Source organism: Chanodichthys erythropterus, chromosome 10 (genome assembly GCF_024489055.1).
Source record: "Chanodichthys erythropterus isolate Z2021 chromosome 10, ASM2448905v1, whole genome shotgun sequence".
NCBI lineage: Eukaryota > Metazoa > Chordata > Actinopteri > Cypriniformes > Xenocyprididae > Chanodichthys > Chanodichthys erythropterus.
In genome coordinates this window covers 14348980-14421068 of record NC_090230.1, presented here as the reverse complement: position 1 = coordinate 14421068, position 72089 = coordinate 14348980, and the positions used below count along the sequence as shown (strand labels likewise).

Genomic DNA, 72089 nt, shown 5'->3' with positions numbered 1-72089 from the left:
CTAGAGCCGTGGAAGAGCTGGACCTCGAGTGGGCCCCTCCAGAGGAGCCATCTCGCAGCCGCCTGGACGAATGGTTCCTGCCAGGCCGCCACCAAGCGCCTTGCCAGCGCTCAGCTCCATTATTCCCCGAGGTCCACGAGGAGCTGACGAAGTCGTGGCACGCTCCGTACTCCGCCCGCCTTCACACGACGTATCATTCTGCCCTCACCGCCGTTGATGGCGCCGAAGAGAAGGAATGCGAGCATTTGCCACCCCTGGATGAAGCGGTGGCAGCTCACCTCTGTCCTCCCGCGGCTGTGGAATGGAAGACGAAGAGGGCCCTTCCCTCCAAGCCCTGCCGGACCACATCTACCCTGGCTGGACGGGCTTACACCTCGGCGGGCCAGGCTGCCTCCACGCCCCATACAATGGCCATATTCCAGGTCTTCCAGGCCAAACTCCTCCGCTCACTGGATGAGTCTGGTATAGACGCACCGGCCTTCAAGTGCATGAACGCGGCGCTTTCCCCTCTGAGACACTAGCCCGTTCGCGAGCCGAGCTGGAACACCACAGATCCGTGCTCCTCAGCCATCTGCAATGTCTGGGTCTCAGGGTCAACTTAGCCAAGAGCTCGCTGTGCCCCAGCCAGCAAATTTCGTTTCTGGGGGCAGTCTTCAACTCAGTCCGTATGATGGCAGTAGTCTCGCCGGAACGTGCTCTGGCGATTCAGCAGCTCGCGGCCTCAGTCAAGAACAAAACCTATCTCCCTCTGAAGCTTTTCCATAGGTTGCTAGGGTTGATGGCTTCTGCCTCCCCGGTGCTGCAGCTTGGCCTTCTTCGGATGCGGCCTCTTCAGTACTGAAGTTCCAGGTTCCTCCAAACGCCTGGCGGCACGGCCGCCTATGTCTCAAGGTCAATCGGGCCTGTCTTCTAGCCCTGAAACCTTGGTTGAACCCTGCCTGGTTCAGTCTTGGAGTACCCCTGCAGGCAGTCTCACGAAGGACGGTGCTCTCAATGGACGCCTCCAACTCGGGTTGGGGCGCTTTGTGCGAGGGCAGACCGGCCTTCAGCTCGTGGAGTCACGAGGAAAGCCGTCTACATATCATCTGCCTAGAGATGCTAGCAGTGATAAAAGCCCTTCAATCCTTTCGGGCTCACCTGACAGGATGCCATGTCTTAGTCCAATCAGACAGCATGACAGTGGTGTCGTACATAAACCACCAGGGCGGTCTTTCGTCCAGCCGCTTATGCGCTCTGGCGAAACGCCTTCTGGAATGGGCTCTGCCGAGACTTCAGTCGCTCAAAGCGACTGGCAAGACCAATCTGGGTGCGGACATGTTGTCGCGGAGCAACATCCCCTCAGACGAGTGGATGCCCCACCCCCAGACGGTTCTCACGATTTGGGAATTTTTCGGGAAAGCAGAGGTAGACCTCTTCGCCTCAGAAGACAACTCTCACTGCCCAACATTTTTCTCGAAGGAAGTCGATGCTCAGGCTCACGCATGGCCCAGCATGCTCCTTTATGCTTTTCCTCCAATCGCACGGATTCCCCAGGTCATCAGGCGCATCAGAGAAAACCAACACAAAGTCCTTCTGGTGGCCCCGCTCTGGAGGAGCCAAGTTTGGTCCTCGGAGCTGTTCAAGCTCTCCAAGAGAGCCCCTTGGCCGATTCCCCTGAGACGGGATCTCCTCTCTCAGGCAAACAGGACGATCTGGCACCCACAGCCAGAGCTCTGGGCTCTGCACCTCTCGTCCCTCGATGGGAGCTGGCTGACCTCCCCGGGGACATTCTAAATACCATTTCTCAGGCGAGAGCCCCGTCCACGAGACGTCTCTACACCCAAAAATGGTCGGTCTTTGTTGATTGGTGTTCCTCACGCAACATAGACCCTGTGGAGAGTGACGTATCCTTCATATTGTCTTTCCTCCAAGAGCGTTTAGATATTGGGTGCACCCCTTCAACGCTTAAAGTTTACGTAGCAGCCATCGCAGCGTTCCATGCTCCTATTGCTGGCCAATCAGTGGGTTGAAATGGCAATGTGGTCCGTTTTTTAAGAGGTTCTAGGCGATTAAATCCACCTCGTCCCCTCACCGTTCCCACTTGGGACCTTTCTCTGTTCCTCAGGGCCCTAAAAGGTAACCCCTTTGAGCCGCTGCGTTCAGCTGACCTCAGGCCCCTGACACTGAAAACCGCTCTGCTACTTGCACTAGCATCGGTCAAGCGTGTTGGCGATTTGCAGGCCCTCTCGGTGAGCCCTGCATGCCTCGTATTCGGACCTAATGACTCTAAGGTCGTTCTGAAACCCAGGCATGGCTACGTTCCCAAGGTGCTCTCAACCCCGTTTAGAGCGCAGGTCATCTCGCTTTCTGCTCTTCCTCCCTCTACGGATGAACGAGAGCTAGAGTTACTCTGCCCTGTCAGGGCATTGAGGACCTATGTGGAGCGATCACAGCCTTTCAGGCAGTCGGATCAGCTCTTTGTTTGTTTTGGTGGCTGCACCAAAGGGTCTCCGGTTTCAAAACAGCGTCTCACATGTTGGATAGTCAATGCCATTAACCTGTGTTACTCCTCTCTGGGTGCTGAATGCCCCATAGGAGTTAGAGCCCATTCCACTAGGGGAATGGCTTCCTCATGGGCTTGGTCCAACGGAGTTTCCATTAAAGACATCTGAGAGGCGGCCGGCTGGTCTTCGCCGTCCACTTTTGTCAGGTTCTATCATCTTGATGTCCCGACCTTGCAAGCTCGGGTTCTTTCAGTGTGATTGGGCGGCCTCTTGCAAGTTCCGCCTCACGCCATTACAGGAATCATTTTCTTGTAGTGTAACAAGGGGATACGGCGGCTTTGCCTTCTCACTTGTTTTCCTGGTCCCCCAAAACAAGTTAAGTCGTTCCCTGCCGTGGCATGGCGCGGTTGAATTCATTCCCCATATGCAGTACGAGTGAAGTATCGAAAGGAAACGTACTCGGTTACTAACGTAACCTCGGTTCCCTGAGATACGGAACGAGTACTGCGTTACTTGCCGTGCCACGAGGCTGCGGCTTCAGCGTCGTCGCTTCAGTCGATTGGCACTGAAATCCTATGGCGAAACGCCTGCTTATATGACCCTTAACCCCGCCCATTTCGGCGGGAAAGTTTGCGCGCTTTCTCGCCATAGGCCACGCCACCATTTGTTCAACAACTTGTCTATGAGTGAACCAATGGCGGTGCAGTTAAACTGTGTTATTGAAAAAGGCTTCAGTACTCGTTCCGTATCTCAGGGAACTGAGGTTACGTTAGTAACAGTACATTTTTCAGTACATTTAGTTTTTATTTTAAAAGTTAATTTTAGTGAATTCAAAGTTGATTTTAAGTCTTTTATTTGAAAAATATGAATAAAACATTTATATATTTTTGTTTCTTAAGAAGGAAATAAATGCATTTTAATAGGAACAGAAGTAAATATAGAGTAATTTCAGCACTTTTGACTCCATATATTTGGAATCTTGTGTAATTAAAAATGTTTAATTATTTAATAATGTAATATTTGTAATTATTTTAATGAGTTTTTATGTTAAACATTTTGATTTTGATTATTGAAGCACAAATAAGTGCATTACAGAGCTTCTGTTTTATTAATTTCTGGTTTATGAGGTTAATATTACTGTGATACCTGTTATAAATAGTAATTGTTGTATTTTAGTAAATTAATCATTTTCACTGCTCTAATCACCATTTACATGATCATGTGCAAATCATTTCAGGTTTAGAAGTGATTTCAGACATGTTTTGTTTTTATGCATACAATCAAGTAATTTTTATTTTATTATTATTGTATTTTATTTTATTTCATTTTATTATTTTATTTTTATTTTTATATTTAATTTTTTTATATTTTATTTTATTTTATTTTTTTATTGATTTTTTTTATTTTATTTTATTGTTTGTTTGTTTCCTCATTCTGTTCGAACAGTTGCTTCCATCGATCCATCTGCGACTTCCACATAGATAATCAGCGTGAAGTTTCTTCCATTCCACATTGTTGCTGTTGTCACAAGACTCTGATCTTCTGCCAGGAACATCAGACCAATCTTCTGCTTTCCAGAATCAGGTGGTTTGTCTTCGTCTGGCATCTCAGCTGAGACCTGTCCACTATGGGTGACCCTGGCAGTAGCTGTGCAGTAGCAGTGGTGTAGCTCTCAGCATCACTGATGCACACAAGCCCTCACAGCATGTCAAGCCGCAAACTGTGTGAGGGACCCTAACCTACCCTAACTTAATTCTTTAAAAGCAACCGCATATCAACCAACCACACAAAACCTCCTAACAACCATGAAGCAATGCTCGAAAAACCTCACAGAAGAGTCCAGAAACCGCACAGCAACAATAACAACCGCTCAGAAAACCTTGGCAAACGCATGTCAACACCAGAGCCACCTGAAACATCCTGACAAGCACGTAGCAAAAGACTTCGAAGAACCACATATCAGTGCATTGACAGTCACCAAAACATCCTTTCAACCACACAGCAATGTGCTAAAAATGTTCTTGACCCAATAAAGAAAACTTACTCAAACTAAAACTTAACTTTAAAAACTGAAACGTACTCATCAGACTATAAAAGTACTCTATAGCTATATACAGTATGTACATATGTAGTCCTGCTGTGATGACTCTGTGTCTGGGCTTCTTTCTTGGTGGTTCCTCTGGCAGCGGCTCTTCACTGATGTCCACATGGACACGAGGAGCGAAGCTTCTGCTGGATGTGGAGAAGCTCTCAGTGACGAGGACGTGTCCATCAGGCTGCTCTGTCTCCAGCAGTGAAGGGCGCTTGAGAGTCTCCCACAGGCGCTGCTTAATCTTCAGTCCCAGCTCAAGGGTGTAGGGACGGTGCTGACCAAAGCGTGTCTTGATCATGGGCTCTGCCACAGAGCGGCAAATGTCCTGGTACCCCTGCGTGCTGTAGCCGTGGATGGAGACAGATTGCTTCATGCTGATGACTGAAGAAACACTTCCCAAACTGAAGAAACTTATCAGATAGTAGAGTTGTGAAGAGTTTGTAGCATGTGATCAGGCTTCAAGGCTTCAGGGACAGTTGTGATGATTTCAAATATAAACTCAAGCTGCTGGACTGACATACAGTTGTGGCCAGAATTATTAGCCCCCTTCATAAATATGATCAAAGATGACTCTAAAAATAAATCTGCATTGTTTATCCTTTTGATCTTTAATTTATAAAATTAGCAAAAATCTAACCTTTCATTGAAGGAAAAGAATTGAAAGTGGGGGGGAAATAACATTATGAAATAAATGTTTTTCTCCAAAACACGTTGCCCACAATTATTAGCACCCTTTTATTCAATACTTTTTGCAACCTTCTTTTGCCAAGAGAACATCTCTGAGTCTTCTTCTGTAACGCCTGATGAGTTTGGAAAACACCTGACAAGAGATCAGAGACCATTTCTTTAAACAGAATCTCTCCAGATCCTTCAGATTCCCAGCTCCATGTTGATGCTTCTTCTCTTCAGTTCACTCCACTCATTTTCTTTAGGGTTCAGGTCAGGGGACAGGGATGGCCATGTCAGAAGCTTCATTTTGTGCTCAGTGACACATTTTTGCGCTGGTTTTGATGTTTGTTTTGGATCATTGTCCCGACGGATGATCCAACCATAGCCCATTATAAGATTTCTAGCAGAAGTGGTCAGGTTTTGATTTTTTATCTGTTGGTATTTGATAGAATCCATGATACGATATATCTGAACAAGATGTCCAGGACCTCCAGCACAAAAATAGGCCCACAACATTAAAGATCCAGCAGTATATTTAACCTTGGGCATGGGGCACTTTTTATCCATGTGTGCACCAAAACCATCTGGTGGGTTTGCTGCCAAGAAGCTCTTGTTTTAGTTTCATCTGACCATAGAAGCTCGTCCCGTTTGAAGTTCCAGTCTTGTCTGACAACTGAATATGCTGGAGATTGTTTCTGGAGCAGAGGATTTTTGTTGAAACCCTCTCGAACAACTTATGGGGATGTAGGTGCTTTTGATAATTTTTTTTTAGGCTTTCTGAGATTCAAGACTCAACTAATCTCTGCAACTCTCCAGCTGTGATCCTTGGAGATTCTTTGACCACTTAAACATTCCTCCTCACTGCGCATTAGGATGATTTAGACACATGTCCTCTTTCAGTCAGATTTGTAACATCTTTAGTTGATTGGAACTTCTCAATTATTGCCCTGATAGTGGAAATGGGGATTTTCAATGCTTCAGGTATTTTCTTACAGCCACTTTCTATTTTGTGAAGCCCAACAATCTTTTGCTGCACATCAGAACTATATTCTTTGGTTTTACTCATTGTGATGAATGATTAAGGGAATTTGGCCTTTGTGTTTCCTCATGTTTATACTCCTGTGGAACAGGAAGTCATGGCTGGACAATTTCATGTTCATGATCACCCCGGTGAGCTAAAACATTTTAAATATGAATGGGAATATACTTCTGAGATATTTTACTCATAAAAAATTCTAGGGGTACTAATAATTGTGGGCAACGTGTTTTGGACAAAAACATTTATTTCTTAATGTTATTTTCCTCCCACTTTCAATTCTTTTCCTTCAATGAAAGGTTAGATTTTTGCTAATTTTATGAATTAAAGATCAAAAGGATAAACAATGCAGATTTATTTTTAGAGTCATCTTTGATCATATTTATGAAGGGGGCTAATCATTCTGGCCACAACTGTATCTCCAAAAATCCACACATACAATCAAAAGAGTGTTTTAGGAAATAAAATATTTATTAATCAAGCTCTCGCTTCACACCTCCAAAAATAAAAATTTGGAGATCCTGGTGTAGACATTGGGTAGTGTAGGGGAGTCACAGTTGTTTGGCTGATTGAATGAAACAACACCAACTGCAACTTTGTTGCACACCAAAGGTCCTCCAGAATCACCCTGATAAGTGGAAAAAGTTACAGGCTGTGAGTAAAATTGAACAGCTATACTATTTTCGATTTGTCTAGAATATACTTTGTACCTGACAGAATCCTCCACGACCACCTGCACACACCATTCTTGAGGTGGAGTATGTTTTCCCTCAGTACTTCTGACATGCTTTTTTATCAATGATTGTGACATCCACCTCCATAAGTTTAGCACTGGCTGTACCATTGGTGGTTTTTCTTCCCCATCCTGCAACACTGCATTTGGCATTGGCCTTGATGTCCTTATCTTTCTTTGGTATGGAGAGCCAGTTGACTTTGTTACTTGTTTTGATCTTTTTCATGTAGCTACAACACATAATTCAAACATTAAAGGTCCCATTCTTCGTGATCCCATGTTTCAAACTTTAGTTAGTGTGTAATGTTGTTGTTAGAGTATAAATACAATCTGTAAAATTTTAAAGCTCAAAGTTCAATGCCAAGCGAGATATTTTATTTAACAGAAGTCGCCTACATCGAACGGCCAGTTTGGACTACATCCCACTACTTCCTTCTTTAATGACGTCACTAAAACAGTTTTTTGACTAACCTCCGCCCACAGGAATACACAAAAAAGGGGGCGTGGTCTTGTTGCGCTCCCACGGAGAAGAGCAAGAGTTGCATTTGTAGAGTGTGTTTGTCGCCATGTCGTCGAAACGGTGTTATTTTCATCCCGCAGTCCAATCACCTTTGTTTGGCCTTCCCAGGGACGCTGTACTTAGAGATCAATGGTTACAATTTATGTTTAACTCGGTTCCCGAAAATTATAATTGTGGTATCCTTACTGCAATAGTTAATGTTGGACAGCAGTGCACATAATGGCCACAAGAGGGGACTATGTTTATGTATACGGCTGTTTTCCGTATGAGGTACTCTTCTGAGTGAGTGCTAACGTTGTACATTTTCTGTCGCTGCTTGTGGAGATTAAAGAGTTCAGTCTCTCGGGAATTATTGTCTTTTGTGTTCATTCGGCACAACACCACAATAATCCACATGTAAAACTATGTGCAGCACACGTTATTGCAAGAGGCGTGACCTTTCCGGGCAAGGTGCGCTCTCTATGGCTCTGGGTGCGCTAAGCTGCTGTCGAATCACAACACAGGAACCGCTGGGACAATCAGAACTCGTTACGTATTTCTGAAAGAGGGACTTCATAGAACAAGGAAGTCATCAGCCTGTTTTTATGACAGTGGAAACAGCGTTATACAGATAAGTAAGTTATGTGAAAAATATTGTGTTTTTGTACACGCGAAACATGAACACGTGTTATATTGCACACTATAAACACAATCAAAGCTTCAAAAAAACACGAAAAACGGGACCTTTAATGCTGAGAAATTTCATAATGAAAACTGGATGATAAAATTCATTGTACTGACAAATTATTTTACTTTTCAGGATAATGGGACTACTAGGTATGCTAGTATTTTATAATTTAAGTATAATTATTCAAATGATTGCTTGAGACTGCAGTTTTTACTCCAGTTCTACAATCAAATCCCTATAAGGCTTTGTTCAAACAAAAAAAATTTTATGGCATATCTTAAATCATTTAATATTTTAAAATATAAAAAAAAAAAAAAAATTTATAATTTGAACCAAAACAAACAAACAAAAATACTAAATCAATGATGTTTACAATCCCAAATCAAACCACATCTATATTTGAAGAGTTTGGAGAAACTATTCGGAGAAAACATGACAGAATAACATGATGGATATCGCATTTTGCGCAAAATTAATGAATGACTTTTCAATACCGACCAGATACAATACTGATTTTGGTGGAAACTCAGTTTTTTTGAAAATGGTGTTTATCGTGTTTTGGAACCAAACTCTTCATTTGTTTTCTGTTCTAAATCCAGAATACATCTCAGTCTCTTAGACTCTAAACCAGGGATGGACAACTCCGGTCCTGGAGGGCCAGTGTCCTGCGGAGTTTATCTCCATCCCTGATAAAAACTCACTTGCCTATAACTTTCTACTAATCCTAAAGACATTGATTAGCTGGTTCAGGTGTGTATGATTAGGGTTGGTGCTAAACTTTGCTGGACACTGGCCCTCCAGGACCGGAGTTGTCCATCCCTGCTCTAAACGTTCAGATCAGGTTTCAAGTTGTATATTGCTTGAGTCATTATATGGCCAACAATGTAGATACACCAGATATTGACATCACTGAATTAACTTCATCACATGCAAAATGAACTGTCAGTCCTATAAATCAGATCTGAAACCAAATTGAATTTGTGAACAATGTGAACAAAGCCTAAGGGATCAGGACTGCGTAAAATTCCAAAAACAAAAAGTGCACTTTAAATACCCGGATGATGCACTAAATTAACGGAAAAAACGAAGTGTGGAATGTTGGACACTTCATGCACTCAGCTGTCGCAGCTTTAATTACGTAGTGGAGGGGAAGGGAGGATCGGACTCCGTTGTTAAATGACAAAATAACCTTATGCAATTCACGCACTACATGGATGAGTGCATAGTGCACAAGTACATAGTGTATAAGTGTATAGTGCGTCATTTGGGACGCAACTTATGTCTTTTCCATGTACTGAACTCTTGTTATTCAACTGTGCCAAGGTCAATTCAATTTTTGATTCTAGGGCACCTTAAACATAAAGTGGTCTTGTTTAGCCCATTAGTAGTGCTCGTACTTCGTCTTTTACAGCTTCCTCCACGGATCCATCCATAGGCAGCAGAGGTGGACATTCCAGGGGTCAGAAAGTAAAAGTCCTGCCATATTTTTATCTCATCCACTGAAGCATTAATGAGATAAATAAGTGATTAATTGAGTGACGATTGATTGCATTATTGAAGACACCTGATGATAACAAGCAGAATCACCAAAGGAGAAAATCACTATTTTAAAGTTACCATCATCGAGGTCAGGGTTTGTTTTAGTTGAGCTCTTGATCCTTGACTATTTAGTATTAGATTTTGTTTGGGCAGTTTTACCTGCATTAAACCAGACAAGCAAAGTTAAAAGATGATCAGGTGTTGTTGGTTATGTTTTCTCAAAATCATTATTTGATCTGAAACGCTGAACTCATTTAGATTTACATTATTGATTACAGCAGCACTGTGATGCTGCAGAAGATCAGCTTATACAATACAGAATTGTCCTTGTCACAAAAAAAAAAAATATATATATATATTAGGCACACACAGACATCAAGTATCAGCCTGTGAATCTCAACAACGGTGACAAGCAACATATTCTGATCAACAGATCAACTCTGAACATTAGAAAACAAGCTACTAAAAAGTCACAGAAAAACAGCAAAATTTTAATAGTGAGAATAAATGAAATTACTAAGACAATTTAGCTCATAATTTATTCATACAGCAATGCATGATGGGAGCCATGGATGAATTTTGATTGGTGGCTCCCAGAACGCACTGCAACATGCTTTATGATGGCCACCACTGTTGAGATTCACAGGATGATTCTTGATGTTTGTGTGTTTAAATGAGCGCTTTAAAAAAAAAAAAAAAAAAAATTAGAACTCTTAAAAAAATAAAAAAGTATTGATAAAGCTGATCTTGTGCTGTAGAATCACAGTTCTGCTGTAATCAATAATGTAAATCTAACTCAGATTGGGCTATAAATGAGTTCAGTGATTCAGATCAAATAATGTTTATGCAAAAACATAACCAACACCTGATTGTCTTTTAACTTTGCTTGTCTGTTTGGTTTTAATGCAGTTAAAACTGCCCAAACAAAAACTAATACTAAAAAGTAGTGATGGCCGATTTCGAAACACATGCTTCATGAAGCTCCGAAGCTTCATGAATCATTTGTTTCGAATCAGTGATTCGGAGCGTGTATCAAACTGCCAAAGTCACCTGATTTTAGTAAACAAGGCTTCATTATGTCATCACTGTTTCGAAACATTTCAAAACAGTTCGAAATTTCAGTGGTTCACCGGTAGAGGTGAATGAGGCGATGATAAAGTTAACCCATGAATCATGCAGATTCACTGAGAAGTATTGAACAAGTGTCTATGGGTTTTACCTGATCTCTAAATCAGTTTTATAAATTTGTAGATGTTTTAAAGAGACATTAGAATAATTAAAATGAATAATGGTAGTTATTAATCTCTTATTGGCCTGTTTAGCTTGAGCCATGGAACAGAGAAACAAGCCTTGAAAATTGATAAAAGAACAGATATACAGTCACTCTATATGTAGCCTAATCTTATTAGAGAATTAGTTAATTGCATTTAATAGATTTTACTTTCAATAAAACATTTGCAATAGATTTGTAAAAGGTGTTTTTACTGCATGTTTAGTTTGAGTTTTGTTGCATTTACACTGTTCTGACCACTAGGGGTCATCGTGGAGTCAAGTGTCAGTTTGTTTTGAAGCCTCAAATCATCACAGCACATTTGATTCAACTGCTTCAGTGTTTCACGAAGCCTCGCTCTGCCCATCACTACTAAAAAAGTCAAGGGTCAAGAGCTCAACTAAAACAAACCCTGACCTCGATGATGGTAACTTAAAAATTGTGATTTTTCTCCTTTGGTGATTCTGCTTGTTATCATCAGGTGTCTTCAATAATGCTCAATCATCACTCAATTTATCACTTAATTATCTCATTAATGCTTCAGTGGATGAGATAAAAATATGGCAGGACTTTTACTTTCTGACCCCTGGAATGTCCACCTCTGATAGGCAGTAAAACACTGTCATCATGATCACTAGTGAGAGTGCCCTAATCAGAGGGCACTCCATCCCGGACTCTTGTTTTCACCCCTTGGACTACATTACCCATAACACACTTCCCTGACTCATTACCTCTTCATTGCATCCAGCTGTTTTGAGTTTGTCATTAGTGTCTGTCTATTTATACTTGGGTTGTCTTTGCTTTTGTTATTGTGGTTTCATTTCATGTCACCGGCTTCTGTTTTGTCTCTGGCTTTTGTTTGTGTTTCATTGTTTTTTTTTTATGGACCGTAATCTGGATTTTGACCTTTGCCTGTCTGACTATGAGCTTGGATTACTCCATTAAAGATTGCACATGGATCTCACCTTTTGTCTCTGTGCCAATCCGTGACAAACACATATTCACACTTTTAGACAACTTAGTATCTGTAATTCACACATCTTTGAATTGTGAGGGAAACCAGATCTGAAGGAAAAACTTTCTGGCTCAGCTGAGGATCGAACCAGGGCCCTCATTTATCAATGGTGCGTACGGACAGATTTGTGCATAGTGAGTGCGTAAGAACAGTTTCACGCAAAGTGTGGGATTCACCAACTTGTACTTAAACGTAGAAATGTGTGTAAATATAAGCACACCTCTGAGCATGCTTACGCAGATAATCTAATGGTAGAATAGTGACACTACACACAAAAATCATTTAAGAGTGTCACAGTATGCATTAAGCAATCCACATGTCCTGTGTTTCCTTTATTTATAAAACACTCAATTTATCAATTGTCTAGTTTTACACACAGTGCGTAATTGGTGTCACTGTAAAACAAACAAAAAACAAAAAAACAAACAAAAAAATTATGGTTAAGTAAATAATACAGAAAAACAAAACAAAACAAATGCAAGTTATTTAGTAGTACTCAATTTAAGCGTGTAGAAATTACAGTGTAAACATCAACATTATATAATTATTTCTGATACTGGTGTTCCCTTCATGCACTGGGCCTTGAATAATTAATGAGGTCAATTTTTTGCTGTTTTTACACTGTTTTATCATTCCTTTTGTGGTTAGGTTTAGTAACTTAACATTTTGTGACATTTGGAGCTCATTTTCTACTCAAAATGCCACAATCACACTCAAAAATGTTCCATCGAATGTTACCGTCATTGTGTGTTGTGTACCAAGTATTGAGGTCTCTGTGTTCAACTATAGCATTACTTTAATGTGTACATATGATGTCTACACAATATCTTTTGTATTATCTGTTTAGATGCTTCTAAGTAAAAGCATACATTTCAACAGCATGGTTTCATTCAGTGTTATATTGTTTTGTGTAAAATGTATTGCAAGAGAGTTTTAAACTAAATAGAAATTACTTAACTTTTACTAATAAAGTTAAAGTTACTTACAATTTTACTTATCCTCGCTAAGTAGAGTAACTTAAACCCATATTTGAAATTTACTTAAATAGTTTATGTGTGCAAAAACTTAAGTAAAAATTAAGTAAACTTTATCTTTATTTTATTTTATCTTGCATTATTGGAAGACTTTGCAAACAATGCGCTCCAGAAAGCACGTTTTCCAAGATCATGCTGATCTGCTTGGCAAGAGCTCTCTTTGCTATTATCGGTCTTTGTCAGACACGTGATTTTGTTGTGTGTGACGTCACCGCGGCGCCATATTTGTGGTATCCCTGCTGACTGTGAGAATGAAAGAGATTACACGAGTTGAGATAACAAGCAAATAACTCGCAAATATGAAGAAGCACAAGAACAAAGTTAAAATTTCATATCGCGATAAACTCACCAAAGATGCCAGGGACCGTTATTTGGAGAAATTTCCATCCATTCATAACATAGATCTGTACGAACTGACTGCAGTAAGTTGGAGTGCTACTGACCCCCGAATTGCTACCTAAATCATCATACTTAAATATTGTTAACTGTCTTGTTTATGGCATAAACGCATAGTGAACAATTTAAAAACTATAAATCCCTCGAAGCTCACAGATATTTCACTAATGGGTGCAGGATTTATTTATGTTCTGAAGGAAGGACTGCGATAACACAGTATAGTAACGATAATGATGATGATGTCGTGTTAACTACCGTATATAACAAGTGCATGATTAAGGATGGTTTAGTATTATCAGGAAGAATTTTGAACTAATACTACCCTTTTTTTCATGCATTTTTTTTTCTTTATTGCATTAAGTACATAAACCAATGTATAACACTATAAACATTGTTCCAATAAACAAGGCATCATCAGAGATGTATGTAGAATTTAATAGTGTATTTTATTACAGTACATTCTGATATAGTATACCTTTTAGAGCCAAAATAATTTGTAAATTATTGTCCTCCATCTACCTCTGTGTTGTCTGGGTCAATGACATTATGAGTCTTTTTTTTTGTCCAAAAGCCTTAATAATAAAAACAAAGATATGTCATGCAAGTTAAATATCTGATTTACAGATTGTGTATATTATTAATTATCCTGTTAATACTATAAGTGCATATAACATAAATCTACAAATCACCCTGAAAAATTTAATTATACATGCTTTATTGTTCATGCAAGACTGGATAAAGCATCAGCACATTTTTACACAACAATTCTACAAAAGATTCAAACATGCGCAGAGGCACAAAAAAAAAAAAAATTGTAATAACGCCATAAAGGTTCCCAGGTTTGGCAGACCCGTATAGTACATTAACATCATCATCTCCAAAACAAACATCAGACATCCTGTACATATCAAGTCGGTTTACTTCTGCACATGCAGATCACCATCTCCTCCAGCCTCCTGCATCTTCTCAGTGTGAAGATGATCACTCTCTCCAGCCTGATGGACCATAGTGTTAGCTGACTAACTTGGGTAAAGTTGGTTTTATATTCGCACATCCGTATTCAATAGCCTTGTTAATCACACTACATTGGACATTCAGTGGACATTCACAAGTAAATATGTCATTAAACAATACTTGCCTATTTTGATTTACTGTGAAAAATGTTATAAGTTGACAATCGTTGGTTGTCAATATCATGTCGCTGCTTAAAATTCGCAAACATTAATTTATTGCATATTTATTGGAAAGTCTCAATTTATCAGAAGTCTGAATGTGCAAATATAAAACCAACTTTACCCAAGTAGCTGACTGGATTGTTTTTCCTTACATCTGTGTGTGCATCTCAATCAGCTCTGAGCTCTTGAATCAGTATATTGTGTATACAAATTTTGTGACTGAGACCGTCCTGATCAGTGCCCTAACTAATGAACTAGGGAGCTGATTGAGACACAGCCTGTGTTTAATGCTGATGTGGCCTTAATGTAGGGAGGGATGGTGTCCAGTCAGGGTCAGTCTCCATAATCTTTAAGCAGGCTGATCTGCAATGAAATGATGAAAAGGTCCACAGACCACAGCTGTAAAAAGTAGTCAGAAAATAAGAATCAGTATATGGATACAGAGCAAAAATGTCGTACCTTAAGTATAAAAATGCTGTAGCAAAATTAAGAAAAAAAATGTAGACATATTCAAGTAAAGGGATTCAGTTTAAATTGACTTGTTTCATAGCACATACAATCCAAAACAATGCGTTGCTATAACGTTTTCTACTTTAGAAAACAGAAACCTCTAACTTACCTTTGTGAAATGTAGAAAGCAAACATACATGAATGGAGATATCTTGACGAAAGTGATGTTTTGCGATCACCGCGGCAACCCATGCGATCCGGCGCCTCTGTTATTGCTTCTACATACTCTCCGTACAGCCTTTTTTCAAGTAGGAAACCGACTAAATCTAATCTCGTAGTAAAGTTTTTGACATTTTCTATCGTGGGACATATTATTGCAGCTTTTCACACAACAAAAGTGTGCCATTTTTACAATGAAAAGTAGCCAAAGAAGAAATAACTCTGCACTGATACAGAGATTGTTTGGATACCTCAGAAATGGCGGCGACACCCATAATGCACTTCGGTTTTCACGAGTGTGACGTCACCTGACAAAGACCGATTGCGGTGAGGAAAAAACACAATCACGTGACTTTTAAAGGGACGTTTTGTCACCATATATGGTTCATTGGAGGCGTTTCCGAATGCTAATGACCTTGAACGTGAACGAGCATGGCACTTACACACATGTGGGATTTATCAACAATGATTGCTTACTCATGTGCGTAAGAACTGCGTGCGCACGTTTGATAAATGCGGATTTTCTTGTACTTGGGCACATTCTAAATTTCATTCGTTGGACAAAATATTGAACCTTTTCTACGCACTGTTGATAAATGAGGGCCCAGGAACTTTCTTGTTTTGATGAGATAGTGCTTCCCACTGAGCCACTTGTGCTGCCCTTAGACACAGACATAAAATACACATACTTTATATATATGTATATTATACACACACATACATACATACATATAAATACTTTTTTTTTTTTAAGAAAAAACTATTTGAGTTTTTTTCCTGTTTGTATGTAAAATAAAATAAATAAAACATTTACAGGTACAAAACTGTTTGAATAGATGCTGAAATGTCCAACATACCCAGCAAAATCCTCATTGAACACTGCTCAGCGTTTATATGAGTCCAATCTACACAATGTTAGAAGAAACACTGAAACAGTGTTGACATTGGTGAGTTAATGAAGTGATCCAATAACTGATGATTGAGTATTTGGTAAAATCAACTGTAAATAAAAGACATTAAATCTCTCAAGATTTCAGCAGAGGAGGATTAAACAACTCCACAATCAGCATTACCAGCTTCACTTATTACTAACCAGACGACTTTATTTCTGTCAGACGTCTACAGAAGATCTTATTAAGAATTTTAGTTGGGATCTTTGTCCTCGTACTTCTTGTGTTAGCTTTTCTTTGGCTGCCATAACTGTGTGTTTGTAAAACACATTTGTTGTGGTGGCAAAGAAAACCAAGCTAAAGCAGGATCAGTCAGCTCCTTGTTGATGATAACAAAATCATCACAAAATATGAGCATTTAATGTTCGTCTTTTCATTTTGTGTTTATATTGCCCAGTTTCCCAACTCATGAAATTTAAGAACTGACTTCAGTTTCTGCCTGATATATCCCAGCCCTTGAACGGTGCCATTGTAATGATATAATCAACGTTATTCACTTCACCTCTTAGTTTTAATGTGTATATTGTGTAACATTGTTTCATACTTTTAGTGGGAAATTTGTGTAGTACAAATGCTGACTGAGATATCTTAATAGTTCATCTTCATATTCTCAGAAGAGTTTGACTAAAAGATGTCAAAGGATTTGCAGCTCTCAAAAAGTCATTCTAAGGGTGCATAAAATGGGCCACTCCTTTATTTTATTTTGACTACTTTGTCTTCTTCTTATTATTATTTTTTGTAGGCTTTGAGCTAAATAATTTATTATACCATATTTGTCCGATTTTATCCCTAATATTGACCAACGGTTTTGCAGTGTTTAATCTTTCCCCATTTAAACGGATATGAGCCATACTTGAACAAATGAAAATTGAAGGTGTAACCAAGATGGCCACCAGGTGAACTAATGTGAAATGACTTTTGTGCCTCCCATGTAATATTGTCATTATATATGGTTGACAATGAGGACTCTTTGAATAAATAATGCTTGCCATGTGATACTTTATTGAAAGTTACATACGTAAGAATTTAAGAACTTAACTCACTTCACATTTCTAATTATGCTGCCGATCCATTCAAGATCCATTCAAGATATGGTGAAATCTTAGTATACACATTAGGATAGTCAGGTGAATTGCAGAGCTTGTCATATGCAAATGATGTGACACCAACTGCAGTGTTTCCACAAACCAAAGGACCTCCTGAATCATACTGTGAAGAAACAGAGATCAACACGTCACTAAAGTGCATACTGTATCAGTTTAAACTTAAGTTCAGAAATTAACTTAACTATTAAAGAATGTAAATCATCTTTTGTACATACACGGCAGGATCCACTATGGCCATATGTGCACATCATCTGTGAGGCTGAGAATTGGAACGTTCCCCATTTATTGCCACATTCTGTGTTGTTCATTATATACACATTTGCCTCCATTAGACGATTAGTTGGTTCCCCATTAATCGTCTGTGATCCCCAGCCGGCAACACTACAGACAGTATCTGTTGCCACGTCTTCTCCTTTCTTTGGTAATGATATCCATTTAACATTGTTTAGTTCAACTTTTTCCTGTAGCTGTAATTCAAAAACACAACCGTTAATAATAAAAGATTTAATCATCAAGACTGAACTTCAGTTGATTATACTGCTGTTTGTATTTAGTACAAAAGCCCTCAAGGCCAAGATGAATTGTTATATATTTTAAGCATTTTTACTTTACATGCCTCTTAAAGTGGCCCAGTTATGCTATACTGCTTGTATTGCTATGTAAAAGTGCTGAGGAAGCCCCCAGAGTTGAAATTCAGATATGGTAATAGTAATAGAGAATGAGAATGTTACGTCACAGCACTTTGACTTGTGTTGCATTTCGGGAAGGCGTCGCCATATTAGAAGGATACGCTATCCGTTGCCATGGTTACTTTGACAGTGAGACAGGCTGCGTCCGAAATCGCATGAGTAGGTACTACATTTGAATTTGAATGTACTTCTCGACCGTTAAAACAGTACGTTCTATATAGTATGAATATGGGTAGTATGAATGGAATTCGGACGTACTACATCCGCCATGTTAATAGGGACTTTAAGCAACAGCTGTTGATGGAACGGCAACGACGACTGGAAGTAAACTGTCAACTGCCGTAGCTAAAGAACGCAAAAATCACTAAGCAACAACAAAGAGGATGGCGTGGATCATTTAATCATTTGACATAGTAAACAATACATTACATGTAAATAAAAGCAAGAGAATGGTTGCTGTTGGCATTAAATGACATACAGATACAACTAAAATACCACATAACCATAGAACATAACATTTACTTATCTAGTCTGTCACGTATTATCGACTACGGCAAATCGGCTACCCTGCCGTAGTAGACAGTTACAGTAGAATGTCAAGAAGTAGCAGTTAAATTTGCGCATGCGCAATGGAACGCCAGAATGCCGTTGCCGTTGTATCAGCAGCTGCTGCTTAAAGTCTCTAATGTCACTTGTCATGCGTCGTCACAACAGCGCGGAAATTTAAAGGGCCTGCTCTACTCCGCTTTTATCAGCAATGTTTTTTTTATTAATGCATATTAATGCATTATTTTTTTAATAATTCAATCAACAGCTTAAAGGAGGCGTCGGTCAGCTGCTCGCAGATCACGCTTTCTTCAACAGCTTAAATATGCCAAAGTATAATCACCTATTTAGCTAGGAAATTTTACCTCAGAATAAAAATACATCTGTGAATATCACGACAGAGGCTGATTTGAAGCAATTAAATTAAGTAATTTATTGTTAAAAATTAATGCATATAAAAATACACGAGAAACAAAAGACATGAATCAATGAACAAACTTGAATACATTATATATAAATAAACAATGTGTAGATAGACAGAGAGGGCGAGAGAAATACACAACACAGCCTAAATATTAAATACAATATATACAAATAAATACAATGATAATAATATACATATTCTAAAAAAACTACAAACTGTGAGCCCTATAAACTACTACCGCCTGAATGTTGCTGTCCGTTTTCTAATCTCATTAAACTGCTTAACAACGAACGTCTCCGTTAAATAAAACAGTGTTAGCAAGCGTATGTAACTTATCTCGACCTGTTCGTTAGCTTGATGTGCTGTCAGTAATAATGATTAAACATCTTTTTACAGCCAACTCTTAATCTTCTCATTACATTGTTTAAACTTTCAATAAGTCAGCCATTTACTTACATAATGTTAAACAAGTGCAATTTAACCACAATAAACACCGTTTTTCCTGAGGTACTTAAGGACTTGAATGAGCCGCATACAGTGCCCAAGGAAGTCGACCGGAAGTTGAAGTCGGCCGGGTGCCGCCATCTTGTAGCAGAACTTCACTTGCGTTAGCATCCCCATTGACTCCCATTCATTTTGGCGTCACTTTGACAGTGAATAACTTTACATCTGAGGCGTTTAAAGACTCCATTTGTCCATTATTTATTTCCAAAGATACACGACAATGTATAAAGGGCTCCATTACCTTCTATGTTACATTATGGCCCCGTAGAAACAGTTTTTGTAAAAATAAGCTAACGATTGCGTCATAACCACTCGGCTCTCTGTCGCACAGTAGCGAAATTACCGTACAGACAGGAGGAGAAGCTCGCAGGCAATCGGGGAGATTATCTTAATATGGCGTACTGGCGTTACATTTTAAAATACTATACAAAATAATTAATCAGAATACTTACTCCTGCTCACTCACGCCAAAGAACTCCCCGCTCAAGTTCGCCGTCTCTGCAAGATTAACGATGGCAGTTTGCACGCACAGCTACTAGAAGATTTACATCTGTCAGACAGGTTGCGGACGTCATCAAGCTTAGTGTGAGTCTGCGCGTCAGAAAAGGAAGTGCTAAAAATCGCTAAAAATGGGCTTCACTTGACTCAATTGAGTTCCAATGGGGTCGCTGTGTCCATTTCTTTTACTGTCTATGGCTGCATATCGCCGCGTTCCGCCATTTTTGAATATGAATATGAAGAATCCTCTCCTGTGGCATCACGGGATAGCGCAGCGTCCATCGAATGCCTACTACAGAATTCGGGCGGAAGTAGTAGGTCATCCGGGTACTTCTCGCCTACTGTTTTTCGAATACTATGAATTCGGACATACTACTCGCCTTGCATACTGTTTTTCGCATACTATATAGTAGGGAAGTATGCGATTTCGGACGCAGCCACGCTCAGACCGAGAGAAATAGCGTGATATTTGTTTGCAATTTTGCGATACGCCGCAGTTCCTTTGAATGAAATAATGACGAAGTGAAAGGAAAGTGGCTCTATCGGGAGAGACTAACACCTTTTCCTCCCATAGAAAACCGATATAATGTACTTATTACTTAAGTACTAAGAAAGACAGTGATAGATCAGACCGAACTCAGTAAACATCTTACTAATAAAGTAAACTTGAGCCCATAATGTGAACGCAACGTGTTTAAATTCACGAGCGTTTTCATCACATAGAAAACTGTTGAGAAACGTCGCTTAATTTAGCCTTATAATGATATTAAAAAACAAATTCGGCATAACCCAATTTTTCTGTGCTTTATTAGTATAGTGTTTACTAAGTTTGTTATTTTATTGGCACTATCTTTTTCTTTATGGGAGGAAAAGACGTGTATTTAAATGTGTTGCGTTCATAATCTGGGCTCATCTGGGTTTCTGTCCGTAGTATGCTTTATGGTGTCAGTGCGGCACAGTGCAAGAGTTCAGACCCTTTAAGCAATTAAAAGCAAATTTTTAAGTTTAAGTTATTAGCAAGCAGCATTATTTAGAGAAACTGCTTGACATCACTATGTATGTATCGCAAAATTTATTTATTAAATTAATCTGCTCTCTCTCTCTGTTGCGCTTTATCTAGGGTTCACTAAAGAAGTTACTATAGCAACGGATAGCGTGTCCTGCTAATATGGCGGCGCCTTCCCGAAATGCAACGCGGAGTGAAAACATCGTGACGTAATTCATTTCTGACTATAGACCAATCACAGACCGGGCCATCTGACCAATCAGAGCAGAGTAGGGTTGTGGAAAGGAGGAGTTTAGAGAGACTCGGGCTGCGTTCCAGTTCGGTTTTTAAATGCCCTTCCCTCGGTCTCGTTGACTCGGATGTACGTCATTGCTTACGTTGCAAAACAAAATTAGAAACCATAAAAATAGCATTACAGGGGCACTTTAAAAAAGCCTATTTCCTACAATATAATTTTTCGCTGTGTATAGCAATGACAATGACAGTAAATTTACCAATGATATTTCAAATTTTATGCATTGTTCCCTTTCTTCTTTCTTTCTTTCTTTTCTTTCTTCTTTTTTTTTTTTTTGCTACGCATTCCGTTATTCCGTTATTTCTTACAGCAAGAAATTGCAATAGAAATTCAAACATCACCTTTTGCCACTGTATCCTGATCAGAAACTATCTGAACAACTAAAAGTTTTAAAGGTTGTTACCCCCAAAAGCATGATGTCATTCTGAGTAGAACTGAATGTAAAGTTTGGATGTGGTTTGTAGGACAGGACATCGATACGATTTGAACTCTTGCTGTTTCTTAAGTCATGAGCACCAACCACAACCGTCAGAACCTCTTTTCTGTTAAAAGAGAAAGTCATGATGGTCATTTATGTCATATGATACACTGTGTGGTTGCACTGCAATCATTGTGTCAGTCAAAAATGTTTCCTAAACAAGCTCTTACCCATTCCAGCAATGTGCGGCAGTCAAGACAAACTGATCAGAAATGAGGAATCCACCACAGATGTGTTCCCTGTTCTTCTGAAGAGAAACCATGTAAGGTCTGGAGTGAGGTTTGGCTTCTGTGCCGTTCACTATACCAACATTCACATGAGCTGAGAGAGAGAGAGAGAGAGAGAGAGAGAGAGAGATAGTGCTGTCAGTCAACTTATTCAGCACATAAAATTAAACATCATCTTAAAAATCATCATAATATACTGTTATATAATCACCAGTCTCACCAGTGAAGGTCAGGTGTGGCAGCAGAGAGGCCAGCAGGAGCAGAGAGATGATGATGGTCATGATGAAGATGACACTGATTTCTCATGGCAAAACACTGTATAAATATACTGTAAATGGGGGTGGAGTCACTAGAGTCTTTATTCTTCTTGCGGTATGAATAACAGAGTGATGAAAAGATAATGTTCCTGTTAATCTTTTCAGTCTTGCATTCAGTCTAATGATAGATGATAAGAATTAGGCATGTATGCATGCATTTTGGTACTGGAATATTTTAAAGCTCAGAATGTAGTTGTATTTTGTTACCCTTAAAAGCACAATATCGTTCCAAATCATTTTGATCCAGGATATACAAGGACTATCCTTACAATTAGTTGTCATTATGGCTGAAAGACATTCTATGTCAACTTAATCAGCACATACCAATAAAACCCAGCTTATACTACAGCTCTCTAAAATTCTTGTTTCTGATTGGTCGACACATTGTAAAAAACATGTTCTATACTTTAGCAATGCAAAAACTTAAAAAAATTGCTGTAAAAAAACGGCCAAATTTCTACAGTAACATGCTGTTCCCTTTCGATATGGAACTCTACGCTGCGTTTGAACGCATATGGGGGACGCTTCCTCAAGAACCGGTGTCAATTATCAATTATCAAATCACGGCAATCCTATTGGCTGGCGACAGCCTATGACGTCATCATTGTGGAAGTATATAAGGAGCGCCTAGAGAAGCAGTCAGTATTTTTTTCGTCTTCAGGGACTGTTTTGTTTGAAAGCAAGTGTTAACAAACCAGTATTAAGGTAAGACAAATTATGTCTGACAAACATTTCTGAAAGTGTTTGGGTCTTACTCTTGCTGAGGCAGAGTAGAGACTCACAGGGTTCTCAACTGTAGCTTGTTGAAGAGTTAAAGGGGTGAAATTCCCCATGACCTTCGACGGCTGATGGGAGAGAAGCTGTGTGATTATGATGATGTGTTGTCTTTGACATCATTAGATTCAGCAGCAATTGCTTTTCTTGTTCTAAGCCAAACAAGAGAGCAGGAGATGGCTGATGAGGATGAAGATGGTGAGCTTCCTGAATCCTCAAAGCCACCCTGCCCCCGCGTATATACAGCTGTGTGGGATAATGGAACGCAACTCTGGCAGACTGCAGCTGCCATTGGAGCAGGTTAAGAAAGAAACTGCTTGCGGATTGTTCGTCGAAAGGTTCCTTTTTTGCCATAATCCTCCAACCACTGTAAGCTTTCCATTCCTTCTTGATCTTCATACTGAGATCGAGAAGGCATGGAAGAACCTGTATTCAGCTCGTATTCATCAACATCAGCAGGTTAATTCGCTGGTGTTGATGGAGTATGGGTACGCGTCAATGCCTCCTACTGGTGAGATGGGAACAATTATCTCGTGATATAGGCAGGCTCCTATGCTCTATACGCGGCAGCAGGTCAGGCAGGTGTTGCTTTACGCTCAGTGTCTGTTTGTAAGTATATCATTTGGGCCTGCTGGAATTGACTTGGTAGGTCTCTTTATATTTATAAACCTCGGTTTCCTATAGGATGCGGTTTAAGGGCCCTGAAGTTCCATTAGGTTGGCTGGAACGATATATTATTAAGGGTAATACTTTGTTTGTCCTCTTTTTTGGATGTATTGGCTTCATTCTTTAGAAAATTCACTGAAGACAGTGAAGCTACCGTTCATATGTATTCAGATGTGGGCTTCAACTAAGCCGCATTGTTAGCCACCTTATGGTAAATTAGCTTTCGCCTCTGATAAATGCTGTAGTTTTGAGATTAGCTTTCATTAACTTCAGATCAATCAGTTTCAAAAATGAATACAAAACCTGTCCTAATTTAAAGAAAACAAGTTGACAAAAAGATTTAACACAATATTTAGTAATAAAATAGCACAACAATTGATTAAAGCTATTTTAGCTTAATTTTGGTAGATTGTTAATAATATAATGGCGTGCAAGTAAAGCCACAATATCAACTCTGACAACACAGTGTTTAATTATTTAAATATGTCACAATATGAGGTAATATACAGCCCTGACTGCACTGATCAAGCAAATAAACATGACAAACAACAGGATAAAAATGTCATACTATTAAAAGTTTAAAACTAAATGTTGTTTTATCACTACAGCACAATCTATCTCTTTCTCCTGCTCTCTCTAAACCACATGCACACATACAGACTCGTGCACAGAAACATGTTATCAGTGCTGCCTGCAGTATTTTATAGATAAAATAAGTTTCACTGCTGCAAAATACATGGTGTTTCTCAGTAGCAAGGCGATAACATCGCTGTCAGAGACTCTGCTGCCAAACGTGCCACACAAATTCAAGAAATTCATACGCTCTCTCTGTCTCTGTCTCTGTCTCTGTCTCTCTCTCTCTCTCTCTCTCTCTCTCTCTCTGTTGAAATAAAACACTGAAAATGCTTTGAGGTGTGGTATTTTAGTTGGACCAGTCTAGGAAAAAAACTCCTTGAGCTAAAGAATCTCACTTTATTATACCATTCATTCATTCAAGATTTATTTCAGACTCATAAAAGGTCCATAAAAGAAAACATTTAAACAATACAAACAAACAATAACAATACAACAAAATAATACAATAACAAATTAGGAACCATATAAGCACTTTCTCCAGTGTCTCCAGAGCTCAGAGCTAAATCTGATAGTGCTCTGCTCAGGCATTGTTAAAACATTTATAATATAATTTTGTGAGAGTTCAAGGCGCTTCATAAATGTATACACAAAATTCTGAATCACCGCACTTAGTGTGGGAAAATTTTTTTGAACAAATAACAAACTGGCACTTGTCCATCGAGGGACCTTCAATAACATGTGAAGTGCATCATTATATGCAACCTGCAACTTCCTATATTTACTTTTACTGAAACTGAATCACAAATGGGCAGTGTAAAGCAGGGTGCAGTAAGCTTTAAACAGACACACTTTTACCTTATTTGAACACATGTGAAATTTGCGTGCCAGCATATTTGCTTGTGCATACAATTTACAATACTGTCTCTGACAGTCTCTTCATTGTCACATAGGTCACTCCTGATAATGTGACCAAGATATTTGACCTTTTCTACAACAGCAAGCTCCTCTCCAGAGAGGTAAAACACAGAAAACACAGACTTAGGTTCTCTTTTGTTCTTACAACCATTACTACACTCTTCTTAGAGTTAAACTCAATGTCATATTGTTCTCCATAATCTGAACAGACTCTCAGCAGCTGCTGCAGTCCTGCAGAGTAAGGAGACATGACGACCAGGTCATCAGCATAGAGTAGATGGTTTAGGAGTCTCTCACCCAGCATACATCCTGTCTTACATCACCTGAGTCTTTGAGAAAGATCGTCCACATACAAATTGAACAGCAAAGGTGACAGGATCCCACCTTGTCTTCCCATCTTACTTTCATTGTTTTCTGTGTGTACCAAAAATGTATAATTCGAATTAAATATGGGGAACCCCTCTTTGTTTCAACTTCTCAAACAGTTTGCTCAAAGGCTTTTGAGGCATCCAAGAAGCACAGAAACATAGTGGAGTTCTGCCTTCTGTACTCACTTACTGCCTCTTTTAAAGAGTAAATACACATATCAGTTCCATGTTTACTTTTAAAACCAAACTGCTCATCAGTGACACAAATATAACGCTGAAAGTGCTCTAAAAGTATTCATTCCAATACCTTGGATAGTACACTGGCTAATGCAATAGCCTATAGTTTTCAATACTGGAGATTTTTCCTGTTTTATCCTTAATTACTGGTAATAACAGAACAGACAGCATAGAACTGGGCAATGTACCGTGCATTAATAGTCCAGTGAAACATAATGAAAGCATTACCCCCAGTTTATGACTGGCAAACTTCAAATGTTCTGCTGAGATCTGATCCAGGCCACTGGTTTTACCCAAAGCTAATTCCTTAATTGCAGCATTAATTTGTTTAACTGTGACTACCACATTTTCATGACAGACATCACCAATATTCAAGTACTCACTTTTAACACAATTGAATAAATCATTATAATGTTTTCTTCAGAGTTCAGCAATATTTTCAGGCCCAATAACCCCCTCAATGGTAGAAGGTTGGGGGACTTTAGTAGCATTCATTACTTTTACTTCTTTCCAAAAATATTGCACTTCATTTTGTAACAGTTTTTGGGCTAAAGAGTCAGCACGGAATGTTTGCTCATTATTTTTTTTATGAATCAAACAGCATATTTAAAGGGATAGTTCACCCAAAAATGAAAATTTGATGTTTATCTGCTTACCCCCAGGGCATCCAAGATGTAGATGACCTTTTTTCTTCAGTCGAACGCAAATTATGATTTTTAACTGCAACTGCTGCCATCTGTCAGTCAAATAATAGCAGTGATTGGGAACTTGAACAATAAGAGTCGAAAAAACTTCCATAGACAAATCAAAATTAAAACCTGCGGCTCGTGACGACACATTGATGTCCTAAGACATGAAACGATCGGTTTGTGTGAGAAACCGAACAGTATTTATATAATTTTTTACCTCTAATACACCACTATGTCCAACTTCGTTCAGCTTGAAGTACTTCGTTTACTCATTGAAGTATATGGGGGAGACATCACTTCCGTCACCAGAACGCGTTTTTTGACCTCACTAACAGGAAGCTGAACGAAGTTGGACATAGTGGTGTATTAGAGGTAAAAATTATATAAATAATGTTCGGTTTCTTGCACAAACCGATCGTTTCATCTCTTAGGACATTAATGTGTCGTCACGAGCCGCAGGTTTTAATTTTGATTTGTCTAAGCAAGTTTTATTTACTGTTATAGTTGAAGTTCCCATCCACTGCTATTATTTGACTGACAGAGGGCAGCGGTTGCAGTTAAAAATCATAATTTGCGTTCGACTGAAGAAAAAAGTCACCTACATCTTGGATGCACTGGGGGTAAGCAGATAAACATCAAATTTTCATTTTTGGGTGAACTATCCCTTTAAACTGTTTAATGTTTGTCTCTTCGCTTCACATACAGGGCCACTTCTTGGTTTACCAGCAGTAACCCAGTTGTTAAAGGCCTCTCTGGCATGCTTATGAATTTCCCTCACATGCGCATTCCATCCAGGTCTAACATTATGTTGCTTATACCTTCTGTTACAGAATGATTTACTAGCATAAGTTAGCCCTGTCACTATTTCATCATACATATGACAGAGGACATCTTTATGATTCTGGTTAACACAATTGATATCACTGCAGATTAACGCTTTGTAAGGAATTTGAACATTTCCTAGGTAATTTTCAGTCAGATTATAATAATAGTGTAAATCATTCTCAGTGAGTTTAGTCCACTCAACCTTATGTTGTGCATGGTTATCCTTATCAATGAGCTCAGGCAGGCTCTCCAAATTCAACATAAAAGATACAGGTATATGGTCAGTTGTAGCCATCCCATACAAGATTTCAGCCTTCACAATACTTCCATGAGCGTCAGCAGTACATATACAGTGGTCAAGCCATGAGGTAGTGTTCCAAGCCTCATTCACATATGTGTAGCTGTCATGGGGCAAGAGGGCCTTACTTGACAAGCATAGCTTGTTACTCTGACAGAATTGGGTTAAATGCTGACCAAATGAGGACTTCACATCAGATATATCTGCATTAAAATCACCCATCACACAAATACAAGTACATTCACTCTCTTCAATAAAGGAGTTAATAAAAGCCAGTCTTTGAAAGTACTCTAGTTATTGCAGTTTTCAAAATGTTGTCTTTATGAATATGAGACATAATTGCTAATGTTAAATGACTTTATTGCCCACCATGTAGTATTTTAATTAGGCCTATATATGGTTGTGACAATGAAGACATGTAGAAAATGAATGAATAAAAACGCTAAATAACAAGGTAAATTTCACTTGCATAAAATTATTCTATTCTGTGGCATTATCTTTGATATAGGCCTGTAGGTTTGTCAAATAATGCAAAAACATTATATATACATATATATATATATATATATATATATATATATATATATATATATATATATATATATAATATATAGGGCCTATATATATTCAGATTTATAGATTGTTTGAACATAGCATTAGCAAGACAACAGGGTCAAATGTTTTATTACAAAAAAATTCCCGTCACCATCAATTTATATTCAATATTGTATGTTTGTTAACTAATTAAAAAAATAATAATAAAAATCTTTAGGCGCATGCGCTCGTCCGCGAAGGCAATCAGACTCAGGAAATCATAATTTCGTTTACGAGATTACTGTCGAAAATGTTTGAAGTCTTTTTTGATTTCGTCAATGATATCGAAGACGAGACAAAAATATGAATCATGACGATAACTAGCCTATCGTTTAGGTTTTTAATTTAAACCAAAAACTCGGACTTAAAAATACTGTAGACGACAAATTACAACCAGGGAAAATGGCCATCGGCCATCACTAGATATGGTTAAAAAGAGTGGACAACGACATGAGGGTGAGTAATTAATGACATTATTTTCATTTTTGGGTGAACAACCCTTTGATTTCTCTCATGTCATTGGCTGCTTGAGACTGACACCTACGGACTATTTTAAACGCTCATATAATTATAATTATTATTATTAAAAACAAACATTTTAAAATAATACACAAACACAATGATAGATTTATTAAAATTATTTTGTGTAGTATAAGATTCAAGTGGCTTTATCATGGTAAATGTGTACAGATAAATTTAAAGTACAGATATTTTTAAGTACAGTCTGCTCATGTCTTTCTCTGTCCATCTAGATGCAGCTGTTGACATCAGTAATGACAGGTAAGTGATGCTGTTATAGATGTTTCCCTCAACGAAGAGAGCTTGATGATTTCTACACACACAGACACGTTCCCTCTTCTAAACTCTTTGAAAACCTGTTCATTGGACAGTCTGTTCATATAGATCACAACCCTGAAAATGGGCTGCAGGCAATGTTCCCTCTAAGCTGCGCGCGTATATAATTGCCGCACAGAGAACAGGGTAACACTTTAGATTACAGCCCGGAAAGTACTGTGTAATTACAACAAATTTACAGTGTAACTTTCAATAATCATAGTGTAACTATACAGTAAGTATGTGTAAGTATAGGGGAACAATATGTGAAGTATTGGGAATAAAGGGGTAATAACCAGGAAAAATAACAAATTATTCATACTTTTAATATTTTATAACTAAGGGGTACTTATGACATAACTAAGGGGTAAGTATGACATTACGGGCCGTAAATTAAAGCGGAGCTTGTTACACTCTTGTTTCATATAGTTACAGGGTAAGTATGACATTATGGGCCGTAAATTAAAGCGGAGCTTGTTACCCTCTTGTTTCATGTAGTTACAGGGTAAGTAATTAATACAAAAATAAATAAATAAATAAATAAAAACGTAAACAGTCATATCACTTGGAAAACTTTATTTGAAAAACAACTTATTTCAAAACAGATTTAAAGTTGCAACACTTCTTATTCGTTTCTCTTGCTTAGCTTCTTCCTCCTCTTGTTCCTCTTCTTCTTTTTTTCCACTGATGAATCTTAAGAGGGAATCCCATTTGCTATTCTGTATTTAAAAAATACAGAACACCCGGAAATGTGCTCACCGTTTACTCATCTTTTACCCTCATGCCATCTGAGATGTATACGACTTTCCTTCTTAAGATGAACACAAAAAGGATTTTAGGAAAAAAATAAATCATCTGGGGACGCTTTATAATGCAAACTCACGTGTTCCTAAAAGTCGAAGCATCAAACAGCACAAACAGCAATAACTACAGTAATCCATACGACCCTAATGGATAAATCGATGTCTTCTGAAGTGAAACGATACGTATTTGTAAGAAAAATACCAAATATTTGAATATTTTTAAAACTTTCGACCAGCTGTCTTCTGCGCGTGCATGCGAGGGTTGAGAGTTCATGCTTGACCTAACTTGAAGCGTGGCGTAAGCGTGCCGAGAAACTCACGCAGATGTTGGATGCCGTCAGTTTTTTTTTTTTTTTATTATTATTATTATTTTTTTAGTAATGCTCACAACAAAATACACAGAATAGCAGATAATGAGAATGAGAAACAAACAAGACAGAATAACAGAGACGGCAGTTCTCGCGCAAGTTTCACATGAATCTCCCGCGAGAACGTCATGAAAGATTCAAGTTGCTTCGTCGAACGCAAAGTCGACTCTCATGCAGTTGCTGTTGACAGTTGGTCAGAAGCGAAAAGATGAATAGCCTAAACCATGAGAAAATTTCGGGGTGTACTGTATTTTCTTATAATACAGAACAGCAATGAGATTCCTTCTTAAGATTCATCAGCTAAGAAACAACAGCAGGTGGAAGCCAAGCGAGAAACAACAACAACCAAAAAAAGGACAAAACTTGTTACTTTCTGTCAGGACTTTAGAGTTTGAAATGAAAAGTTGATTTAAAAAAATGAATAATAAGTGTTGTAGACCTGTTTTTAATAAAGTTGTTTTTCAAATAAAGGTTTCGGAGTCAGTGATATCAGATTGTTTGCATTTTATTAATTACTTACCCTGTAACTACATGAAATAAGAGGGTAACAAGCTCCACTTTAATTTACGGCCCGTAATGTCATACTTACCCCTTAGTTATATGTCATAAGTACCCCTTAGATATAAAATATTTACAGTATAAATAATTTGTTATTTTCCTGGTTGTTACCCCTTTATTCCCAATACTTCACATATTGTTCCCCTATACTTACACATACTTACTGTATAGTTACACTATAATTATTGAAAGTTATGCTGTAAATTCGTTGTAATTACGCAGTACTTTCCGGGCTGTAATCTAAAGCGTTACCATTTTCGCTATAGAGTTGGAACCGGTGAATGCGGTTTACAGGTTTGATAGAAAGAGAACGATTGAGCGCGTGTGAGGTGTGAGCTGGCTGGTCCTGAGCCAAATCAGTCGCGGTAAGAATACTATAATGTTTGCGGACTAAATACCTCAATAGGAGAGGCAACGCGTAACGAAAAGAAATGTGAAATAAAACGTGGTGGAAATAACGGATGATGGGCACAGAATGCTAACAAAACTGAGACATTTACAATCACACACCCACCACAGGTGTAGCTTGCAAACTCAAAAATACATCAGTGATATACCTCAGTTTAAATAGATTTTTGTGTGTGGTGGTGGTGTGGGTTTCAGGGATGTTTAGATAACTATAAACGAGTTAGGGTTCACTTTTCTTAAAAATATTTAGCTATCAGTTTAAATGCTTCAGTTTGTTTTCACTATATAATAAAACAAATGTAAGCATTTAAACGGATATAATACTGTATATCAGTTTAAATACTTAAATATTATATTGTATTATATTATAATGTATAAAAAATTGATCTCACAGCTCACAAGGGGATTGTTTAGGGCTCCTTGCCACAAAAAATCTTAACCTCCTGGTATATAAAATCTGAGAAATTAAGCAATAAACATGTCATTTTGATGGTTTATTAATAATGGTTTTGATGGTTATTTAATAAATCACTAAGTTACATCAAGGGTCAAATAAAATAGAAATGACACATTAAAGTTAAATGTTACAGTTTCATGATAAAACCATTATTTTTTTGTTTACATTCATTGTACAGGTCTGATATAAAGTATGTTTTTGCTCAGGTGGCCAAAATGTGCGCTCAACAGAGGAAAGTTTTGCTCAGCGAGAAAAAAAATTAGAGGGAACATTGGCTGCAGGTCGATATCATGTCCAAAACTTACTGCTGAATCCATTTTGAGAGTCAAAAGCAGATCACGCTTTAAACCACCTTCAGGAAATCAAGCTCACAGACATTTAAGTGACAAAAATTTATATTCTGTCATCATTTACTCACCATCATGTTGTTCCAAACATGTAAGAAGATGTTTCAACTGTTTGTGTCCACACAATGAAAGTCAGTGGGGTCCAAAAAACATTAGACCACATAAAATGAACTTAAAATGAACAGAAAAACAAACAAAAAAAACCACACAATTTTTCAAAATATCTTCTTTTATGTTGGGTGAACAATCCCTTTAGAGGCAATCAGAATAATATATTTCCTAAATATATCTTAAAATATAATCAGACATTATAAATGAAACTCAGACAAATGAAAACTTGAATAAAATGTATATTTTTATTTTCACACTTTTTGCAGCCAAATAGCAACATTTTGAGAGATTTGAGATTCGATTGTAGTTTAGATTGAAAAATCTTAAACTAAAGCAGTATTTGATAGTTAGTTTTTCAGTATATCGTTTTTATTTTAAAAGTTAATTTTAGTGAATTCACAGTTAATTTTAAGTATTTTTTGAAAAATTTTAATAAAACATATTTTTGTTTCTTAAGAAGAAAATAAATGCATTTGAATGGGAATTTAAGTAAATATAGAGTAATTTCTGTGATTTTGCATGATTAAAATGTTTAACTATTTAATAATTTAATATTTTTAATTATTTTAATTATTCATAGTTTTTATGTTTAACATGCAGATTTTGATTATTGAAGCAAAATAAGCGCATTACAGAGCTTCTGTTTTATTAATTTCTGGTTTATGAGGTTAATATTCCTGTGATACCTGTTATAAATAGTAATTGTTGTATTTTAGTAAATTAATCATTTTCACTGCTCTAATCTCCAGTATTTATATGATCATGTGCAAATCGTTTCAGGTTTAGAAGTGATTTCAGACATGTTTTGTTTTTATGCATACAAGCATTTAAGTAATTTTTATTTTATTATTTAATTTAATTTAATTTAATTTAATTTTTTTTATTTTATTTTATTTCATTTTATTTTATGCACAATGTAATTAAATTGGATTGAAGAAGGAACACAGACTTGTCGTACACCTTTACCAATATTAAAGCAGTTTGTTTCCTCGTTCTGCTTCCATCGATCCATCTGCGACTTCCACAAATATAATCAGCATGAAGTTTCTTCCATTCCATGTTGTTGCTGTTGTCACAAGACTCTGATCTTCTGCCAGGAACATCAGACCAATCTTCTGCTGTCCAGAATCAGGTGGTTTGTCTTCGTCTGGCATCTCAGCTGAGACCTGTCCACTATGGGTGACCCTGGCAGTAGCTGTGCAGTAGCAGTGGCGTAGCTCTCAGCATCACTGATGAACACAAGCCCTCACAGCACGTCAAGCTGCAAACCGTGTGAGGGACCCTAACCTACCCTAACTTAACTCTTTAAAAGCAACCGCATATCAACCAACCACACAAAGCCTCCTAACAACCATGAAGCAATGCTCGAAAAACCTCACAGAAGAGTCCAGAAACCGCACAGCAACACAATAACAACCGCTCAGAAAACCTTGGCAAACGCATGTCAACACCAGAGCCACCCGAAACATCCCGACAAGCACGTAGCAAAAGACTTCGAAGAACCGCAGATCAGTGTGTTGACAGTCACCAAAACATCCTTTCACCCACACAGCAATGTGCTAAAAATGTTCTTGACACAATAAAAAAACTTACTCAAACTAAAACTTAACTTTAAAAACGAAAACGTACTCATAAAACTATAAAGGTACTCTATAGCTATATACAGTATGTACATACGTAGCCCCGCTGTGATGACTCAGTGTCTGGGCTTCTTTCTTGGTGGTTCCTCTGGCAGCGGCTCTTCACTGATGTCCACATGGACACGAGGAGCGAAGCTTCTGCTGGATGTGGAGAAGCTCTCAGTGACGAGGACGCGTCCATCAGGCTGCTCTGTCTCCAGCAGTGAAGGGCGCTTGAGAGTCTCCCACAGGCGCTGCTTAATCTTCAGTCCCAGCTCAAGGCTGTAGGGACGGTGCCGACCAAAGCGTGTCTTGATCATGGGCTCTGCCACAGAGCGGTAAATGTCCTGGTAACGTTACCCCTGCGTGCTGTAGCCGTGGATGGAGACAGACTCTTCCTGCTGACACAGAGGAGCTGGACACACGTCCTCCGAAGACACTGACGCTGCTGGACGGACATCGGGAAGGACAGCTGCGTTCTTCAAGTAGCACTTGGGCACTTGCTCTTCCAATCCTTTGGATGTTTGAGCTTTGGCAGAGATGCAGCTGTAAGTGTGATCCAACCTGCTTACAGCTGCCAGCCATGTACACTCAAAAAAATGATTCTAGCTGCTTGTTCAGTTTATTTAAATAAAATAAGCTGAACCAACACAAATCTTTAGTTTTTTACTTAATTGGCATTCGCACTCAATTGTATTATGTTAAATGAAATTAAACTTGCAAAATGTTAGGTCAACCTAAACCATTTGTGTTGGGACTACATGAATCATTTATGTTGCATTGATTGAACCTGGGCAGTGGATTTCTAGTTCCCAGCATGCTTTGCATAGGGAAAGATTGGGACAGTAAATGTTGAACTTAAGTGCTGTTTAATGTGTTTTTTAGTAAAGGGAAATACCTTTTAAAGTTTGAAGTTCAGTTATATTTGACATTTAAAATAGTTTATGTTATGTCGATTTTTTGAGGTTACCATTATGCTGAAGTGTAGACCTTGTGGTTAGGCTCTAGGTGGCTATGTAAAACAAATTTATATTGTTTTCAACGAGCATTAACTGTGCTCAAGCCAGTAATGAGAAGTTCTTTATCTGATCATTACTTGCATGCTATAAATGTTATTTAGCATATGAATAAGTGTTATTTTAGTTTAGTTTTTATAGAAATATAAATAAATTACTTGGAGGGCCAGCACAAATTTTACACAGTCTACATATGGTCATCAGCTTTTCCCCTCTCAATGGTAATGAAACATGTATGTCTGTGTACAACAGCTACTCAAAACCTAAGCACAAGCGCACATCTTCACCATGATGGTAACAAAAAAAAAAAAAAAGCACTGGTTGGATCAACAAGAATGAATTATGTTCAGGAAACATACACAGAATACGTCAAATGAAACTGGTGTGATCTCATTCAATTAGGATGAATTTCACTCATTAGTACAATTAACCTAGCTTAAGTTCAAATAAATCAGTTCAACTGTGTGGAAATAGGTGTCATAATTGAATTAAGTTAGACCAACAAGTTATTTTTTTGAGTGTAAGCTCACAGCGCTCTTGAACAGAAGAGACCCAGAATCCTCTCAGGTGTGTGGGAAGAGTCCTGATTCTTCTCGGGCGACGCTGCTCCATGCTGATGACTGAAGAAACACTTCCCAAACTGATGAAACTTATCAGATAGTAGAGTTGTGAAGAGTTTGTAGCGTGTGATCAGGCTTCAAGGCTTCAGGGACAGTTGTGATGATTTCAAATATAAACTCAAGCTGCTGGACTGACATAGAATGTTGAGGCTGATTTAAATGTAAACAACACTTGATATCAGCAGTAAGTCAATCAGAGCAGCCTGAGCTCTATGTTACATGTACTATATGCTTCTCTAGCACCATTATCATCTTCATTTACAGTTATATATAACGTACAGTATATTCCTCTTCTGTGTGTGTATGCAGTGGTATCTGTTAAGGCCAGCATCACTATTAGGAACTGCTCCATGTTTGTGGTCAATCAGTCAGTGTATGTGCTGAATGAATCTTTTTAAGTGAATGAATCTTTCTTACACTGACTCATATCTTTTTTCACTAAAGTCTCTTCCTTTTGATGTGCACAACTTTTCCTGCCTCCACAGACTGACTATAGCACAAGCCGGTACCATTCCAGTGCGGCCTGTGAAAGAGCATTTCGTTGCTTGTGAATCTACTGAACAAATCTTTGCTGGTGTCTGAACGAATCTTGTTTGTGAATAAATATACAAATGCACATACATATTATTGTTGTCATTTTATTACTTTATTACATTTTTTCTAGCTTTGTAAATGCCTAGTAACTGAGCAGATCTGTTGCTTTTGAACCTTTAAAGACAGACCTACTGTTAGCTACTAGGTTGTTAAATTAAGATGTTTATTTTTTTTATCTCCCATAGAAAGCAACGAAATTACCACATTCAAGGTCCAGAAAAGTAGTAAAGACATCATGAAGATAGTCAATGTGACTACGGTGGTTCAACCTTTTTTTCTTTAGGAGATCTCAACGATGGTAGGTTTTGTTCCTTTGTTCCGTTATGAGATTTCAAAGACGGTCGGTTTTGTTTCTTTAACAAATTTCAAGGATGGTTAAATTTAGTCCTTACTAGATCTCAATGACAATCAGTTTTTTTCCTTCTCATTACAAGATCTCATTGGTTGATGGTTTAGTTTTGTTATGAGATTTTAATGACGGCTGGTTTTGTTCAGTTACGGGATCTCAGTTGGTTTTGATTGGTTACAAGATCTCAATGACTGAGATTTCAATGACGGTTTGAAACTATTCAAACTGTTGGTTTTGTTTAATTATGAGATTTCAATGATGGTCAGTTTTGTTCAGTTACAAGATTACGGTCGGTTTCATTTTGTTTAGATTTCAGTGATGTTTGGTTTGGTTTTGTTCCGTTACAAAGGTGAGTCTGCTATATATAAGCCTTATATCATTCAATATCATAATTAAGTAATCAGTATTATTCATTATACTAATAAGACTTTCTTTCATAGAAATTGGAAACTAATAGCTGTGCTTTGTGCACAAAACCTAAAAAATAAGCATGAAACATTTGTCAGTTTCAGACATTATGCTACTAAGAATAAAAGAAGTTCTGAAATATAATTTTTTGAGATTAAAATTAATTTAATCTGTCTTTGAATGATGATTGTGTTAATGTATCACAGCTAGTGAAAAATGTCCAACAAAACAAGAATGTCAGGAGGATTAACATTATACAAACACAAGAGAGAGACATCAAAACAGATTCTGTTTGCAGTGTCACAGCCTTGAGGAGACTGAGCTTTGAAAGGCAACAGAGCACACGTCTCATGGAAGCAGACGTGAAGATCACAGAATGTGAAAATTAATGGAAAGGCAACTAGTGTAAGCTGTAGTGTTTGTAAAAAAACAAATTAAGTTTGACTTGAACCAGGAAACTTCTTGTTGTGAAGGGATTTTATATACAGTATCTCAGAAAAGTGAGTACACCCCTCACATTTCAGAAACCATTTTAGTATATCTTCACAAGGGACAATACTATAGAAATGACACTTGGATATTTTTAGAGTAGTCAATGTGCTGCTTGTATATTAGATTAGATTTACTGTCCTCAAAGTAATTTAACATACAGCCAACAAAAGTAAGTACACCCTAAGTGATAACAGCTGTATGTTGTTTAACCATGCAAAGCCACAAGTCCTATTCATCATGTTCATGATTTTCTCTGCTTGACATGACCATACAAATGTGTGGATCTTGTATTAGAGCAGTTAAAATTTGGTGCTTTGAGTACAATTCTCTTATACTGACCACTGGATATTCAACATGGCACCTCATGGCAAAGAACTCTCTGAGGATTTGAGAATTAGAATTGTTGCTCTCCACAACGATGGCCTAGGCTATAAGAAGATCGGTAACACCATGAAACTGTGTTAAAGCACAGCAGCCAGGGTCATATAGAGAGGTTTCCACTCGGAACAGGCCAGAGAAGTTGAGACCTTGTGTTGAATGTTGAATTTCATACCCAGGAGGATTAAGGCAGTGCTAGATGACAATAGTGCTCACAAAAAATATTGACACTTTGAACAGTTTTGACATGTTCACTTAAGGTGTTCTTACATTTGTTGCAAGTTATTTAGACAGTAATGTCTGTATGTAGAGTTAGTTTTAGAGGACAGTAAATCTGTACTGCCATGCATGCTGCACATTGTCTACTCTAAAGTATATCCAACTTTTTCATGTTTATATGTAAAATAAAATAAAATAAAAACATTTACAGGTACAAAACTCTGGATAGATGCTGAAATGTACACCATACACAGCAAAATCCTCAGTGAACACTGCTCAGTGTTTATATGAGTGCAGTCTCCACAATGTTAAAAGAAACAATGAAACAGTGTTGAAGTTAATGAGATAATGGAGATTATCTCCTCTAAGTCCTTTAAATCAGATCTGTGCACAATGTATTTTTGAAATTGTTCATACTGTTGTTGGATCTCAAGCTGTAAAATCACAGGGTTATAATCACGAATACTAAAGTTACACATCAAGCATATAGTCAGAGATTTAAACTATTAATTATCAAAAAATATTGTCATCACATTTTCTCTTGTCACAACTAATGTGCTTTACAAAGTACAAACACATAGTTCAAGCCGCCAGAGAAAACCTAATATTAAAAAGTAAAGGGTCAAGAGCCCAACTAAAGCAAACACTCAAATCCATCATGGTGACTTAAAAAAACATTAAACATAATACATTAATTAACCTCTTTTTTCACTTTCCTTCAATGATCCTGCTTATTAAGATCAGGTGTCACCACTTCATCACTTAATCACTTAATTATCTAATTAAATTTAACACTGCATCAATATTACTTTTAACACCTTGTAGTGTGGACACATATGTACAATGAGGGGTGTTAATTTAACACTGAGGATTTTGCTGTGTCTCCCGATATATTGTGCATGATGTATTCTGTCTTACTCTTATGCTGTTCACTTTTCATAATCAAATAGATGACATTAAAAAAATAACATTATAAACATAAATATGAAACTAAATAAATTTTCTTTAATGGCTACCAACATGTATAGTAAAGTACAGGGAAATTTCATGTCGTGAGCAAGAGCGGATCATGAGTCGGATTAAGCATAATTCATTTTAGGATTTGTTTGTTGGCCAGTTGTGGTTTGTGTATTAAAAGTTCAAGACCATCCATTGTGTTTTATTGTTCCACTATAGGAATGCTAATATTTACAATAATATATTGAATTTGATAGGTGTCTCTCACATTGTCCCACAGCTACATTAAAATAGTGTAGATTAGTGTACGTTTTAAAAAAAGAGCAAATTCTATAAAATGTCCGTTTCATTCATTTAACATATTTAATATTTGGGACATCCCGATATTAAAGCAGCGATGGTGGGCCCAAGCCCAGTGGCACCACCACCCCGGTGGCTTCAGGGCAGCTGTGCACAACAGGCAATAGGCATTTAAAATGGTTAAACATCAAAGGACTATGTCAAATTCTCTCCACATTTACTGCACTATAAGGTGGTGCTATAGAACCCCTCCTCCTTGCCCGTTTCTAAGGCTTTGTCCATGTCTACTGGATAGCAATTCTGATGTGTGTGTGGAGTTTAAAACAATTTGAAGCATGCTAACAGTCTCAAAACCATCCAACACTAATTTTAAAGTTTGATGTGTTGCCATGGCAACAGTGTTTGAGTAATCACAATTCATTTCAAAGGTCTGCATTCATTGTGTCTTGAAATTATTCTTCTTATTATTTTCTTATTCTTATTATAATTATTCTGAAGTTTGAAGCAAATTGGGTAAAAATAAGAGGGTGATCTCAAAGCTTTTTGAAAGTGACACACTTCCTGCTGCCAGTTGATGGCGCTATAACTTTGACTCACAATAGTCACATCCATGTGATCGGCTTCCTACAAGGAGCACACAGCTGAAGTTTCATAAACATCAATCAATGTATGCAGAGGTTATAACACATTTCCTGTTTCCCTTTTCTCGTCATACATTTGTTACCTCGCCATGGCCAAACCGTTCGAGATATCAAAAATCCGCTCACAATTTTACATCCTCAAAGTCTTGACTTCATTCTGACTAAGTTTGGTGGTGATCGGATTAATCACCTAGGAGGAGTTTATCAAATTCCAGAGCGTACGTTTTTCAAACAACCCATAATAGCAGACTTCCTGTTGAGCTGGCGTATAACTTAGAGCATGAAAGTTGGCCCGATGAGGTCTATATGAGTACAGAGTTTCATACAAACATTCGCTGTTGAGCCCCACTGCCACGCCCCGGTCCCATCCTTTGCGTCCTCCTAATGGCCGCAGATTCCAATGTGTATGCCAATTTTTAAGAGTTTTTGAGCATGTTAAGGCCACCAAAAAGCCCCCGATGACGGAAAAAAAATAGTTCTCCTTAGAAAAACAAAAGGGCCCTGTGCCTGAGTGGCTTGGGCCCTAAAAAGTAATGCAATAGTTACTCTCTCTGGTAATTAGTATAATATTGTAACTTAGTTACTATTTGTGAGAAGTAATTATAACTAATTACTTTTTTAAAGTAACATGCTCAACACTGGTCGTGACACTCGCTTAACAGGAGAAGGCACTTCAATATGGCCACGTCAAATTTCTCACTTGGTCTGCAATGCAAGCGAACATAGCAGATGTCAAATAATGTTAGCAGAGCAAACAATGGTAGCTAAATGTAATTTAAAAAGTTAAAACTACAAATGTTTTTCATCTATACAGTAATTGTTTGGTATGTAAGTGAAAACCGTGTATTTATTTAGGAAGATCACCTCAGGAAGTTTTCTCACATGAAAGGAGACAAAATGAATATCGATTAACAAATCCGGATTAATCCAGTTTGGCAAACCAACAGTGGGTTACTATAACCCGGCAGGCTGGGTAGTTTGTGAGGAGGTGCTTTATTTCTGCTGTCAGTAAAACTTAACCCATGGGTTACACAACAATGTGAAAATAACCCAACAAAATGACCCAACAGGCTGAACCCAGCAGGCTGTTTAAAAAATAACCCAGCAAATTTTTTAGGTAGATTTATTTATTTATTTTACTGTTTAAGTGTCATGATAGGTGTTTGTACTGACTTGTACATTTTCAGGGGCTTCCAGTAAGAATAGACCTTTTCAAATCTATGGTGAGTCTCGTGTCCTTGCACAGTCATTCGATTTTTTATTTAAGATGTTTTTGTAAACTAGAGTGTTTCACACAGATTGTCTGACCACATGTGATGAGATCGCCCCCCACAGGAAACAAAGCTTCTGAGAAGGGTCGAAACCATTTTTACACTGAAAAAAGTGTTTGATGTTTGTCACATCTAAAAAATCGATCACAATGTCAAATTAAAATTATCTCCAAAAATCCACACATACAATCAAAAGAGTGTTTAAGGAAATAAAATGTTTATTAATCAAGCTCTTGCTTCACACCTCCAAAAATATATTTTATCCAAGGCAGAAATTTGGAGATCCTGGTGTAGACATTGGGTAGTGTAGGGGAGTCACAGTTGTTTTTCTGAGTGAATGAAACGACACCAACGGAAACTTTGTTGCACACCAAAGGTCCTCCAGAATCACCCTGATAAGTGGAAAAAGTTAAAGTCTGTGAATAAAATTGAACAGCTATACTATTTTTGATTTGTCTAGAATATACTTTGTACCTGACAGAATCCTCCACGACCACCTGCACACACCATCCTTGAGGTGGAGAATGTTTCCCCCAGTACTTCTGACATGCTTTTTTATCAATGATTGTGACATCCACCTCCATAAGTTTAGCACTGGCTGTACCATTGGTGGTTTTTCTTCCCCATCCTGCAACACTGCATTTGGCATTGGCCTTGATGTCCTTATCTTTCTCAGATATGGATATCCAGTTGACTTTTTTGCTCTTTTTGACCTTTACATGTAGCTACAGCACATAATTCAATGATTAAAGCTGAGAAATGTCATAATAAAAAATGGATGACAATATTCATTGTATACTTTCAGGTATATACTTTCAGGTATGCTAGTATTTTATAATTTAAGTATAATTATTCAAATGATTGCTTGAGACTGCAGTTTTTATTCCAGTTCTACGATCACATGAAACCAAATTGAATTTGTGAACAATTTGAACAAATCCTAGGGGATCAGGACATTCAGGATACTTTTCTTTTAATTCCTCACATGGTTAACAATTGTTTTCTTGCATTTTGCCATGCAAAACCTAGCTGAGTCATTTACCTGAAGTAGCATGATGACATTTAGCAGACTTTCAGACTCAAATGCAGGGTGGATGTGGTAGAAATTGACAGCCATACGACTAGAACCATGATTGTGATCATGAGCTCCAACCACAACTGTCAGCTTCTGTCAAAATGAGAAAGAAAACATGTATTTTATTGGTATAAGGTCTGATCAAAACTGAGACTTGCATTTCAGGCCTGATCTATAACAATATGCATTTACAACCATATTATTTTATTAACAAACTTTGTTTTGATGCTTCCATTGTAAAGTTACAAACAAATAGCTCAATTTTAGCTTTAGTTTAAGGAAAATACATTTTGGGTGCAAACAATAATTGGCGGACTGCCTAGAAGTCAGGTATGCACTAGGTTCGGTACAATAGGTGTCATTTCGAAAGTAGTCACACCAAGTGAAGACCCTTTTGCAGCAGTCTGGGACTCTTTGACTCACAATGAAATTTTACTGAACCGATCAAAAAACGCACTCTGTAAAGCAGTGTGCAGCCGTCATGACAAACTGTTCAGACACAAGGAAGCCACCGCATATGTGTTCATTATTTCTCTGTATAGAAACCATGTAGGGTCTTGAATGAGGCCTAGCTTCTGCGCCGTTCACTATACCCACATTCACAGATGCTGAGAGAGAAATTAACGTATGTTGGTTAAATGAGAAATAGACTAGAATTAAATGGACTTTAAGATGAAGTCAGTGAGAGCACTGCTAATAATTACATAACATTAAAAGTGCACATTTATGGTAAATGTAGAAGACGTAATGCAATAGATGTTCATTATTTTCCATCAGACTTACATGGAAGGGTTGGATATGGTAGCAGCGTGACTAGCAAAAGCACAGAGACGATCATGATGCTGTTCTGAGAAGGTTTTCTCTATTGGGGATATGAGTCTGACGTCACGCCGCATTGAGTTCTGGGTAACTTCTTTGTTTATCTGCCATCTTGACTGGATCATGCAGCCTTTCCATTATTGAGTTTAGTGCAGTAATTTGTTTTCTGTCATGATTGTGAAAAATGTCACCATTGTATGTCATTAATGCTGCATCGATAATTGTGATCGGATCATCGTTCTGAGAGAAAACAAGATATGTAAATGTGTAAAAACACCAAGGGAAGCAGGTCGAGGAGATGACGAGAAGACGCCGGATGGCAAATCTATTATTAATGGCACTGATTAAACCCACTGCTTATCACTCAATAAAAGAATGACATTGCTAAGTGTTTTTGAATGTTTTCATTTCGTTTGGTTTAATAACTAACAGTACCTTTGCAAGTCTGACTCTCACTGCGCTCGTGAATTAGCAGAACTTGACGGGACATTCAAATGCTTAACAAGAAAAACGCTTCATGTGACAAACAAACAATTCTGTACATATTTATTAAAGCATACTGTGTACGCAAATGAGCCCAAAATATGAACGCAACACATTTATATCTTAAACGGTTTCCTCTCATGTCCTCTCAAGAAAACGCTTAATGCACTTAAAGAGACCAAGTTCTATTTACAAATAAAGCACATGCAGAAAAACAGATTAGACCAAAATATAAACTGTCAGTATCACTTAAAATGCAAGCATTTTATACATTTTCTTCATAACGGTTTTATAAAGGTAGGTAATTGCTTAGTGTGGTTGTCATTTGTTAAAATAAGTATAAAAATACAGTGTGTTCGTGTCCGTCTGTCTGCTGAATTTGACCCATAATCTCTGATTCTCCTCATCTGTGATCATGGAAAAGGGGAATTACAATGACAAGTTGTAGGCCTCCTCAATATGCTCGTTAAAGCACCATTTAAATGTTTCCAACAAATAAATGAATCGACTTTCTCAGTGTGTTGATCACATAGATTTATTTGGATATTCATACGATGGCTGAAGCAGCGGTGAGCGTACAGCGTGCGACACGGTAAACAGATCAACATTGTAAATGAAATTCTACAAAACTTCAGGGAAAATAAATAAATAAAATGATCATGCGATGCGATAAAATAGCTTCTATTCCCTGGCTGCAAACGATACCATTAAAAATGTTAACGTTCCACTTAATGGCAGAAACAAAACAAAAGGTAGAATCCGTATTAATTTCAGTACGAGTAATAGAGGGCGATCCTGTCAAAATCGAGGCGTGACGCAACGAGGCGTGACGAAGTTCTTCTCAGTGTTGATGATGGTATTTAACAGAGATGGGCACTCGAGTTAGAGACTTGGACTCAAGTCGCACTCGAGTCGCATTTGAACAGACTTCAGACTCGGATTCGGACCCGACCTGAGATGACTCCAGACTTGATCCGACTTGGCACAAAAGACTCGGAATATTTTAAAAACTCAAGTCTTTTACCCTTAACTACTGATATAATAAATAAAGAATTTGTGTTGTGCTTAAATGGTTTTATAATATCTGCGTCACATTTCCTTATGTGTCGAACTTGTGGTAGATTGGACTTTTGTCATAGAATTTGATTACGTATGTCCATCAGATGTCCATACGCGTAAACTCCGAACTGTCATAAAAGTCCCATGCAACATGACGGGAGCCACCGTGCCACATGTTCTTTCGTTTGGGTTTATTAACACATCAGATCGGCTAGATGCACAGAATGTGGGAAGCCAATTAAAGACACTGGAACAACATCATCAAATTTTATGAGACATCGCATCCACAAAGGTTAGTCACATAGACAAATAGTTCCATAGACAAGTCCAAATTAAACCCTGCGGCTCGTGACGGCACATTGATGTCCTAAGACACGAAACGATCGGTTTGTGCGAGAAACCGAACAGTATTTATATCATTTTTTACCTCTAATACACCACTATGTCCAACTTCGTTCAGCTTCCGGCTAGTGAGGTCAGATCGCGCTCTGACAACGGAAGTGATGTCTCGCGCTCATTGAATTATATGGGCGAGACATCACTGCCGTATTCAGAACGCGTTCTGACCTATATATGGGCGAGACATCACTGCCGTATTCAGAACGCGTTTTTTGACCTCACTAACAGGAAGCTGAACGAAGTTGGACATAGTGGTGTATTAGAGGTAAAAATGATATAAATAATGTTCGGTTTCTCGCACAAACCGATCGTTTCGTGTCTTAGGACATTAATGTGTCGTCACGAGCTGCAGGTTTTAATTTTGATTTGTCTAAGCAAGTTTTATTTACTGTTATAGTTGAAGTTCCCATCTACTGCTATTATTTGACTGACAGAGGGCAGCGGTTGCAGTTAAAAATCATAATTCAAATATTATTTGCAGTTTTTCTATTTCTTAATGTGTGTCCATAAGAGAGAGAGATAGAAAGAGATGTTAATCCATTTATTACTTAAAGCTCATATTTTAACGTATCAAAATCAGCATGTGTAGAGTTTTTTTTTTTTTGACATTCTTAAACATTCCGAAGTTTGATATTTTCTGATAATGACTTTCCTCAATAACAACTAAGCTGTATAACAAACCGTGACTCTTTGGCGCCATCTTGCTCCACTTAGCGACTGTATTGAAAATGACCACTCGTGTTGCCAGGACGACTGTTTTGTACATTGTAATGGATTATAAAGTAACAAACTGGATGTACATTATCCCTTACATCATAGGACCTTAATTTCAAATAAAACAAATTATAGAAAGATCATATTATTTTGTCTATATAATACAACAAGGATAAAAAATAGGATTTGATTATGAGAATTTTTTTTTTTTTTTTTAATGACTCGGACTCGTGACAAAAGACTCCAGACTTGATTTGCTAATTACTTGATAATATTTATTGTAAATTCTGAGAGGTGAGAAATCAGTTGAGAGCTTAGTAAAACTGACACACTATCTGTGGTTAGATCTCTAAGACTTGCCAAGATTTTACAAAGCTCTTTATTTTACAACACAAATCATGGCAGCTTTTCCAGGAATGTTGTTATATTATTATTATTATTATTGTTATTATTTATTTATTTATTTTGACCTGTCTGAAAAACTGTTTTAATTATAAAATAAAATATGAATACATTTTTATGAAGCAGCACAATGATATTATTCCTGTTTTATTTTTTTTTATTTTTTTTTAATTATTATAATTTTTTTTATTACTGTAATTTTTAGCTAGCGTTTTGGGGTATTTAAGTTTTTCTCCATGCAATGGGAGTCTGCATGCATGACTGGACAGTGAGGATGTTGCCTAAATTATATATGGTGACAATGAAAACACCTTGACTATAACTGATGCTTACCATATGATATGTTTTCTTAAAGAAGGTTTATGGAAGGTTTATTATCATTATTCTTCCTTTTTTATAATTCCATGGAGACACAACGTTTCAAATTTGTTCATGGATCCATTGAAGATATGCTGAAATCTTAGTATACACATTAGGATGCTCAAGTGAATTAAGCCCAGGATATAATTAGTTTTTTTTTACATGTATAGCACAGTCGAACGCACAGCCTTGCAAAGTTTACTTCATTTCACTTGTACGTATATACAGGCGTTCGATGTATGTGCAGTTTTGAGCAATCTTTCGTCTTGAGTTTTTGAGCGAAGCATTTGTGTAAGTAAAATATCAATATTTAACATGGTATAAAGTAAAATAACTATCTTCCACCAGACCACCTTCCGTGCACTGCCTTAATTAAGCTTTGGAGCATCAGGGTGATTATTTATATAACTCTGATTGAAAAGAAGAAAGTCATACACACCTAGGATGGCTTGAGGGTGAGTAAATCATGGGGTAATTTTCATTTTAAAGTGAACTAATCCTTTAAGATCTTTTTATTTGCCCATTTTTCCTGCTTCCAACTCATGAAATTTAAGACTTCAGTGTCTGCCTGATATATCCCAGCCCTTGACCGGTGCCGTTGTAATGATATAATCAATGTTATTCACTTCACCTCTCAGTTGTTTTAATGTGTATATTGTATAACATTGTTTCATACTTTTAGTGGAAGAATTGTGTAATACAAATGCTGACTGAGATATCTTACAATAGTTCCTCTTCATATTCTCAGAAGAGTTTGACTAAAAGATGTCAAAGGATTTGCAGCTCTCAAAAAGACATTCTAAGGGTGCATAAAATTGGCCACTCCTTTTGTTTTATTTTGACTACTTTGTCGTATTATTATTCTTTTGTAGGCTTTGTGTTACGTTCACCCTGTTTGGACCATTTCCCGCCACTAGTTTGTTACCTTAGTTACTGATCACCTTCATTATCACCACCAGCTGTGTTCAATCACCCACCTAGTTTGTCTGTGTATTTAAGCCCTGTGTTTTCAGTTCAGTATTGTCTGGTATCGTTTGTGCTATGTGTGGTTGTGTTTCCTGTTCATCAGTTTGTGGATTTCTTAAAAGACTGTTATTCTTGAATCTTCCTTGTTGTGCATTTGTATATAACCATACCTGTAATACTTTGAGCTAAAGAAGCTGAATTTATAATACCATATTTGCCTGATTTTATTCCTAATATTGACCAATGGTTTTGCAATGTTTAGTCTTTTCTCATTTAAATTGATATGAGCCACTTGAATAAATGAAAATTAAAGATGTAACCAAAATGGCCACCAAGTGAACTAATGTAAAATTACTTTTGTGCCTCCCATGTAATATTGTCATTATATATGGTTGACAATGAGGACTCTTTGAATACATGATGCTTGCCATGTGATACTTTATTGAAAGTTACATACGTAAGAATTTAAGAACTTAACTCACTTCACATTAGTTATGTTGTCGATCCATTCAAGATATGGTGAAATCTTAGTATACACATTAGGATAGTCAGGTGAATTGCAGAGCTTTTCATATGCAAATGATGTGACACCAACTGCAGTGTTTCCACAAACCAAAGGACCTCCTGAATCGTACTGTGAAGAAACAGAGATCAACACATCACTAAAGTGCATACTGTATCAGTTTAAACTTAAGTTCAGAAATTAACATAACTATTAAAGTGTGTGAATCATCTTTGTACATACATTGCAGAATCCACCATGGCCATATGTGCACATCATCTGTGATTCTTTGTAGTGGTACTTTCCCCATTTATTGCTACATTCTGTGTTGTTCATTATATACACATTTGCCTCCATTAGACGATTAGTCGGTAGGCTATTAATCATCTCTCCTCCCCAGCCGGCAACACTACAGACAGTATCTGTTCCCATGTCTTCATCTTTCTTTGGTAAGGATATCCATTTAACATTTTTCTTTGGTTCGACTTTTTCCTGTAGCTGTAATTCAAAAACACAACCGTTAATAATAAAAGATTTAATCATCAAGACTGAACTTCAGTTGATTATACTGCTGTTTGTGAGGTTAAAGCCCTGAAGGCCAAGGTGAATTTTCTTGCATATTTTATGCATGTTTTACTTTAAGTGCCTCATAAAGTGCCCCTGTTTTGCTATACTGCTTGTATCACAATGTATAAGTGCTGAGAAAGCTCCCAGAGTTGAAATTAAGATATGGTAATAGGCATTTAATTTCTAACTATAGACCAATCACAGCATACTACTGTAGGCGTTTGACCAATCAGAGTAGAGAAGACTCACGGAAAGGAGTTTAAAGAGAGAAAATCTTTGAACGAAACATTTTCACACTCTGAGAAATGTGATATGCCATGTATATTATGAGAAAATTAAAGTGTTTTTGATATATGTAAAAGGAGACCTCCAAAACAAAATTAGCAACCTTAAAAACTGCATTACCGGAGCACTTTTAAAAAGCCTATTTCCTACACTATTATTTTTTTCTTTCTGCTGTGTATAGAAATGACAATGAATTTATCAATGATCTTTCAGATATTCTGCATTTTACCCTTTTTTCTTTCTTTTTTCCCCTACACATAGCAAAAACAAAGAAAAAAAGTAGGACATAGACTCTTTTTTGGCATTTTTCTATACGTTAGAAAAAAATTTAATCCTTTCTGTTATTTCTTACAGCAAGTAATTGCAAAATAAATTTAAATGTCACATTTTAGCTACTGTTTCCTGATCAGAAACTATTTGAATAACTAAAAACTAAAAATATTACAGGTTGTCACCTTCAAAAGCATGATGTCATTCCGATAAGGATTGAATAAATTTTCTGGATGCGGTTTGTAGGACAGCACATCGATGCGATCTGAACTCTTGCTTAAGTCATGAGCACCAACCGCAACCGTCAGAACCTCTTTTCTGTTAAAAGAGAAAGTCATGATGGTCATTTATGTCATATGATACACTGTGTGGTTGCACTGCAGTCGTTGTGTCAGTCAAAAATGTTTCCTAAACAAGCTCTTACCCATTCCAGCAATGTGCGGCAGTCAAGACAAACTCATCAGAAATGAGGAATCCACCACAGATATGATTCCTGTTCTTCTGAAGAGAAACCATGTAAGGTCTGGAGTGAGGTTTGGCTTCTGTACCGTTCACTATACCAACATTCACATGAGCTGAGAGAAAGAGAGATAGTGCTGTCAGTCAACTTATTCAGCACATAAAATTAAACATCATCTTAAAAATCATCATAATATACTGTTATATAATCACCAGTCTCACCAGTGAAGGTCAGGTGTGGCAGCAGAGAGGCCAGCAGGAGCAGAGAGATGTTGATGGTCATGATGAAGATGACACTGATTTCTCATGGCAAAACACTGTATAAATATACTGTAAATGGGGGTGGAGTCACTAGAGTCTTTATTCTTCTTGCGGTATGAGTAACAGAGTGATGAAAAGATAATGTTCCTGTTAATCTTTCCAGTCTTGCATTCAGTCTAATGATAGACGATAAGAATTAGACATGTATGCATGCATTTTGGTACTGGAATATTTTACAGCTCAGAATATAGCTGGTATGCAGTTTGTGACCCTTAAAAACAATATCATTCCAAATATCGTACCAAATCATTTTGATCCAGGATATACAAGGATTATCCTTACAATTAGTTGTCATTATGGCTGAAAGACCTTCTATGTCAGCGTTTCTCAAAGTGTGGGGAGCGCCCCACTGGTGGGGAATAGAGACATGACAAGTGGGGCACGGCAAACGGGAGAGAAATTTGGTCATTTTTATCTCTACTAATTATTCATCTCTATGAATTCCTTTATTTATTGACCATACACTAAAAACAAAACAGCGGCACATTTAAATGCAAGCCTTACTTAAAACAACATTAGACTGCAAAGAAAATGTCACGTGGCACCATAGTAGTCTACGAGAATGATTTAACGTTAACGTCGGCATGTTAATTGAAGCAAACACAAGCTTTAATGTGGAGAGGTGGTAGCGGGTATAAAAGGTAGCAATGGATAAGTTTGTGACATGGAATGATAAGAAAACTGGAGATTCGACACCAGCAGAGAAAACCAAGACAGACAGTGGACCTAATCAACCAAAAAGCCAGCCGAAAAGAAAATATGATGAGGCATATCTTGGTCTTGTATTTACGGTTGTTGCGGTGGGGGCCGATGAGAGAGCTGTGTGTGTTCTCTGCCTCAAAACATTAGCAGCAGATAGCATGAGGCCCATCAAATTAAGATGACATTTAGAGACAAAACACCCCGAACACATTAATAAGTCGGTTGACTTCTTCCAAAGAAAACTCTCGGAATACCGTCAACAAGAAAGTCGAATGCTAAAATCTACAGCAGTTAATAGAAATGCACAAATGGCGTCTTTCAAAGTTGCGTACAGGATTGCCCAGTGCAAGAAACCACATACGATAGCCGAGCAGCTCATTCCCCCCGCTGCTCAGGACATGGTGTCAATTATGCTGGAAGAGACAAGCACTGCCAAATTGAAAGCTATATCCCTGTCAAACGACACAGTTGCACGACGAATACACGACATTTCAGATGAAATCGAGGAACAACTCGTGGAAAAACTCAGAGACACACGATTTGCACTGCAAGTAGATATGGCTACTGTCAGCAATCAAGATTGTTTGTTCATTTCATATGTCCGCTTTGTATATTCTGAGTCACTGAGAGAGGATTTGCTGTTTTGCAGATATGTCCAAACTAGGGCGACAGCTGATGAACTCTTTAAGATTCTTGACAGTTATCTCATAGAACATGATCTGAAATGGGAAAACTGTTTAGGCTTTTGCTCCGATGGTGCTCAGACCATAGCAGGAAGAAGGAAAGGAATGCAGGCACTTATAAAGCGGGTCGCTCAACAAGCGCAATGGACACACTGTGTTATTCACAGGGAGGCGCTCGCGTCAAAGCAGCTCAGCCCCGAACTAAACAAGGACTTGACGGACGTTGTAGCTGTGGTCAATTTAATCAAAACCCGACCCTTGAAAGCGCGAATGTTCTCCACACTTTGTGAGGAGATGGGAGCTGATCATACAGCTGTGTTATTTCACAGCGAGGCAAGGTGGCTGTCCCGAGGCAAAGTGTTGTCGCGAGTTTTTGAGCTTAGAGCAGAGATTAGGGCCTTTTTGGAAGAGGAACGCATGTATGACACTGCAGGCAAGTTCAGTGATGAACAATTTCTGATGAAACTGGCCTATCTTAGCGATGTATTTGGAAAGCTGAACGAATTAAATATTCAACTTCAAGGCAGAGACAAGCATCTACCTCACCTAGCAGACAAGATCACTGCATTCATCCGAAAGCTCGAGGTATGGGGCAGGCACCTTGAGCAAAGAAGTACTGATGCCTTTGAGAAATTGCTGAAACCAGTACTTCTGAAGCCACCACAGTGATCCCATGTATCAAACAGCACATCTCTACATTGACAGAATTGTTTAAAAAATACTTTCCAAACAACATCGTCCAGTATGACTGGATTATCGATCCATTCAATACAGCAGGTTGGTATTTTAATTTTATTGACTTGATTTTTTTTATTGTAGTCATATATTGTTAATTTATTTTTAATGTATGTTATCTTTAATGTATGTCTTAAAAAGACTGTTGTCAATTCATATTCTATCTGCAGCACCTGCAGATTTCAGCCCTGCAGAAGAGGACCGATTCGTTGAGATGACGAGCGACTCCACTCTTAGGCTGAGGTTCCCTTTAGTGGGAACTATCGACCCTACGTCGAATGACGTGATGGTAACCCTCTGTGTTTTGTGTTCGTGAAGCACCTCTGTATCCAACCAATGAGAAAGACGTGACGTCAGAGGCGGGTGACGTCACAGATCAGGAAGCTATAAAGCATACCCGGAACAAAGCAAGCTAGCTTCTGTTGTCTTCAGCAAGTGCTATCTGTATCTGTCTGTCTTATTTATTGTTGTATTGTCTATCATACACGCTGTGGTCTCTTCGTTCGAGGACAAGAGTTCCCAAGCACAAATAAGACATATATATATATATATATATATATATATATATATATATATATATATATATATATATATATATATATATATATATATATATATAAGAATGGCGGAAAAGCAGCAGTTTAAGAAGTGTGCTCCTCCTTGTCCGCGTTTCATTGTGGAAGGAGACACACACGAGATGTGCGTCAGATGCCTGGGGGTTGAGCATGCACAGGCGGCTCTCGAGGGAGCTGTAGAAAAATTAAATATTGACTGGCCCGCGGAGAGACCTGATAGTAAACCAAAAAGCAAGCTAGACGAAAGGTTTCTCCCTGCACGGTCACTACCCCAGCATCGGGGTCTGCCGTTTTTTCCCGAGGTGTCGAGGTCGTGGAAGAGACCGGTCCAGTATCGGCTATACAGTCCACAGACATCTCTGTATAGTAATATTGTTGGCCTAAAACATTATGGCTATGGGGCGATGCCTCGGATCGAAGAGACGCTTGCGAGCCATCTCTTGCCCGAGTCGGCATCGTCCCTCAAGACCCCGACGTTGCCCACCAAGCCCCTAAAGACAACTTCCAGCTTGGTGGGCAAGGGTTATTCGGCAGCAGGTCAGGCGGCTGCATGCCTTCATACTATGTCAATCTTACAGGCATATCAAGCCGATCTGCTGGGGGAAATTGATGAGAGTGGGGAAGTGTCCTTTGAGGCAATTCATGAGCTAAGAAAGGCGACAGATCTAGCTCTCCGGGCCACCAAGGAGACGGCCAAGTCCATCGGCCGCTCTATGGCAGCCCTGGTGGCCACGGAGAGGCATCTTTGGCTCAACCTCTCTGATATTAAAGAAAGAGACAAGAACACGCTCATGGACGCGCCGCTGTCTCCTGCTGACCTGGTCGTCGACAGGTTTCAGGAGACACGGAAACAAACAGCGGCTTTCTCAAAAAGTATTCCCGCCGCTCTCATCCCCCCGAGGCTGCTGGGCGGGAGCAGCTTCTGTCGACAGCCAGCTCCTCAGCGCACAGGACGCAACAGAAGGCCAGTGTCGCCTCCCGTGCTCCCCCACAAAAATCTTGGGGACCGAGTCGGGCGGCACAGGCGAAGCCTTCCGGGGTTAGGACGGATCTGAGGACAGTCATTATCTCCCGGAAGACGTCCTGGCATCTATGATGCAGGATCTCTCGAGGGCAGCCCCCTCCGGGGCGATTCGGATATCGGGTCCTCCCCGTTGCCCTCAGGGCACCGTCCTGTCAACCCTGCCACCCAGTGTGCGTCAGGGCACAGCGGTCTCTGTCGATCCTCCGAGGAGGGTCGGTCAGCACGTAATTCGTTTGTCTGCCGGTGCGCCACATCAGATAGACGAGCCAAGTGCTCAAAAAACACCAGAGACCAGTCTCGAGAGACTGGTTCCATTAGTAGAATATTTGGAAGAATGGAAAAGTCTCCCGAACATTTCAAAGTGGGTGCTGCTCATGATAGAACAGGGGTACAGAATTCAGTTTGGTTCTCGACCACCCAAGTTCAAAGGGGTGCTTCCCACAGTGGTAACCCCAGAGCAGTCTCTGGTGATGGAACAGGAGGTTACGACGCTTTTGCAAAAAGGGGCTATAGAAAGGGTTTCCCCTCTCAGCAAAATGTCGGGCTTTTACAGCCGCTACTTCATTGTTCCGAAGAAGGATGGAGGGTTGCGTCCGATCATAGATTTACGTGTGCAAAATCGATCCGTAAAGAAGCTGAAGTTCAAAATGCTTACACCCAGACAGATCATCCCTCAGATCAGGTCCGAGGACTGGTTTGTAGCGATAGATCTGAAAGACGCATACTTCCATGTATCCATCCATCCTTCTCACAGGAAGTTCCTCAGGTTTGCTTTCGGGGGCGAAGCTTACCAATACAGGGTTCTTCCCTTCGGCCTATCCCTCTCACCCCACACGTTCACGAAGTGCGTGGATGCAGCACTGGCTCCGCTGAGACTCCAGGGCATCCGTGTACTGAACTATATCGACGATTGGTTGATACTAGCTCAAACAGAACAATTAGCAGTTCAACATCGAGATGTTGTCCTGTCACACATGAAAAGGCTTAAGCTGAGGCTCAACACCAAAAAGAGTGTGCTGGTCCCGAGTCAGGTTGCAAACTATCTAGGAGTAATCTGGGATTCCACCACGATGCAGGCGCAGTTGTCCCCTGCTCGTGTGAGTTCCATTCTCTGGGCTGTGAATGGGGTGAAATTAGGCCAGTCACTCACTGTAAAACAGTTTCAGAGACTGTTGGTTCTGATGGCAGCCGCGTCCACCGTTATTACTTTTGGCCTCCTGCACATGAGACCCTTACAGTGGTGGCTCAGGACCAAGCGGTTTCCCCCGAGGGGAAATCCTTTTTGCATGATCAAAGTCACGCGGCGATGCCTTCGTGCTCTGGTCATGTGGAAAAAGCCTTGGTTCCTATCCCAGGGACCCGTGCTGGGGACTTCTGGTCGTCGTATAATGCTTACGACAGATGCTTTCCTCATGGGCTGGGGGGCGATCATGAGTGGTCGCTCGGCTCAGGGTCTCTGGGAGGACCATCAGCGCTCCTGGCACATAAATCTGCTGGAGATGATGGCGGTGTTTCTTGCATTGAAACACTTCCTCCCAGACCTGAGAGATCACCATGTGTTGGTCCGCACGGACAACACTGCGGTGGTCTCGTACATCAACCATCAGGGGGGTTTGCAGTCTCGCCTGTTATCAAAGTTGGCCAGTCGCATCCTCCTCTGGTCCCAGGGAAAGCTCCTCTCGCTAAAAGCAGCTTACATCCCCAGGCGGTTGAATGTGGGAGCGGACGCCCTGTCGAGGCAGGGCGCGAGACCGGGGGAATGGAAACTCCACACCGAGGTGGTGGAGTTGGTATGGAAAACTTTCGGTCGAGCTCAAGTCGATCTATTTGCCACAGAGGAGTCAGCTCAGTGCCCTCTGTGGTATTCCCTACTGCACCCGGCACCTCTAGGGCTGGACGCTATGCTACAGACGTGGCCGAGGCTGCTCCCGGGAGTTCTGGAGAAGGTCCGCCAGGAGAAGGTCGACCTAATATTGGTGGCCCCTTACTGGCTGACCAGGATATGGTTTTCAGACATAATGTCACTACTAAGCGGCTCTCCCCTAGAGCTTTCTCTCAGACAAGACCTCTTGTCTCAAGCGGGCGGTACAATTCTCCATCCCCGTCCAGAAATGTGGAAACTGTGGGCCTGGCCTCTGATGGGGCAGGGCTCAAAGAATCTGGTCTCCCAACCGAGGTTGTGGAGACCATACTTCACTCCAGACCTCCCTCCACGAGGAAGTTGTATTCATATAAATGGAAATTGTTCGCTACATGGTGTGAACAACGTAATTTGGACCCTGTCCAGTCTCCTATCAGCTATGTGCTACAGTTCCTTCAAGAAAAGTTTTCAAAAGTTTTCAGAAGGCTCTGTGGATGCTTACATCCACAGAGCTGCCCTGTGGAGAAAAACAGATCAGTTATTTGTGTGTTATGGGTCCCCTAAGAGAGGCATCCAAGCAGAGGATGAGTAAGTGGGTGGTTGAGGCCATCTCACTAGCGTATGAAGCCCATGTCCCTTAATCGTGCGTGCTCATTCCACGAGAGGTATGGCTGCATCTAAAGCGCTCTTGTCCGGAGTCTCTCTGGACGACATATGTGGTGCGGCATTTATAATCTCAACCTAAATGTTACTCCGGGTGCCAGAGTTCTACAAGACAACAGCCAGGCACTCGGAGACACGGCGTAGTTGGGATAGCGTTCCCATCACGTCATTCGACATAGCGTTGATAGTTCCCACGAAAGGGAACGTCTCGGGTTACGAGTGTAACCCCTGTTCCCTGAGTAAGGGAACGAGACGCTACGTCACATTGCCGTACCTCCTACATACCTGGAGCACTTGCTTCAGACATATTACAGAAGCTAGCGTGCTTTGTTCCGGGTATGCTTTATAGCTTCCTGATCCGTGACGTCACCCGCCTCTGACGTCACGTCTTTCTCATTGGTTGGATACAGAGGTGCTTCACGAACACAAAACACAGAGGGTTCCCATCACGTCACTCAACGTAGCGTCTCGTTCCCTTACTCAGGGAACAGGGGTTACACTCGTAACCCGAGACGTTTCCATTTCAGACACTGAGTGAATTCTGGCTTGGAGTGGAGAAAGAGTATCCACTCATTGGGCAAGGGAGTCTGACCATTCTTTTTCCTTTTGCTTATCTCTGTGAGATGGGATTTTCAGCGGTTGCTTCGCTGAAAACAAAATACAGATCTCATCTTAAAGGGTTACTTCAGGATTTAGCATTAAGCTTTGTATTAGTAGAATACCACTAGTATTTTCGAATTAGCGTGCTTTCCCCCTTCATATCAGCCCGAGATGAGAGATTTATGCAGTTTTATTCTGTAAAAAAGCCTCCGATGACGCAAAAATCGTCATTTTGCGTCATCGGAGGCTTTTTTGGCCAGAGGGTCAAAACTACAGCAAGTAATAGCAGGTAGTTCCGCATTTTTTCACCACGCCCATACATATGCGCGTTTGTGGTTACTCACGGACATAGATCAGGCCAGGCTGTTTGTCCTCTGGGAAAGTGAATATAGATGTTATCGCGGTGTCCTTCAGAATGGTTCTCTTCATTGCAAAGATATTTGGTTCGTAGTCCTTGTGCTTGAAATGGAGACTACATATTCTGCGTTTTTTTAGGTTTTCTATAACGGTGTCATCTCCAAACTTCGGGTGTTTGATGGCCCGCAGCCACTGTTTACATCGCTCCAAATCTTTAACTTAATCGGTAAATGATGGAAACTTACTTGTCCTTTCCTGGTTTTGGGTGTACATCCAGGTACAAAGCAATTTAGCACCATTTCGCTGTAAATGTATGAACTAACTCACGATTTATTTGTTTGAATCTTCCTGAATACCGCCTGTAACCGCTAGGCGTGGTTTGGGCGTGGCCTCGCAAGGGCAGCAAAACAAGTGCATTATGGGAGTTGTTGTCTTTCATCCACATTAGTCAAAAATACATTTTCTGCCTTTTCTCAGTCTAGAAAGCTCCAAATTCAAAAATAATTTCACATTTCTACTACATAAATGACCAATTTTGAATACACATTCATCTTTCCAGGGGTGAAGTACCCCTTTAAGATTGAACATGACTTGAGAGTGGCAGTATCAAGCCTACAACCTCGCTTTGAAAAGATGTGAACTACAAAACAGGCTCATTGCAGCCACTAAAATAGTGAATAAGATGATATTTTTTTTTTGTAAATTTTGTTTGTTCTTTTTGCTAGCATTTTGCAAAGTGAAAAAAAGCACAACTAGTCCACACTTTAATTTTCTCTGAATTTGATGTTATCAGAGGCAAAATGTAACACTTACATTATTATTATTTTATTATGTATTATTATTTAAGTCTTCATGCAAAGTGATAATACAGTTGCACTTATTTTCTCTATTTGAAAGTTTTTAATACAGTTGATGTTAATGAAATACATTTTAACCCTTTCGCACGTAAGTTTCAAATATTCTGGCTGAGCCCCCAGCGTGAGTTTTTTTTAAGGCGACCGTTATTTAGAAGGTATCACTTTATGCTTTCCATGGTGACGCATCATTGCTTGTTACGTGACACACCGCAGCGCTGTATGACTGATGATCTGCTTTCATTAAATTTTTCCTTTTTTATTCAAAATATTCACAAATTTGTTAACTATAGCATGAAATATCTAATATTCCGATTGCCAAATATGTGCAAGTGGATGTGTTTTGCTGTTTAAACACCTTTATAACGATCATGTTAGTTGAGCATATGAGCGATGGGCGCCGCCATGTTAGTTTGCACCGCGCAGAGAATCGGATCTGTTGGATTTACAGTAAAACCCGTGAATTTATCCACTTCTCCCGAAATACATGAAAGTAAGTGTGCCGGTGAACTGGGGAAGAATAGAGTAAGCGTTTAAGTTCCTTTCACAATGTGTATCTGATATGAATTAAACAAGTTATAATGGAAAGGGTTGTTATTTCCGCTTCTATAGACATCATTGTGTATTTTACAAACTCTAAATATATTGTTTTGTTAGTACTCATGTGTATTTAAATGTCTGAAACCTGAAATGAACATTATTTGGTTGAAAACACTGCATATATGAGATATATGAAAAGCGCTGCGCGCATCCGTCTCTGGTTTAGCGCCAGTTAAAGCGCGCACGCACATTTGAATTTGGCAGTTGATCACGTAATGCACTGAACGTTCTAATCACACCGGTGTGATCGTACGCTCCTGGGACCAGCCAAGTATGATCACACCGGTGTGATCGTACGTGTTAAAGGGTTAATAAATTTTAATAGTTAAACTTACAGCCTAGTTTATTACCATTTTGTCGGGGCGATTGGGGACAGGTGGGGCTTTGAACTCTTCCCTACCTCCAAATTTCAACAGGAAAGTATGCTTTTCCCTTTCGAAAGGGAACTCTACACTATGTTTGAACGCATATGGGGAACTCCTCCTCGTGAACCGGTATCTGAAAACCTATTTATATGTTATCAAAAAACATATTATCAAATCATGACAATCCTATTGGCCAGCGACAGCCTATGATGTCATCATTGCGGAAGTATATAAGGAGCGCCTAGAGAAGCAGTCAGTATTTTTTTCGTCTTTAGGGACTGTTTTGTTTGAAAGCAAGCGTTATCAAACCGGTATTAAGGTAAGACTTCTCGAGAGGAGAAGGACCGGCAGCTGCACCTAATGGTTCAGGTCTTACTCTTGCTGAGGCAGAGTACAGTATTTGCGTCACGTATTTGTGAGCTTGTAGCAGGAATCTCATAAGTGAGAACGAGAACTTTAAAGCTTTCAGGCTTCCGTATGTTGACCGCCCGCAGTGTCTTCTGGGATTTTTAACTGTTCGATTCTCTCAAGTTTGCATTCGATGCATCCTCGATATCAAGAAAACATCCGGGTACTTTCATGTGTTCTCTGTTCTTGCATTCTTGAGAATTGAAATGAACTTCGACGGTTGATGATGATGTAGAGCAAGAACACAAGGACGCAAGATCGCTGAAGAATGCATATTGAGAAACAGCCTAGATCATGGGGTTCTCAACTGTAGCTTGTTGAAGAGTTGAAGGGGTAAAATTCCTCGGACCTTCGACGGCTGACGGGAGAGATGCTGTGTGAATATGATGATGTGTTGTCTTTGACATCATTAGATTCAGCAGCAATTGCTTTTCTTGTTCTAAGCCAAACAAGAGAGCAGGAGATGGCTGATGAGGATGAAGATGGTGAGCTTCTTGAATCCTCAAAGCCACCCTGCCCCCGCGTATATACAGCTGTGTGGGATAATGGAACGCAACTCTGGCAGACTGCAGCTGCCATTGGAGCAGGTTAAGAAAGAAACTGCTTGCGGATTGTTCGTCGAAAGGTTCCTTTTTTGCCATAATCCTCCAACCACTGTAAGCTTTCCATTCCTTCTTGATCTTCATACTGAGATCGAAAATACATGGAAGAACCTGTATTCAGCTCGTATTCATCAACATCAGCAGGTTAATTCGCTGGTGTTGATGGAGTATGGGTACGCGTCAATGCCTCCTACTGGGATAGGTGCAATTATCTCGTGATATAGGCAGGCTCCAACGCTCTATATGCGGCAGCAGGTCAGGCGGGTGTTGCTTTACGCTCAGTGTCTGTTTGTAAGCATATCATTTGGACCTGCTGGAATTGGCTTGGTCTCTTTATACTTATAAACCTTGGTTTCCTGTATAGGATGCGGTTTAAGGGCCCTGAAGTTGGCTGGAACAATATATTATTAAGGGTAGTACTTTATTTGTCCTCTTTTTTGGATGTATTGGCTTCATTCTTTGCAGAATTTACTGAAGACAGTCAAGCTACCATTCATATGTATTCAGATGTGGGCTTTAACTAAGCCGCACTGTTAGCCACCTTATGGTAAATTAGCTTTCTCCTCTGATAAATGCTGTAGTTTTGAGATTTGCTTTCATTAACTTCAGATCAATCAGTTTAAAAAAATGAATACAAAACCTGTCCTAATTTAAAGAAAACAAGTTGACAAAAAGATTTAACACAAAATCTTGGTAATAAAATAGCATAACAAGTGATTAAAGCTATTTTAGCTTAATTTTGGTAGAATGTTAATAATATAATGGCATGCAAGTAAAGCCACAATATCAACTCTGACAACACAGTTTTAAATTATTTAAATATGTCACAATACAGCCCTGACTGCACTGATCAAGCAAATAAACATGACAAACAACAGGATAAAAATGTCAAACTATTAAAAGTTTAAAACTAAATATCATTTTATTATCACTACAGCATAATCTATCTCTGTCTCCTGCTCTCTCTAACCCACATGCACACATGTACAGACTCATGCATGGAAACTTGTTATCAGTGCTGTCTGCGGTATTTATTGATAAAATAAGTTTCGCTGCTGAAAAATACATGGCGATAACAAGGCGATAACATCGCTGTCAGAGACTCTGCTGCCAAACATGCCACACAAATTCAGGAAATTCACACACGTTCTCTCTCTGTCTATGTCTCTCTCTCTGTTGAAATAAAACACTATCTTGGTGTGGTTATTTTAGTTGGACCAGTATAGGAAAAAAAAGAATCTCACTTTATTATATCATAGTTATTGCAGTTTTCAAAATGTTGTCTTTATGAATATAAGCCGTAATTGCTAATGTTAAATGACTTTAGTGCCCACCATGTAATATTTTAATTAGGCCTATATATGGTTGTGTCAATGAAGACACTTTGACTGATTGATGCATGTTATACTTTAATTAAAAAAAAGCAGGTTTTGTAAAAAAAAAAAATAGGTTTTGCTTTTTTTGTTATCTATGAAGTCACTTAAAATAGAAAACCATTATTTGGTTAGAGACTTGAGACTTCTTTTAAAAACATTATAATGGCAATGTGTTCAATCTTTTGACTGGTAGTGTAATTTAACATAGGCCTATACAAAATTTTCTTCATATCATGTGCAATAATACGTGCATGCATGAGATCACAAAAATCATGTTTTTTTTTGTCCAGAGTGGACTTTAATCCTGTTATCAGCATGATCACAGAGGGTTTTTTCACAGCCTACCTGGCTGAAAGGCCTCATTAATATGCAAGTCATTTCAGGTCATGATTATTCAATTCTTTTTTCTTCTCAGGTGAGAATCACCCATTATACATGAGGATTCATGCCTCCATGCATACTGTGTTTCTTGACCAAAAGTGTCTTAGAAAATTTAAATCTCTCTATTATTTTATATGAAGGAGTAGGAAGGATAATTTTTACTTCATTCTGAAGCAAAAACTCTAGTCTACAACCTCCAATTCACAGAATCCTTGTGAACACAGTTTTAATATATTTTTTTGGCCTTATTTCAGTGACTTAAGTTTTTTGTTTTTTCAATAACCACGCATAAACGTTATTCCTTCAAAAACACAAACGTGTACATACATGTTCCTCACATATTATTGTAGCCTAGTTTGTGCTGAATACAGTGTAATGACACAAATAACAACTGAAAAAAGCACAAATGTCAGGGCATGTCAAAACTTCTCCAGGGCCCCAAAAATCCTCAGACCCCTGAGGGTTAAAGGTGCCCTAGAACCCTTTTTCACAAGATGTAATAAAATAAAAATGGATCTTTACAAAGTGTTCGTCATGCAGCATATCAGATCATGTAAGTATGGTATTTATTTTGCAGATGTTTACATTTGATTTTGAATGAGAATGCTGTGGCTAATGGAGCTAAAGCTAACATTACACACTGTTGGAGAGATTACAGACCACAAGTAAAATAACAACATGGCTCTGGTCTCTGTGAATACAGTAAGAAATGATGGTAACTTTAACCACATTTAACAGTACATTAGCAACATGCTAACGAAACATTTAAAAAGACAATTTACAAATATCACTAAAAATATCATGTTATCATGGATCATGTCAGTTATTATCGCTCCGTCTGCCTTTTTTCGCTATTGTTCTTGCTTGCTTACCTAGTCTGATGATTCAGCTGTGCACAGATCCAGACATTCTGCCCTTGTGTAATGCCTTGAACATGAGCTGGCATATGCAAATATTGGGGGCGTACACCCCGACTGTTACGTAACAGTCAGTGTTATGTTGAGATTCGCCTGTTCTTCGGAGGTCTTTTAAACAAATGAGATTTATATAAGAAGGAGGAAACAATGGAGTTTGAAACTCAGTGTATGTCTTTTCCATGTACTGAACTCTTGTTATTCAACTATGCCAATATAAATTCAATATTTAATTCTAGGGCACCTTTAATACGCAGAAAAAAAATGTTTGTCATGGTAATCTTTAATCAAAATCTGAAAAGTTACTTCTGGTCTGGAATGGAGTTCCTTCTCAGATGACGTCAGTTTGACGGCTTGGGCTGAAAATTCTTAAACCACTCCCGTCCAACCGTTAGTCTGCTATGAACAGAGATGGAGAGAAGGAGCGCTGAAATAAAATCTGCCCTCTATTCAATATTACGTTTTACATGGAAATACGTCACAACACTGGAGAAGAGTTGTTTGCAACTTCCGGTTCATGGGGACTTTAAGCACATTTGCAGTAGCAAAGAAAGCTAAAACAATATGGCATCAGGTGTTGATTGTTTTGTAGTCATCATGAAATAGCCTGATGTCATTTTAATCTAACAGTTGTGTTGTGTAAGTGTGAACTTGTGAATATTCAGTTTGATCAATCAGTCTCACCAGTGAACATAAGGTATGGCAGTAGAGATGCCAGCAGGAGCATAGAGATGATGATGGTCATGATGAAGACAATCAGTGAGCTCTCATTGGCTAAATACGGTATAAATATAAGAGTGTGTGGAGACACTGGGCCTCATTTATCAATCTAATATAGAAACAAGCGCAAAAATCATCTTATGAGAGGGTTCACGTGTGATTTATTAAACATTCGTATGCTGGCAATCCTATCATACGAATGATCGTACGTTGATAAATGTGGCGGCTGAAAACAATCATTTAAATATCACACACCTAAAAATTCATGGTTTGGAAGCCACGCCCCTAGGGTTTACAAGATGGAGAAATGTAACCCAGCCAAGAAGATGAAGTAATCTCGTGAAAGAGAAATTCATTTTACACTAAAAGTACCCATTAACCTCGTAATTACAAACAATTGCATTAATTTATATATTTAATACTGGTAAATAAAATGAAAAATTCATAGGCCTGTAGTTCATTCCACAACAAATCATTTAAATTTAACAGTATTCAGAATAGAACAAGAATGAAAAAGAAGCTATAAAATTATATATTAAATTATAAAATAAAACATAAATTAGATTCATTATAAACAATAAAAAACAAGCCAAAATGATTGTTTTAGGCTAAAGTGAAACTGATGGGCTCACTTCTCTCATTTGGCAAGAATCCAAATATGTTTCTACTGTACATTAATTTAATAAATGAGGCACTGAGTCTTTTCTTTCTTCAGTTTATAGATGAGTACATATTGTTCTTCTTAATCTTAATGGTCTTATTTTCAGGCCACAGATTGTTTGGTATACATACATTATGTTAACTCAATATTTTACAATTCATAACCTGTCGTGTCACTGTCGTGACTGTAGAATATGAAAGCATATGAAAGAATATGTCATAATACGAATAAATATTTACATGTGTATTTTTGTGCATATTCAGCTTGCATTTATTCCCAGTTCATACTTCATTCTATGACAATATTTTTTTTTGACAATCATTTATTTTGATTATTCCCCCAAAAAATTTATTCAGACTCATTTATTAAAATTGTGCAAGTAATGACACGTGAAAGACTTTATGTGTAATAATTAGCCTACATTATTTTATACGCTTTTCATAAACTTGATTTATTACATGAAACAGTGCAAAAATAGTTGGGTCAGCTGGGACGCTTTTTTTTTTTTTACCACCTTTTGACCACAAGATGTCGATAGTGTGCACCGTGTTGAAAATCTTCGAGTAATGAACCTGTTTATGATACACTTGAGGGGAAGCCTCGGTGCTTCACAAAGATTTCGCCATCACTAGCTTCAGGACTCGCACCGATCGTCATCAGGTCAGTTCACTGTCCAGTTAAAGGGTTAGTTCCCCCCAAAATGAAAATAATGTCATTTATTACTCGCCCTCATGTTGTTCTCCTACGGTGGCCGAGAGAGCTCAACGCGCTGCAAATAAAGAAAACATCATCAGTTTGACAACGCATGCGCTGCAAACTCCACAACACTTACAAATAGTGAAACGCGCTGCAAATAAAGAAAACGTGGAGTTTGCAGCGCATGTGTTGTTAAACTGATGAAGATGTTTTCTTTATTTGCAGCGCGTTGAGCTCTCTCGGCCACCGTATTCTTCACCCCTAAGAACTTTGTTCATCTTCTGAACACAAATTAAGATATTTTTGATTAAATCCGATGGCTCAGCGAGGCCTGCATAGACAGCAATGGTACTTCTCTCATGATCCATAAAGGTAGGCTACTAGAAACATATTTAAATAAGTTAATGTGAGTACATTGTTTATATCTTAATGTTATGTGACAATAATATTTTTTTGTGTGCCAAAAAGCAAAACTTTAATTTCTCTGCTCGAGACTGACACCTACAGACTGTTTTAAACGTTGAATTATAATTATTAAAACCAAACATTTTAAAATAATATTTAGTAATTATTGTCATATTTTATATTACAATATTGTATATATTATATTTTACACAAGCACAATGATATAACTATTACAATTATTTTGTGTAGTTTTTATATAGGATTCAAGTGGCTTTATTGTCATGGTAAAAAAAAAAAAAGAAGATATATATAAATGTGTACAGATAAATTTAAAGTACATATATATTTAAGTACAGTCTGCTCTTGTCTTTCTCTGTCCATCTAGATGCAGCTGTTGACATCAGTAATGACAGGTAAGTGATGCTGTTATGGATGTTTCCCTCAACGAAGAGAGCTTGATGATTTCTACACACACAGACGGTTCCCTCTTCTAAACTCTTTGAAAACCTGTTCATTGAACAGTCTGTTCATATAGATCACAACCCTGAAAATGGAAGTCAGTGGGGTCCAAAAAACATTAGACCACATAAAATGAGCTTAAAATGAACAGAAAAAAACAAACCAAAAAAAGATATTTTTTCAAAATATCTTCTTTTATGTTGGATGAACAGTCCCTTTAAAGGCAATCAGAATAATATATTACCTTTTGTCTTGATGAATAAAAATATCTTAAAACATAATCAGACATTATAAATGAAACTCAGACAAATGAAAACTGGAATAAAATGTATATTTTTATTATTTTCAGACTTTTGCAGCCAAATAGCAACATTTTGAGAGATTTGAGATTTGATTGTAGTTTAGATTGAAAAATCTTAAACTAAAGCAGTATTTGATAGTTTTAGTTTTTCAGTATATCGTTTTTATTTTAAAAGTTAATTTTAGTGAATCAAAGTTGATTTTAAGTCTCTTTTTTTTAAATGTTAATGAAACATTTACATGTTTTAAAAAATAAATGGAAATAAATGCATTTTAATAGGAACAGAAGTAAATATAGAGTAATTTCAGCACTTTTGACTCCATATATTTGCTATTCTGTGTAATTAAAAATGCTTAATTATTTAATAATTTAATATTTTTAATTATTTTACTGAGTTTTTATGTTTAACATGCAGATTTTGATTATTGAAGCACAAATAAGCACATTACAGAGCTTCTGTTTTATTAATTTCCGGTTTATGAGGTTAATATCACTGCAATACCTGTTATAAATATTAATTGTTGTATTTTAGTAAATTAATCATTTTCACTGCTCAATCACCAGTATTTACATGATCATGTGCAAATTGTTTCAGGTTTAGAAGTGATTTCAGACATGTTTTTTATGCATACAAGCATTTAAGTAATTTTTATTTTATTATTTTATTTTTTTTTATTTCATTTTATTTTTTATGTTCATATTTTATTGTTTTATTTTATTTTATGCACAATGTAATTAAATTGGATTGGCTGATTTTTTTTATGCATACAAGCATTAAAGTAATTTTTATTTTATTTCATTTTATTTTTTATGTTTATATTTTATTTTATTTTATTTTATTGTTTTATTTTATTTTATTTTATGCACAATGTAATTAAATTGGATTGGCTGATTTTTTTTATGCATACAAGCATTAAAGTAATTTTTATTTTATTATTTTATTTTATTTTATGCACAATGTAATTAAATTGGATTGGCTGAGTGCTGAAGAAGGAACACAGACTTGCCGTACACCTTTACCAATATTAAAGCAGTTTGTTTCCTCGTTCTGCTTCCATCGATCCATCTGTGACTTCCACATATATAATCAGCATGAAGTTTCTTCCATTCCACGTTGTTGCTGTTGTCAAGAGACTCTGATCTTCTGCCAGGAACATCAGACCAATCTTCTGCTTTCCAGAATCAGGTGGTTTGTCTTCGTCTGGCATCTCAGCTGAGACCTGTCCACTATGGGTGACCCTGGCAGTAGCTGTGCAGTAGCAGTGGCGTAGCTCTCAGCATCACTGATGCACACAAGCCCTCACAGCATGTCAAGCTGCAAACCGTGTGAGGGACCCTAACCTACCCTAACTTAACTCTTTAAAAGCAACCGCATATCAACCAACCACACAAAACCTCCTAACAACCATGAAGCAATGCTCGAAAAACCTCACAGAAGAGCCCAGAAACCGCACAGCAACACAATAACAACCGCTCAGAAAACCTTGGCAAACGCATGTCAACACCAGAGCCACCCGAAACATCCCGACAAGCACGTAGCAAAAGACTTCGAAGAACCGCAGATCAGTGTGTTGACAGTCACCAAAACATCCTTGCAACCACACAGCAATGTGCTAAAAATGTTCTTGACACAATAAAAAAACTTACTCAAACTAAAACTTAACTTTAAAAACTGAAACGTACTCATAAAACTATACAGCGGCTCTTCACTGATGTCCACATGGACACGAGGAGCGAAGCTTCTGCTGGATGTGGAGAAGCTCTCAGTGACGAGGACGCGTCCATCAGGCTGCTCTGTCTCCAGCAGTGAAGGGCGCTTGAGAGTCTCCCACAGGCGCTGCTTAATCTTCAGTCCCAGCTCAAGGCTGTAGGGACGGTGCCGACCAAAGCGTGTCTTGATCATGGGCTCTGCCACAGAGCGGTAAATGTCCTGGTACCCCTGCGTGCTGTAGCCGTGGATGGAGACAGACTCTTCCTGCTGACACAGAGGAGCTGGACACACGTCCTCCGAAGACACTGACGCTGCTGGACGGACATCGGGAAGGACAGCTGCGTTCTTCAAGTAGCACTTGGGCACTTGCTCTTCCAATCCTTTGGATGTTTGAGCTTTGGCAGAGATGCAGCTGTAAGTGTGATCCAACCTGCTTACAGCTGCCAGCCATGTAAGCTCACAGCGCTCTTGAACAGAAGAGACCCAGAATCCTCTCAGGTGTGTGGGAAGAGTCCTGGTTCTTCTGGGGCGACGCTGCTCCATGCTGATGACTGAAGAAACACTTCCCAAACTGATGAAACTTATCAGATAGTAGAGTTGTGAAGAGTTTGTAGCGTGTGATCAGGCTTCAAGGCTTCAGGGACAGTTGTGATGATTTCAAATATAAACTCAAGCTGCTGGACTGACATAGAATGTTGAGGCTGATTTAAATGTAAACAACACTTGATATCAGCAGTAAGTCAATCAGAGCAGCCTGAGCTCTATGTTACATGTACTATATGCTTCTCTAGCACCATTATCTTCTTCATTTACAGTTATATATAACGTACAGTATATTCCTCTTCTGTGTGTGTATGCAGTGGTATCTGTTAAGGCCAGCATCACTATTAGGAACTGCTCCATGTTTGTGGTCAATCAGTCAATGTATGTGCTGAATGAATCTTTTTAAGTGAATGTATCTTTCTTACACTGACTCATATCTTTTTTCACTAAAGTCTCTTCCTTTTGATGTGCACAACTTTTCCTGCCTCCACAGACTGACTATAGCACAAGCCGGTACCATTCCAGTGCGGCCTGTGAAAGAGCATTTCGTTGCTTGTGAATCTACTGAACGAATCTTTGCTGGTGTCTGAATGAATTTTGTTTGTGAATAAATATACAAATGCACATACATATTATTTTTGTCATTTTTATTATTTTATTACATTTTTCTAGCTTTGTAAATGCCTAGTAACTGAGCAGATCTGTTGTTTTTGAACCTTTAAAGACAGACCTACTGTGAGCGAGATTATTAAATTAAGATGTTTTTGATGAAATCTGAGTCTATTTTCTTATCTCCCATAGAAAAAAACGAAATTACCACATTCAAGGTCAAGAAAAGTAGTAAAGACATCATGAAGATAGTCAATGTAACTATAGTGGTTCAACCGTTTTTTTCTTTACAAGATCTCAATGATGGTAGGTTTTGTTCCTTTGTTCCTTTATGAGATTTCAAAGACGGCCCATTTTGTTTCTTTACCAAATTTCAACGATGGTTGATTTTAGTCAATAATTATGTTTATACATTAATATGTTTATGAACAACTGAAAAAAGCACAAATGTCAGGGCATGTCAAAACTTCTCCAGGCCCCAAATCAGCCTCAGACTCCAGAGGGTTAATAGATCTCAATGACACTCAGTTTTGTTCCTTCTCATTACAAGATCTCATTGGTTGATGGTTTTGTTTTGTTATGAGATTTTAATGATGGCTGGTTCTGTTCCCCTTCTAGATTTTAATGACGGTCAGTTTTGTTCAGTTTCGGGATCTCAGTTGGTTTTGATTGGTTACAAGTTCTCAATAACTGAGATTTCAATAATGGTTGAATTTGAAAAAATTCAAACTGTCGGTTTTGTTTAATTACGAGATTTCAATGACGGTTTCATTTTGTTATGAGATTTCAGTGATGTTTGGTTTGGTTTTGTTCCGTTACAAAGGTGAGTCTGCTATATATAAGCCTTATATTATTCAATATTATAATTAAGTAATTGGTATTATTTATTATACTAATAAGACTTTCTTTCACAGAAATGGGAAACTAATAGCTGTGCTTTGTGCACACAACCTAAAAAATAAAATTGTCCATATCACAGTGTCCGTATCCTACCACAAGCATCCTGGACTTTACAATGCACCGTTTAAGGAAGGACATTATGCTACTAAGAGTAAAAGAAATTCTGAAATATCATTTTTTGAGATTAAAAATAATTTAATCTGTCTTTGAACAATGATTGGGTTAATGTATCACAGCTAGTGAAAAACGTCCCACAAAACAAGAATGTCAGGAGGGTTAACATTATACAAACACAAGAGGGAGACATCAAAACAGATTCTGTTTGTAGTGTCAAAGGCTGGAGGAGACTGAGCTTTGAAAGGCAACAGAGCACATGTCTCATCGAAGCAGAAATGAAGATCACATAACATCACAGAACGCAAAAATAAATGGAAAGACAACTACTTAGCCTCCTCACAGTTGATCTGTGTCTATGGCCATAGTGTAAGCTGTATTGTATGTAAAAACAAGTGTCCCTTGAAAACATATAATAAAATTGGTACTGAAATGTGAGGGGTATACTCAATTTTGTGAGATACTGTATACATATAGCAGACTTTTATCATGTTTATATGTAAAATAAAATAAAATAAAAACATTTACAGGTACAAAACTCTGTTTGGATAGATGCTGAAATGTACATCATCATGCACAGCAAAATCCTCAGTGAACACCGAAGTTAATGAGATAATGGAGATCCTATAAGTCCTATAAATCAGATCTGTGCACAATGTATTTTTGAAATTGTTCATACTGTTGTTGGATCTCAAGCTGTACAATCACAGGGTTATAATCACCAATTCTAAAGTTACACATCAAACATATAGTCAGAGATTTAAACTCTGAATCAGAGTCCTGCACATTGGCGGGTACCCGCGAGTACCCAACAGGTGGCCTGCCAAATTTTATGTAATGGGTGGAATAATATTTACGTGTCGGATGCGGTGCGGGTGCGGTGCGGGTGCGGGTCGGATGCGCGGTAGGCACGGGTAGACTGCGGGTCAAATAGCCAAGACTGTTCCAACTCAATTCGGTGCATTTGACAGCTGCTTTCAAATGGTCCCATGCTTATTTGTGTTCACGCGCTGTCTGAAGACCATTAAAGGTGCCCTAGAGCTTTTTTTAAAAGGATGTGATATAAGTCTAAGGTGTCCCCTGAATGTGTCTGTGAAGTGTCAGCTCAAAATACCCCATAGATTTTTTTAAATTCATTTTTTTAACTGCCCATCATTATAAATGAGCCGATTCAGGGCTACTGGCCCTTTAATTCTCCTGCTTCACGCCCACGGAGCTCGCGCTTGCCTTGAACAGTGCATAAACAAAGTTTACACAGCTAATATAAACCTCAAATGGATACTGTTATATTGTTTACATTTGATTCTGAATGAATTTGAGGCTGTGCTCCGTGGCTAACGGCTAATGCTACACTGTTGGAGAGATTTTGTGTTTATGAATTATACAGACTGCAAGTGTTTAAAAATGAAAATAGCGACGGCTCTTGTCTCTGCGAATACAGTAAGAAACGATGGTAACTTTAACCACATTTAACAGTACATTAGCAACATGCTAACGAAGCATTTAGAAGGACAGTTTACAAATATCACTAAAAATATCATATCATGGATCATGTCAGTTATTATTGCTCCGTCTGCCATTTTTTGCTATTGTTCTTGCTTGCTTACCTAGTCTGATGATTCACCTGTGCAGATCAAGGCGTTAATACTGGCTGCCCTTGTCTAATGCATTTCATAATGTTGGGAACATGGGCTGGCATATGCAAATATTGGGGTGTACACCCCGACTGTTATGTAACAGTTGGTGTTATGTTGAGATTCGCCTGTTCTTCAGAGGTCTTTTAAACAAATGAGATTTATATAAGAAGGAGGAAACAATGGAGTTTGAAACTCACTTTATGTCATTTCCATGTACTGAACTCTTGTTATTTGACTATGCCAAGATAAATTAAATTTTTCATTTGAGGGCACCTTTAAAGGCTTCTAATTGCAGCGCTGAGCATTGTAGCCAATCACTGAGCATTGTAGCCAATCACATGGCATCTGATTGAAAGCTATAGTGATTATTAAAGGGAGCGCACTTTGCTCATTTTATGTATTTAATATAGGCTATTTACAATTTGAATAAAAGTTTTAGAATATTTTTCACGCTGCTACAAAGAGGACCAGCGAGGTAAAGCTACTTAGTTTTAGAAGAGACAACCGCGTTTAAATGCCGAGTGAATCTGATAAAATATTGCTTTAAAGGTGCAATATGTAATATTATTGCAGTAAAATATCCAAAAGCCACTAGGCCAGTGTTATATATTTTGTTCACTTGAGTACTTACAATATCCCAATGTTTCCAACTATTTGTAAATCGTGAGAAAATTGCAATTTTAACTAAGGCTCTGGGACGTGTGAGGAGTCGCCTGTCAGTTGCATCATACCCACGTTACCCTCGGTTTCCGGTTTTATTTTGTAGAAACCATGTAAACACCAAAGACACTTTAAAATATTACACATTTTAATAGACAAGGAACAACTGTTTGGTTATGTTTATAGACAGAAAACGTACTCGGTTACTAACGTAACCTCGGTTCCCTGAGATACGGAACGAGTACTGCGTATGGGGAAAGTT

General features: G+C 38.4%; 2 protein-coding genes and 1 pseudogene across 2 annotated transcripts; all 3 read right to left on the bottom strand.

The window, feature by feature from the left end:
- Nucleotides 1-17304: 17304 nt before the first annotated feature.
- Nucleotides 17305-22302, bottom strand: LOC137028135 (complement factor D-like). Its single transcript, XM_067396897.1, has 5 exons — nt 22242-22302; nt 21965-22115; nt 21720-21858; nt 17570-17821; nt 17305-17457 (listed from the first exon to the last, which is right to left on the bottom strand). The coding sequence occupies exons 1-5, from the start codon at nt 22300-22302 to the stop codon at nt 17305-17307; spliced, it is 756 nt and encodes a 251-aa protein (XP_067252998.1).
- Nucleotides 22303-34141: 11839 nt separating this feature from the next.
- On the bottom strand, nt 34142-42943 carry LOC137028133 (granzyme-like protein 1; annotated as a pseudogene).
- A 4842-nt stretch (nt 42944-47785) lies between these two features.
- LOC137028132 (granzyme G-like) lies at nt 47786-49732 on the bottom strand. The gene is made up of 5 exons (XM_067396896.1): nt 49613-49732; nt 49356-49506; nt 49117-49249; nt 48053-48307; nt 47786-47941 (listed from the first exon to the last, which is right to left on the bottom strand). The coding sequence occupies exons 1-5, from the start codon at nt 49671-49673 to the stop codon at nt 47786-47788; spliced, it is 756 nt and encodes a 251-aa protein (XP_067252997.1). The 5' UTR covers nt 49674-49732.
- Nucleotides 49733-72089: the final 22357 nt, after the last annotated feature.

What these genes read in the sequence shown, in the direction of transcription:
- LOC137028135 (XM_067396897.1), bottom strand. Translation starts at nt 22,302, where the DNA reads ATGACCATCATCATCTCTCTGCTCCTGCTGGCCTCTCTGCTGCCACAC. An exon ending in ATGACATCATGCTTTTGGGG is followed by an intron (nt 17,822 to 21,719) that starts GTAACAACCTTT and finishes TTTGAATTACAG; the next exon opens with CTACAGGAAAAAGTTGAACT. An exon ending in GCCATAGTGGATCCTGCCGT is followed by an intron (nt 17,458 to 17,569) that starts GTATGTACAAAA and finishes GTTTCTTCACAG; the next exon opens with TATGATTCAGGAGGTCCTTT.
- LOC137028132 (XM_067396896.1), bottom strand. Translation starts at nt 49,673, where the DNA reads ATGACCATCAACATCTCTCTGCTCCTGCTGGCCTCTCTGCTGCCACAC. An exon ending in GCCACACCTGACCTTCACTG is followed by an intron (nt 49,507 to 49,612) that starts GTGAGACTGGTG and finishes TCTTTCTCTCAG; the next exon opens with CTCATGTGAATGTTGGTATA. An exon ending in GCCATGGTGGATTCTGCAAT is followed by an intron (nt 47,942 to 48,052) that starts GTATGTACAAAG and finishes GTTTCTTCACAG; the next exon opens with TACGATTCAGGAGGTCCTTT.